This window comes from Amblyomma americanum, chromosome 7 (genome assembly GCF_052857255.1).
Source record: "Amblyomma americanum isolate KBUSLIRL-KWMA chromosome 7, ASM5285725v1, whole genome shotgun sequence".
Lineage (NCBI taxonomy): Eukaryota > Metazoa > Arthropoda > Arachnida > Ixodida > Ixodidae > Amblyomma > Amblyomma americanum.
Window position 1 is genome coordinate 41857284 of NC_135503.1, and position 71725 is coordinate 41929008.

Below are 71725 nucleotides of genomic sequence, written 5' to 3' on the forward strand. Positions count from 1 at the left end.
ACTCGAAAATTGTTTATTGGGCTAACTTGTGTCCTCAAACAGAAAGCATGCAATTCGACGGCGCAGCGATAAAACAAGTGCTGTGTCAACCAAGGTCAGAATGACGGTCACTCTCGGCCTTGCAAAATTTAAAGGTGACAAGGAACTTGAAACACGCCTAATGCGCTAATTAAGACAATTTTGAACATGAAGATCGAGAGAGACTTGCACGCGGCTACAGTCATTCTGAGAAATCCGGTGACCTCCCGTTTGACAACAAAATCAGATCCAAAGGCCGCGAGCCATTGATTTCGAGCACAGAACAATGCATTGCAATGCTTCTTACTTGCTCGCACATTAGTAATTAGCATTCTTTTGAGATATATTCGATACAGGCCTCTCGTTTAAGGAGGTTGTGATGTACATGAGGGTGAAAATAAGTTCATTCAGGATGTGCGAAAAGCGATATTGACGTAATTAAGTACATATACACCTCGACCCCAACAATCAATTTATTTGACAGTTCAACGAGTCAAGTATCATCTCAAGCCACGTACCAGCTACGGCGCTATATCGAATTTACTGCTAAAGCGTCGTAGAGAATTTTTTCCGCGATATAGTACAATTAGGGCGAGCACAAAACTTCCGTTCTCTGAGTTTTCATTATCTTCCCCGTAGCATTAACTTGTCATTTAATCACGGACCATGATATATACGAGAGGAAGCAATCAGAGTATTTCCTTCTGCATTTAAAACCACAAATGCTCGACATAGTTCTGAGCAGCGTTGCCGGTAACGCGTTACAAGTAACGGCGTTACCGGTAACGCGTTCCTTTTTTTCGGTAACGTGCACGTTACCATTTGGCAACTGTAACGGGCAACGTAGTTACGTTAACATTTTTAGGTAACGTGAAGCGTCACGTTACTAGTTACTTTTTATTCCAATTGTCCCCACTCCGCCCCCTTTTTTTTTTCGAAAAAAAAAAGCGCAGAGCACCACAATTGATATTGCAAACAAACAGGTGCTCTCGACGACCTCTGTTCCGGCTCGCACGCGTGTCACAAAACATCTGCTCTTGACGACGCACCCAACTAAAAAAAAAAAGACAGAATGGCCATAAAGCACCAAACACGTGCACGAACACGCATTCACACACTTGCCTTCACCTACCTCCCCTTCCCGAACCGCTCATACACACAACTCTCTACAGAGTGGAAACATGCCGAGCATTTTTGAACATCACATTTTTCACAATTGCTGTAAATTTGTGGAGAGTTCAGCGATGTTTTCTTTGTGAAGTTATAATTGATGATGAAGTGTCATTTTGTGTTTCATGTCACATTCAGAAAATGCTTCACCATGTGCCACAGAGTTAGAATCCGTCACATGTAACTCTACAGGCAACTTTAGGCCCCTACAACATTGCTAAGCTTCTGGACATTTGGGCAAAGTATTCTCGTTAAATCAGGATTTCACGTAAAATCGTTTTTGGGCTAAAAGTTTTGTATGAAATTTGAGCTTTATGAAATTATTATCGTGAGTTCTTAAGGCGAAGACGCACTAATTAAAATTTATGGTCATGAAGTAACGGTAAAGTAACGTGCAGTACTTTTTTCGGTAACGGTAACGCGTTCCTTTTTCTTGCAGGGAACGTAGGGCGGTAACGCGTTCCTTTTTTCTTAGTGTAACTTTTTTCGGTAACGCCTACAACACTGGTTCTGAGGAATGGGAGAGTGATTCGTTTTCATCGAGCAAAGTTTGTGACGAAGAATCTGTGCACATGCGGACTGTGCTGCAGATACGCAGCTTAAGTATCTGCATTTTGTTTTCTTTGATTTCGGTGCTGCGCTCACCATGAACCAGCGCGCTACAGCGCGAAACCAAGCAAAAACCACCCGCCGCCTCAAATGCAGGCGGGGAGCGAGCGGTGGGGTCGTCGGCGGGTAACTCCCGGAGAAAAACTCGTATTGCTTCCGCGGCGAATGCGCAAGCCTATGAAAGAGCGCGCGCGCCGGCCTCGAGACCGGCCGTGCCCGAATAATAATAATTGGTTTTTTGGGGAAAGGAAATGGCGCAGTATCTGTCTCATATATCGGCGGACACCTGAACCGCGCCGTAAGGGAAGGGATAAAGGAGGGAGTGACAGAAGAAAGGAAGAGAGACTGGGGGCACGCCCACCTGCCATCTCGGACATCGTTCGACCCAGTGGCGTTCGTCCTGTTCATCGCTGTCCCGACGGCTCTGCTCTGCTGGGAACGATCGGCTAAGTTTCGGGTGGCTGATTGTGGCATTTTCTCTCTGCGTCTTTGCGCGGTAAGGCAGTAAGCCCGGACTATGTCCACCCAGTCTCCCGGCCAGAGGAGTTCCCTCTGGTCGGCTTCTCTGTCAACTGACCTCCTACCGTTGGAAGCTTTTTTGCGCAGTGGTGTCGGCAGTATCCCTGTCGCGCTGGTGCCTAAGGATGGTGGTGCTATCAGGATGAACAACCCTGGTGTTGTTCGGGCTGCTCTCCAGTCGACGACTTCTCATTATGAGTCAATCTCAGAGGTTCGCCAGTTTGGACGCGGTGGGATTCTGTGCAGATCGCCAGACCTTGCCTGTGTAAGAGATTTACTAAACTCCTCATCCTTTGCCTCCCTTCGGGTAAGTTCTTTCATCCCTTCTCATCTGGCGTGCACGAAAGGTATTGTACGAGGTGTAGACTCTTCCCTGTCTCCGGCAGAGACTCTTGAGCTTCTGTCGGCTGCAGGTGTTGTTGCTGTGCACCGCTGTAGCCGGGATGTAAACAACGTGCAGATGCCCACTGAATCAGTGATTGCTACTTTTGCCGGCACTTCCTGCCCCTCTGAAATCATGGCATGGCCTCTAATTTTTCGGGTAGACCCATTATCATCTCGGCCTCTGCAGTGTAACAACTGCTGGCGCTATGGACATAGCGCTGGCGGTTGCAAATCCAACTTGAGGTGTTGCAACTGTGGGGATGGTCATTCAACAAGCACCTGCACTGAGAAGAATGAGAAGTGTTGCCTTTGTGGTGGTGCGCACTCTGCAAACTACTCAAAATGTCCCTCTCGAGCTCAGGAAATTCAAATTCTGGGAATAATTGACAGGAAACGCTGTTCGCGCCGTGACGCTATTTCAGAGGTCAAAGAACGTGCCCACAGTTATGCCAGTGTGACCGCTCGGCAAGGTGTCATGTTAGACTCAACGCTGTCCCAGGCAATTGCGGCTGCTGTGGAGGCTTCGATGTCTAAAATGGTAGAAAAGATTGTCGCAAGTGTCTCGGAGTGCTTTACAAATGTTCTAGCGACTCAGATTACACATGCCGTGCAGGCTAGCTTGGCACCTCTTTCGACAACAATTCCCTCTCCTCTTATCCGGTCTCAAATTCCAGTAGCATCACAACCCCAGGAACAAACTTCTGTCACTTCCGCTGTACCTACCTCGGGTACTTCGAGGGATGTTGATATAATGTATGATTCCGAGATGGTGGAGCCTGATGCGCGGCTTCTTAAGCGCATTGGTTCCACCATGTCTCATTCGTTGTCTTCTCAGGGCACCCAGCCCAAATCAAAGAAGAAGCAGCTTGGCACTAAACCCAAGGATACCATTTTGGAGCAGGCAGTTGCTGCTGCTATAGACTTTCGCAACCATAGCGTCGTTGCGAGTTCTGCAGTGGAACTGTCGCTCTATTCTTTCCGCTTCCACAGATTTACACTGCCTTTCTACTCAGCTTAATCCGGATGTCATAATTCTGCAAGGAACGTGGCTTTCAACCGACAAACATTTTCATATCAAAAATTACCGGTCATTTCGCTAAGACCGCCAGTCAAGAGGCGGGGGTTTACTAACTTTAGTCTCTTCAAAATTTTGCCACAGGGCTGTGGTATCTTTTCAACAAATGTCTCCTGACTGTGAGATTTAGGCAATAGACTTTGTACTTCCTGGGTGCTCTCCATTTTCAATAGCAAATTGTTATTTCCCCAATGGAGTCCAGGATGTTAGACCTCTGGATTTTTTACTTGTAAACTGTAAAAACCCAGTTCTCGTGGCTGGGGACTTCAATTCTCACCATGTGTCTTGGGGTTTTAGGACTAATTCATGCGGCAAGCGCCTTTGGGACTGGGTTTCTGATCACAACCTGATGTGCTTAAATTCAGGATCGGCCACTTATCTTCGCTCACACACTCAATCTGTTTTAGATCTCACGTTCATTAGTCCTGGAATTGGCGTAACGAATTGGTCGACAGTTGATAGCGGCACTTCAAGTGATCATATACCTATTCATTTTGATATCATATGTCGTGTTACTCTGGCGTCTTCTCAGTTGCGGTCACATGTAAATTATGACAGATTTCAGACGGCGTTGCGCTCTGCCCTTGCTCCAGTGTCTAACATCGCCGAGGTCCACCAGTCAGCAAGCATATGTCTGGCTATTGAGGAAAGCCGTAAAAAGTCGGAGTTCCTGGTGAGGCCAACAAAAGGGAATTCTTCTAACTGGTGGAATGCGGACTGTACAAGAGATTACAGGCGGAGGAAGGCAGCATGGAAAAAGCTTCTTCATAACCAATGCCTCGCGAATAACTGGAGTGATTATAAATTTATTGCAGCCACCTTTAAACGCACAGTTTCTCGCGCAAAGGAAAAATATGACTCAGAACACTTCGATTATCTTTCAAAGGCGGGCAACCGACGTGCACTATTCGGTTTTCTACGGTCTAGGAAACAGCTCATGTCCTCTCATAATTTTCAGTCATTAGTTATGTCACCTGTAGAAGCTATCCAGGCGGTTGAATTAATAGCCACAGGCCTGCAAAAGCGGTTCTCGTCTTTACTACCTATGCGACCATTGTTGTTTGCACCAGTCGTACCAAATGATAATGCCTCACAAGTAAATCTATCAGAGCTTTCACAAGTTGTCCAGAGATTGCCAGCCGCTGCTCTTGGCCCTGATGGTGTTACCACAAAGATGCTCAAGATTCTATTTGAAGAGTCTCCCAACTCCTTATTGCACCTAATAAACTACTCTCTCAAAACACGCTTGGATACCTTCTGAGTGGAAGCTGTCCAAGGTGATCCCTTTACTTAAAAATCAGAGTGGAGGCTATGAGTTGGATAATATTAGGCCAATTTCTTTAACTTCAAACGTGGTAAAGTTGATAGAAAGGTTGTTACTAATTTGGGTGTCAGCCATTGTGGACCGCAAAAGTATACTCAGCCCGTGCCAACTCGGTTTCCGGCCACGGTGTTCGATATGGAATGAACATGCTGATCTTGAGAGCAGAATTCTCCTTGCTCGTCGTCAACGCCTGGTCGCGGCTTTGGTTACGTTAGATGTCGCCAAAGCTTACGACAGTGTAGAACACTCCATCCTGATACATAGGCTACAGTCTCTTCAATTTCCAGATTATATAGTAGCATGGATATCTGCATTTCTTCATAAAAGGGAATTCTTTTGCGTCCATAATGGAGTTCATTCAGAGAGGTATAGACAAACGCGAGGTGTACCGCAAGGAGCTGTTCTTTCTCCTGTGCTCTTTAATATTCTGTTAAGCTTAATTCCTCTCCACCGCCATGTACGCACTTACGTCTATGCGGACGACATTGCGTTTTTTGCTGCTGCGCCGGATATACATTCTCTGTATGGTCTGTTGCAGTCATATATGAACACACTTGAGCACTGGTTCAGCGCATTACACCTGAAGTTAAATGTTGGCAAGTGCGCTACTCTTGTTTTCCCTCTATTCACTCCTGTAGTGGTCTCTCTCACTTACCAGTTAAAAATAATACCGCAGGTTCAATCCCTAAAATACCTAGGGGTCATTTATGACAACAAACTCACCTGGCGACCTCACATTGACCATGTCGCGGTGAAAGGGGCTCGTGCCGTGGGCATGTTACGGAGATTATGTCATCCCCGGTACGGCATGCGCAGAGATGCGCTATTAATGATCTACATAATGTATGTCAGGCCAATTTTAGAATTTGGATCAGTGTTGTTTTGAGGCTCGGCTACATATAAACTTCGCCCTCTCGTCCTTTTAGAGAGGGAAGCACTTCGCATGTGCCTCGGCCTTCCAAAATTTGTGGCTATCAATGTGCTGTACCTTGAAGCCCGCATTCCGTCTCTTTTATCACGACTTCAATTTTTAACTGTGCAAACTTACCTCAGGATCTATGAATCCCATTTCCACCGTTCCCAAAGCATTTTCTGTTCTCAGCCGACCTCCTTTTTTGGTGTCCCCTGGTCTCGTTTCAATTCCCCTCAGGTAGTGTTTGTGCAAAGATTACTTCAGCCTTTAGATGTAAACATTTATGATATCCTTCCTGCGCTTCGGAATGGGCCCACTATCCACATTGTTTCCGACGACATATTCCCAAAAAATGCAAAACTTTTGCCACCGAGTATTCTAAATGGTCTTCTAGAAGATCATCTGAGGACCCTACCAACAGATATAGCAATAGCCACTGATGCATCGCAATGCAATGAAAAAGCAGGTGTGGGAATATTTTGCTCGCATTTAGACTGGTCCTTTTCTCTGCGCCTTCCAGATTTCACCCCTATTTTTCAAGCAGAGTTTCTAGCAGTTGTGCTTGCTCTACGCAAGCTAGACTCCTATATTACAGCAGTTGCAGTAATTACTGATTCTTTATCTTTGTGTTCGTCCCTCGCTGCACAGGTTGACGGTCCCATTTTATCAACTTTCTTATCCCTACTTCCTCCGCATTTGAGCCTTGTTCATTTAGTATGGGTTCCCGGCCACAGCAGTGTGACAGTAAATGAGATTGCTGATAATCTCGCAAAGGCTTCCCTCAGCGGCCCCGTGTTGCCAATCATCCCGGCTACAGCCTACATTACAGCATCTAGATTTCGGCGACTTGCGTTTTTAAGCACGCAAGACACATCACTTTTAACATCGGCGGATTATGAGCACCTTAAATATTATTGGAACAGGAAAATTTGTTGCTCTCGGCAGCTTGAGGTATCACTGACGAGGCTACGCTGCCGCATCCCCCCTCTAAATTTCTATTTACACAAGTCGGGTTTGGCGCTCTCTTCTCTTTGTGCATTTTGCCGTGAGCCAGAATCTATTGAACATTTTTGGCTGTATTGTCGCCGATTCAACTCACTGAGAAAAAGGTTGCTGGAGGAGCCCTTGCAGCATCTTGGCCTTAATTTGAGCAGCCCGCTCTTGCTATCATTTGGCGCCACCACATTTGGGTTCAGCCACAGATCTGTTTGCACCGCGGTTCAAAATTTCCTGATAGAATCTCACCGACTACCTTGCTAAGTGTACCAACCTTTTCTTTTCTATCAATTATTACATTTTGACTAAACCATTAATATTTAATCACTCTCTTTATTATTATTCTTAAAATTTTAAAATCAAAACACTCATCCCTTTTCTGTTCATGACGAAAAATTCACCGGTGTTGCGCTCCCACGTGCATTTCCTTTTTGTTAACTGCGTTCCGGTGAATAGCCACCCGATTCTTGGCCGATCCCCCAGTGTGGGTATGTGCCATCTTTTGATAGGCTAACAACAACAACAACAACAACAACTTCGACCACCTGACACGTTAGTGTTTTCATTCAGTTTCGGTTTCGTTTTCAACCACGTAATAGTACGTCTGGCAACTAAATTTTGACATGGCTGCGCGCTTGCTTCTTTGCAGTTCTCTGGCGCCTAGTTTTCGTTTCTGGAAGCAGTTGAAGTTCAACTACTGAACAGCCTCTTCCAGAAGCTATTGAAATGCAATTTCGACGTTCGGCAAGTCCTTCTTTGAATTGTTATGGCGGGACAATGGGCCAAACGTCGTTTTCTGTTATAATTTGCAAATGCTGGCGTTCAGTAATGAACGGCGCACAGTAGCAGTTTCTGCCCCTTCCCTATAGCCGACAGTGATTGCAGATTGTGAACCTATTTCTTCAGTTCATTGCTGCGGACGGCATTTTAATTGCACTGTCTGCTTGTGACGGAACGCCACCAAATGGTAGAGAGCAGTTAAATGTCGTTTTGCAGAGGAACGTGCATAATGCGCGCATGAAATTTCGCTAATTGTGTTTGTTATGGGAGCCAACTTGCGGATGATTTCATCATTTTCAGAAGGGTTGTGGGACTTGGAACAGCAGCATTAGCAACAGCAGAATTGGTATTAATGGTAACAATTGCAATGACGATAAGGGACTAGTTCAGCTGTCCCCTAGCTCCAGCCGTCAGCAATTCCATTTCCCAATTACAGTGAGTTATTTAAGTAGTAAAACGAAAAAAAGAATAAAAAGAGGCCAATCAGAAGAAAAGTTATTTCCACTAATTTTTTCCAATTTGCTGATTTGTAAAATAACGATATTGTCAACGGAAAATAACGAATGCAACCACTACAGACAGCAAAAAGTTTGAATGCGTGTATTTTCACTTCTCTGTGAATATTGAAGGGAGCTATTTTTGAAATGATGCGTAATAGTTCACAGGCCTAGTTCATTACGTGCTCCCAAGTATTTGTCACATCTAGTCAATGCCTGTAAAATTTATATTGGCACCTTAGAAGAGACAAACATATGCGTGGCAAAACAATTGGCATCACTGATATTTCAAAATAGCAGCCTTGCTTAAATAGTGCATTAAAATTTTGCATTACCTATAAGGAGCTATACTTTGACACTATATGGATATTTCACATGCAAAACAGTACTCAATACGATCGGACAGCATTAAGAATGCCATAAACTTGATTGTGCCATGACCAGAAAAGAACGTCAAAGGGAGAGTGCTACCGCTTAGTACAGAGCATGCATAAGCATATACAACCTTTCCTATTATATAATGTCCAAGCATGCATTAGTAATCCATCCTATTAAAAACCAGCGCTAAAAAGCACAGACAGAGCTAGGACGAGACGAGACACACGGAAGGCGCTGAACTTACAACTTCCGTGTGTCTCGTCTCGTCCTCTCTCTGTGTTTTTAGCGCTGGTGTTTAATACAGTGGATCAACACCAACTTGCCCAATCCTCAGTTCTATGCATTAGTAAGACTACATCATAAAAGCAACTTTTCTGAAGAAGTCTAACCCATAATAACTGACTGTTAAAAATATATAATCTCAGATACGTGAACCCAAAAAATAAATTAAACATTCTTTGCAGTGATCACATAGCTAGTGTGACTTTTGAAAGCATTTACTTATATGACGTTGGAAAACAAGGAAGGAAGAATAACAGCTGGACTTTTTACTTCACAGAAGTTGAAGATGATAAGCTTACTGTCTTCTAGTCTAGCTCCTGTAGCATCAGTTTAATATTTGATGAGAGCATGATTTGGGTTGGTACTTGCCTCTGTGTAGGGTTTAGGATGCGAGATTCGTGCTGTCACCAATGTATGGAAGAATGTTTAGTGAAGTTTGCATTGTTTCTGTGCAATAGTTTATTTACAGTTGCAGATTGCACAAGGAGTGTTCAGTAAATTTTGCCTCGTGGACTGTGAACTTTTTCATATTTAGTGACAGAATTGAAAAATATTACATTCAGTTAAAAAGTTTTAAATATCCTCCTTCCTAAAACCACATCGCTGTATATTGTAGTTCATACTACGGGCATCCACTTCCGCCACCAGTGCACTCTGCGTGCATTCCATGATAGAAGAATGAAGGTGGCTGTTGACAACAGCAGCAATACACAAAAAAGATATATAAGAGTGCAGTCAAAATAGACCTCTGTGGTGCACTACTACTAAGTTGAGTTCTTCGCTTTTAACAGGCCCGAAAGGAAGTTACCGACTGCAGTTGATGTAATTAAACAGAGACAGGAAAGGGATACGGAAGCCATAGTGATGACGAAACGTAATCAAGTAATAAACTGCTATGAATGCGGCTCCCATCTGTGCGCATTGTTTCCTCCCTTTTGAACATCTTTTTTATGCTGCACTAATGTTGTAAAAATTAAATGAAGCTGCCTGAAAGCTTGTTTTATGGAGTCGTGATGTTTCTCTCTATGAAATGAGTTCTTATAAAATGCAATTATTAATTTAGTATATATGCAATAGCAATGTGCAACACATATTAATGTATGCTCACTATTGCAGGTCTGGCGGCAGCTACGCCGCCCTGTTTGTGACCTTCGAAGAAGAGCCTCTAGCAAGAGCAGCGAAAAGACAAGAAGAGTTGTCGTCACTGGGTTGGGCTTAGTCACACCTTTGGGAGCTGATGTCAAGACCTCATGGAGCCGGCTTATACAGTCTCAAAGTGGCATAGTTCGGCTCGGTAAAGAGTTTGATGGTATCCCCAGCCAGATAGCTGGCCGCGTTCCAACAGACGCTTCCCAGAACCCTGCACCATTTAATGTGCACAAATTCGTTTCCAAGTCAGAGCTGCGGAGCATTCCAATGGCAACTGTGTATGCCATGGCAGCAGCAAAAGAAGCTCTAGATAACGCCCGGTGGCACCCTAATGCAGACACTGACTGTAGGAGTACAGGAGTAGCAATTGGTATGGCCATGTCTGATTTAGATTACATCATTGACAGCGGGATAACATTTAGGCAGAAGGGCTACAGCAAAGTGAGCCCATATTTCGTGCCAAGGATTCTCACAAACATGGCTTCTGGACACATAAGTATTCAGCACAAGTTGCGAGGACCCAACCACTCAGTTGCGACAGCTTGTACAACGGGCCTGCATGCTATAGGTGATGCATTCAGCTTCATACAACGTGGGTACGCTGACGTCATGGTGTGCGGGGGCACGGAGGCCAGTGTGTCGCCCATCAGTGTTGCTGCCTTTGCGAGGATGCGAGCTCTGAGCACCGCTGAAGACCCGGCTAAAGCCTCGAGACCTTTTGACAAGGACAGGGAGGGCTTCGTCGTATCTGAAGGATCTGCCATCCTTGTGTTGGAGGAACTGGAACATGCAATCTCTAGAGGAGCAAACATTCATGCCGAGATATTGGGGTACGGGCTCTCTGGGGATGGCTTTCACATTACAGCTTCTGCGGGTGACGGCGAGGGTGCGTACACGAGCATGCAATCCGCTCTGAGGGACGCTGGTGTTGATATTCAGGAGGTCAGTTACGTGAATGCCCATGCAACGTCAACACCGATTGGCGATGCTGCTGAAGCGGCGGCAATCCACCGCCTTTTCGGCAGCAGTGTTCGCAGCGTTGCCGTGTCTGCGACCAAGGGTTCCACGGGCCATCTGTTGGGAGCAGCCGGTGCCATGGAAAGCGTGTTTGTGGTGCTCGCCGTTCGTGATGCCGTGATTCCGCCTACTCTGAACCTCGAACATCCGGATGTTGGTGTTGACCTCGACTTTGTGGCTCTCCGGTCGAGGCCGTGGGAAACCACAGATGCCGCCAGGAGGGTTGCGATTAAAAACTCCTTTGGGTTTGGTGGTACAAACGGTTCACTAGTAATAGCTGAGTACAGGAAATAGTGTTCATGTAAAGGAACAAGATTTTAACATTCTACGTGTCGTTTGGGTCATTCGTTCTGTTCGTAAACACATGCGCAGTCAAAAGCTGTGTTGATTTACTAGCTGTTTGCAACGAAAGTTAGAAGGGACGAAGTTCGGATTATACAATGAAGTACATTCGATAAATGAGATGTATTCGCGAACTGTACCGCAGAGAAGGAAATAAAACATCTTTGAAACAGCCTCTCTATGGACTATATTTTGTGGTTGTCTGTGTCTGTTGCGGCGAAATTTTCACGGCTTGATATCGAAATGCCGTATCAAGTGAAGGCTGGCACCGGTATCTTTAGCCTTGTGCTGTTTCACGTTATTTCTAAACTTTCTCGTTCTTTTCCGTTGTCGCCTTCTGGCCATCTAGCAACGCCAGCCATCGTAAGCCAAGTCGAGTCCTAATGTCTGCCGTTGTTCCTCGCGTTCTCTGTAAAGTTGAGTAACGCCAGTAAGTTCGAGCACTTCTTCAGAGCTTCTAAAGCGCATTAATATTAGAGATAGCGAGAAATTTATATTGAATTGTTTGCATAACCTCTACAGTGTTATCAATTTGCGGACTTGCAACATCGCGTTGTGATTGCATTTTATTGAAGCTGGCATGTGGCACACTCGCTTCTGAAATATTTTGTAGGTCCGACAAGAGCATACTTATGTGCAAGCGTGTAGTTTAATATTAGCTGGTTTACATGTTACCGTAGAGCGGCATATTCATTTTGTATATCAAAAGTAGTCCAGGAAGCCTGTAGATGGTTGGCATAACATTTATAATGTGCCGCGTTTGTGGTCATCGGCATATGGTTGCGCTGTGATTTGACAGTCTTGGCGTCAGTGTTAAGTTTTTACATTTTGTAGCAAAGTGTTCACATCAAGCTGGGTTGCGGGTGCTTTGTGTTGTATTGCTTCGCAGTTTGTGTGTCGTCATGGCATGAAACTTCTTTGACAGTCCATCGTCAAGTCGGGGTAGCTTTCCCCTCGGCAGTCATGGAAACATCGGTAAACTAGTATTCCCTAAGCATTCCTGCTTGCAATCTTAATGCCTGGCGCATGAACGACTCCTTTAACCCGCAGCTATATGTTTTGCCTGTACTAGCCGTACTCACACGTTTGCGCAATGCTTGGCATGCCCTTTTATAATATCTTAGCTCTCATTTAAGTGCGCTATGTAATGCACTAACGCTAGTCGATGGTGGCCGCAATGTAGCCCTGGCAAAAAAAAATATATATATATATTCTTTGCCTATACCTGTTTTGCTTCTTGCTTGCGGCCGTTGTGCTTTAAGTATCGGCGGCTGTAGAGTGGAAGCATTTTGTGTAGAGTTCGTTGACTGTTTAATGTTAGTCCTTGTAGGCATTCCTGATCGGAAGCCACAGAAGCAGCTTAATTTTTTTTTTTAGCAGGTGTCAACAAACTAAGTTAGAAAACAACTTAGAAATGTCCATAGTAGCAGCCCCGATGACTCTTTACTACTTTGAAATGTGTAACGAAGGAGACTTGAGATTGAAGCTACAGTTTGCTAGAGAAATCTCTTGTTTTTGCATGTTTTAGTGCATGGTCCTGGATACAGGAACTTTTCAGCTGTCTTCATTCAGAAAAGTATTTCTACTTTTTGCTCACTTTCAATCTCGAATGTTTCAGTTTCATCCAGCCATGTCTTTTATGAATGTTTGCCTTTGTTTGTAGCTCTCTCAACCAAAGCAAAAGAAGAAGAAGAAGAAGCAGTCTGCTCAGAAAGGAGTTCAGACAGTGTCAAAAGACACATCGCAAACAGGCAAAAGCCAGTCAAATTCTGTAGAGGCCAAAGCACACCCAGTGCCACAACCAACCGCTGTCAAAAAGAATAGCACCCAAGAAAGTGACACTCAATCAGTTGCTAGAGTGGTGCTTACTAAAGTGCCACAACAGAGTGAGAGGCAACCACAAAGTGTGCCGCTTGTGGAAGCTTCAGTAGGTCAGAAAAAGAAGAAGAAAAAGAAAAAGAAGAAACCAAAGCAGCTGTCTGAACAGCAAGGAGCAGAGTCTGTTCCAGAAAAGCCTGCCGAGACCGCCGAATCGGGCTGCTGCAAACTAAAAAACCTCAAGGAGATTACCTGTCTCGAGCTGATCTGCCCTCACTCAAGCAAGCCAGCAGCTAAAGCATTCTCGGCTCAAGGCTCGAATGCAGCGGCAGCTGCTCCAGCTTCGTCAAAGTTTTCTCAATCTGAGGTCGCCCCAAACAGCCTTACCCAGAGCCACCTGGAGAGCCTGTCAGATGCCATCGTAAAGAGCCTGGCTTCCCTTGATAAGACATCGATCAGCATCACTCTTGTGAACCCTGAAGACAACTCAGTGGTTGATGAAAAAATTGTCCACACTCTGCAGGACCCATCGGCTGGCCCAGACTCTGAAATTGTCATCGACATATGCGGGACAAGTGTGATAGACATTGAAAAGAAGCAGGGTAGCGGGACGAGCAGCATACTGCAGAACTCTGGCATGATGCTCTCAGGAGACACTGTTGATGGGAAAAAGACTGGCAAGAAGAACAAGGGCAGTAGCATGACAAAAGCAGTGAACAATCACGTTGCGTTGGATGGTGACAAACATCCCCAAGAACCTGAAGGGAAGGCTCCGAAAGTTCTTCAGAAACAGCCAAAGACCAAACCTCCTGCTCCGCAGCCTAATGAAGCATCCCCAGTGCAAGCAAAAAAGGAGAAAGATAGTGCAGTGATTAAGGACGTTGCACCTCCTACTGCAGTAAACAACACAGCACCAAGTGTCACTGCAGAGAAAACGAAGGCACAGTTGAAGGCAGAAAGGAAGGCAGCTTTTGTAAGTTATATTTCAGGCATGCTTACTCGCTGATGATGGCATTGTGATGTTAGGAGCAGTGCCTCAAAAATATCAGAGAAGAACTACGTCCTTGCACTCATTATTGTGGTCACAAGTGCATGGTTTGACTATAGCTGTTGACCAGTTCTCATGACAAGGACTAATCTGTTTCAGATTGTTTTCCTGTCTATAAACACCTTCTTAGCATGATAAAATGTGTTTGTGAAGCCTGTTTTGAATGTGACTCAAACATGTTTTTTGTTTTTATTGGATGCTTTTGAGAGCACTTTACCAAACATACAAGCTCATCCGTGTCTCAGAAGCTTGTTAAATTCAGTTTAATTTGTAATTGTGTGAATTGGGCTGCTTACAGTGTTTTTCTGCTTCTGTGTTCTTAAATTTCATGCATTTCATTTTTCATCTGATATGGCCTCAAGGAAGCTGAAAATGCTGCCCGGCTTGCTGCTCAGAAAGGCGAAGGTGAGGCCATTTTTTTGGAGACAAAAGCTCTTTGAACATAGTCAAGATCCATGAGAGCAGTATGTCCATGAAATTCAAATCAGTAAAGTTATAAACTTATTGAGAAAGACAGTTACGTTTTTCTTTTCCAGTTTGCCACAGCTATTGTATGTGGATACGGACTGAAGCACTTCATAAGAAGTTCATGTGCCTTTCCGTGCTAGTAGGGAGCTTCTTTGCCCCTTAGATTCTACCTACTGCACTGTGAATATTAAAAAAATTTTAAATATGAATTGAGTATCATGCATCAAATAATTCTATTTGTATTTGAAAGCTGGGTCTCAAATGTATTTCAAATATTCAAAAGGACGTCAATATTATAGAGAAATCCAATATCCTGTAGTGCATTCATAAGCATTCATAAGCATTACTTTGCTTGTTTGCAGCGAGACTTGTCTATTTTCACCAACAGTTACACAGCAACTTAGTGGCTCTATGCACCATCTTAGAGGCTTGATGCTCTATAAAAAGCCATACGTTGGCAAAATCACGAGTGCTCACTCGGGCTCACACGAAAAAATTTGGTCAACCTACGAGCTCACTCAAACTCACACTCAGAGGCCCGGGCACACTGGAACTCATGAACTCTAACCCATTTAGGCTCACAACTCACTTGGGCTCACTCAGACTCTCCAGTCATCCTTAGTCAACCACCCGTAGCAACTCGCGTCTCACTGAGACTCGCGACTTGTCAAGGCTCACTCACTCATTTCAATTCGTGACTCATTTGGACTTACTCATTCATTTCAACTCGGGACTCACCTGGGCTCACTCATTTCATCTCACGACTCACCAGGACTCACTCATTTCGACTTACAGCTCATCTGCGCTCACTCATTCGGGCTCACTTGCACATTTCAACTCATAACTCACCCAGGCTCACCTTGACTCGGGAATCTGTATAAGCTCACACACATTAGACAGCTGAATATTTTTTATTCCCAACGGCCCAAGTTACGTGCCTAGATTGGCAAAAAAAGTTGTTAAACACATGGTGATGTGATGAGCTCTTAACTGCAGCTGGCCTGCAGCCAGGCCTGGCTTAAAGGCCTAGAGGCCTGTAGCTGCCACCCACAGGATGTAAATATCTAAGACCGCTGCATGTGTTCTGCAACCTGTTAAAAATAGCAAAGGAAGAACCATAGCAACCGATACAGCAAGCCACAGCTAATATCCATCGAGACCAAGCACAGCGACTAATAAACTTTAGAGTGCACCAAACACAAAAATTACATAACCATGGAACCGTGAAATTGTTCTACATCATCATCTCGGCTGAAAACGTATTATTATGAGTGCACAGGAAACTTGCGTTTATGAACGTGAACACATGCCGAATTGGCATCATGGATTCACTTGGGATCGTGGGAGTGTTCAACCTCACATCATGGACTTGATTGAGCTGATAGGCCCTCACTCTACCAGACTGAACAGGACTCAGATCATGATCTGAATTTGGGCCCACTCTCACCACGACTTGGATCGTGAACTGAATGTGAGTCCGGACTCACTCATGACTTAAATCATCATCTGAAATGAATCTGAGTGAGCCCAAATCAGTTATCGCATGAGTGAGTTCGCTGACCTATGAATTAAAAACAGTGCGTGACATCAATATGCATTTTTTTTCTTAATATAGGTTGGGGTTTCGTTTTCTTGTAAACGTAATTACAATGTTCTGCTTCGAATTTTTTTCTAAACTGCTTCAGGGCCTTTTGTTGTTGTGGCAAGCACAGTGGAATCTTGTTAATCCCAGCTCACCTAATTTCAACTTGCAGTTTACTCAAACTAGTGCTTTGGATCTGTCAACATCAAATGTATTGACAAGGTGCCTTTTAACCTAAGCTCTGCCTAATTCAAACTCCTGCATCTCCTTTGAATTCGAATTAGCGAGAGCTGATTATAGTCATTTTGTCCTCATAAACAAGGATTATATTGGCATACATGATCTTGCTGTTCCAAACCATGCCGTAAGCATAATGCTTCATAATGCATTCTTCAAGAGAGTTAAACGTTCAAGCATATGAAAATAAATACGCTGTTGTGTATTAGTACGTTTGCACATCATGAGTCGATATTGAAAGCAAAATGTCTGTATTCGAGAAACTTGCTATGCTAGCTTCAGCGGAACTGGTGTGACACCTGTTGTCATTCTTGCAGGCAAAGGCGGTGGAGAAAAAAGCAAAGCAGAGCTCAAAGCTGAGAGGAGGGCCCTGCAGGAAGCCCAGCGTGCTGCTAAGACACAGGCAACTGGTGACAAGGCCAGCAAACCTTCTGAGCAAACGCCAGCAGCTGGTGGGCAGGCTGGCACCACAGGTGCATTGCATCCGGCTGGTGCCAAGAAAGTGGATGCGACGAAGCCAGAGCAACGCTCCCCTTCACATGGTAGGTTTCCCCTGAGGTCCACATATGTAACATATTCCCGTGAAACATTGTGTGGAGTGGCATACGAGTCTGAACATCCCAAATCTGCTCTTGGGCTCTGAGGGATGCCACCGTGGAGGGCTCCGGATTAATACCAGCCACCTGATGTTCTTCGACACACACTGACAACACGTAGTACACAGGAGTCTTGTGCATTTCGCTTCCATCAAAATGCAGCCACTGTGGCCGGGATTTGATCCTGCAACCATGTACTTTCCTTTTCAAATTGCCAAGAAGGATCATGAGCGAGAAAAATAAAAAGCAAAAGGGGCAGACGGTATGAATTGCTGTTGTCAACCGAGAACTTGCTTTGAAAGGTTGGACTGCAATTTCCAGGCAAGACCGGATGTGCCCTTAGTCAGTGATATTGCACAGCAGCTATGTCTGTATGTATCAAAGTGAAATATGCAAGAAGCACAAGACTTTTATTGGTTGTGTGCTGAGCACTTTCCCAGGCTTTATATAGATATTTTTTTCTTAGATACTGCCACGACGAAAACAGATTAGCACTGAGACGTCCCACCGGAGCAGCACATAGCAACGCTCGGCGCTGTGGTTACGAACATGCCGGTAACAGAATTGCCAGTTGTGTTCGCGAAGCACGGCATTGCGCCAGCCATACGGTGCGATTTTCGTCGCTCCGGTGACGTCATTGTGCTAATCTTTTTTGTCGCGACTGTACTGCGGAATGTTTAGTTAAAGCAGGAGGGGCATGACGCATTGGGCAGTTCATGTAAAAGAGACAAATTTTATAGAAAAACTAAAATAACAAATGAGAAAGTGATGTTTCAGCTCATTTGTAATATCCATTGATTGGAGAACTTATTTATGAAGGCAAAGCATTCCATTCAAACATAGCTCTTGGACGCAGAAAAGTGCAGAGCTAAACCAGTTGATGTCTTTTCCTGTGTTGTTCTTCGTGTTGTGTACCTTCTGCTGATTTTATTTTGTGTGCTAGTTTTAGGGGAAAGAAAAAATGTTTCTTAAATTTAATTGTTCTGGCGAAAGTTGGTGCCAGCAAATGTTAGTGAGCGTGGCTAGTCCTTGTGCTATGAATGCTTATACCCATGCCACTTCGATGACCCCTGACTCAGTGGATGTTGAATTCAATTTGGATTGGTTGGTGCCACACGATTCTTGATAACCGTTGAAATCGATGGGGATGAACTCATTGGAGGCTCGTCGATGACTGTTGGTGATTCTCTGATAGATAACTGTTGGCGAACTAAGAAAAAATAAAATATAACTACCTTAGTGTGTAAACTGTAGACCATGTTAACCCGTGGGCAGATGAGTTTTTGTTATCCAGGCAAAAGGACCTTTCTACAAACTGTCGGCTGTAAACAAACTGATGCCATCCTTTTATGTGCCTTGTCGCTGTGTTTAGCCCATTCTATCCTCTTTATGGTGCTGAGAAACAGTGGTCAGCAAAAGTGCATTGCCAGTGCTACAGAAATGGTATCTATGGATGGGAAGAGGCAACAACTGACTCGTTGCCAATAGTTAACCCACTGTCACAGTCTGAAGAGTGAAGCGTTTTAATAGCTAGCTTTGTCCAAACAACTTTAGATTAAAAATTGGGCTTACTTTGATATTGTGCTTCACTATGAGCCTCTTATTTACTTCTTGACTGTTAGTGTTTTTGCTAAATATACTTCGCCTAGAGCTGCTCATTATCAACATCAGCAACATCAGTTTGATCTCGTGCACATTTTTCAGTGATCATTGATTGTCGTCATATGGTAGGGGCATGGGGGAATGGCTCTAACAAAATTCAGTGGCCACTGATGCTGCAGGAGTGAGATTGCCCACTCAGATCTTGCTGGGGTTCTGTTGGCAGGCGCAGGTTTATGTTAAAAGAACTATGAAGCATCATTTACCGAGGTTAAGTAAAGTAGAAGTGCAAAAGGTATTCCATCACTCGTCCCCCCCTTCCCCCCCCTTGGAAGAATTTTTAAGCTAGCTTCATTAGCACTGAAGATTCTATGATTAAAAATCATGCTCCTCCTTCCTCAACTCATACACATTGACACCAGGAAAAAGAAAATGAATACGGCTTGTGGACTGCGCCCCTTCTATGTATATGTTACCAGTTGACGTTTGGTTTGCCTACTTCAGGTTTCGCGTCTGTTCCTGCATGTGAGTTTTCGCCTTCCTGCTCATGCGTCGGTCATTACAATTCTCTTCTCGTCTCTTGTTAGCAGAGAAAAACCTGGAGCTAGAGCTGCAACAGCGTGAAGTTAACAGTTCTGGAACTATTGATAGAAATATGAAGCAGTGGCATATCAGTACCATGTGCATGAAGGCATTGACCAAGCTCCTGTGTGTCCAAGGGGTTTGTGCAGCAATAGGAGCAGATGACTTTTGCGGATTCCAGAAGTGTGCCTATGGTGTCGTGGCTGTCATGGCTACAGTGAATGCTAGCTTCTGGTGGCCTGTCACTCACCATGACATCACCATGGCCATGACATGCACCGTTTAGAAAAATAGTTCCGTAAACTATAACTACATGAAGATCAACCAGCCCACAATTTTTAAAAAACACTGTTCTTTACATATTAATAATAAATCACCGGCTCTGTTACAATGACTCGTACTTAGTGCAAATCCTCAGAAGAATTTCTTCTACACATTAAGAATATTTGTTCTACACATTAAGAACATTTGCCAGCAATCTTTGAACCTATGTCGTAGTCCTTTTCAGGAATCACAACGTGCCGAGTGATGAGGAAGATATAGCTGATGTGTATACTTCCACCAAGTTAGTTTATTTGTAAGCATAACTTCAAGACACTTGCACAGTTTCACCTCTGACATATTTTTATTATTATTATTGCTGTTAAAGAAAGAAATAGGATTACAGTAAACCCTTGATAATTCAAACTCAGTTAATTCAAAATGCTGGGTAAATCGAAGAATTTCTAAAGTCCCATAATTTACAATGTAAATTTTATTAGATAATTTGATTTGAATCATTGGCCTGCACCAGTCCAGTTAATTCCAATGCCTGATCCTTATTCCACCGCAAACTTGGTGAAGCAACAGCCGTTCAGCGCCATGAGGCGGCATCACAAAGCAGGGCCAATTCTTGATGTGCGAAGCGCCGCTGTTCTAGTACTTTCAGTACAAAAACCAGTCCATGGTATTGCTCGCAGACTGCTGAAGCATGCGCGTGCAGAGGAGGAAACGTGCTTCACTGCAGTGCACCATGGGATACTGGTTTCAATGTCACGTGCCCTCTGCATTTCATTAAGGCAAGGCCAGACAGGAGGTGGCATAGTATGCACTCGTTGCTCCTCTCCAGCTTAGCAGTGCCCAAGGCAGTGTCTAGCAGAGGCACTGGCATCGAAGCACCTCCCACCGTAGCAGTGTCAGTACATGTCTGATGGTGCAATCATTCTTGGAGTGTGCTTTTGGCAGGTTTACCGCGCACAACGCCAATCTGTTCTCTTCTTTGTGGTGTGCCGTGGTTAGGGGGTAGGTTACCGGTATCTCTGATTGTAATTACTAAGTGTAATTTCTATGTTTGTCCAAAAAAGGTTGTGTATTCTCACAACAAAATTTTCTGCTGGAGTCCGATTTTTTTTTGCTGTGCTCAGTTAGTTAGAATATTTTGCATGGTCCCACTGGCTTCGAGTTAACAAGGTTTTACTTTAACGATTGTTCAGAGCAAAAGCTCTTTATGAGAGGCATTCCGTGGGTATCAGTTGACCCCATCACACGTTTCATTTGCAAACAATGTCTGCTCAGTTTATCGGCAGCAGTACTTAGTCTTCTTTGAGGTTACGTCAAAAGTTCGCAGAAATGGTGCTTGTGCAAGATAGCACACATACACGAAGCTTATTTTAAGAACCAACCGAAATCTTTGTACAAAGTTGAAGTGTGCACCAACTTGATTGTGTCATGTCCCACTTGGTTATGTCTGTCATAGTTCAAGGAGGCAGTCTGCTACAATTATGTTGATGGTGTGATGAGGAGGAGGCGGAGTGCACAGGCAAATGGGGCAATATGCTTGCATTGTAAAGACAGCGGTAGAGGGTGAGAGGTGGTACGGAGAATGTGTGTGTGTACACATAGTAGATCTCTGTCATATCGACGTCGTACCTTTAAGTGGAAGGTGCAAACGAGTTTCTGTAGGTGCATGCATTGGCGCTGGTGTAAGCTGTATTACAATCAGCACAGGTAATCGGCCCAATATTGCAACAGGATAGTTCCATCCTGGTCCTTTGTAGGGCCGGCCTTTGCCAATATGGTTCCAATGGTGGACCAGTTACCTGTGATGCTTGGATATGGAGGAGTGACGTCACAACACAGATATGAGAATTAGTGTGAGGCATTCCAGACACCAAAGAGCGCTATGAGCTAGTGGTCTGTATACCAGGCTTTCGCTCAGGTTTGTGCAGCTATAGCAAAAACATTTAATAAATTTTTCAGTATCCAACACTATGCTGAAAATTGTACTATGCACCAGTTGAAAATTGCTGGAAAATTTTCTCAGTTGTCTAGTTTTAAGAGAGTCCCTTTTTCAAGCGGTAGTACATAAGGGATGGGATTTAACTTTAACAAACAAACAATAATTATTGCTGGAGGTGATCGGTTACTCTTTTTTTTAAACAAAAACAAGAAAATGATGGTCCTATTGTCCTAGATCTTATGATTCTTTGCTCTAGTAATTTTTTTTTTTAAGACTGTAGCATTGTCGATAAACAATCAAACAGAAATTTCACTGTCAACGGCGCAGCCAAATTGCATATGAATATTAAAAATAAGATTGCTCCTAAAGCCACGACACCTCCCTGAGGTGCACCAGGAGTAACCTGCTACCATTGTTGACGAATGGTTTGTGATGTTGACAACTCTTGCCAACTGTTTCACCAAATAGTATTGAAAGGGAGGCCTGTGCAATACCTTTACATTGCAATTCAAACAACAGTTGTCCCTGGGGCCACCATATCGAGCGCTTTAGAGAAATCTAAAAACAATATGTCTGATAGTACACAACTAGCACACTTCTAAATTCATGTATTTTCTGTGTACATATGTTGCGTGACAGTTGACTTGCCTTTTTGGGAGCCTTGTTGAAAGTTCACTAGCACTTCTTAATGTTCTAAATACTGCTCATATATATCAGTGGCATGCTCTTCAGGGGTTTTTCGCGCACCTGTGGTTATGGCATTGCCGATTTTTTCATTGTCCATTTCTTGGTTGTTGTGCTTCAAGTAACAAAACATTTGTGGATCAGTCTTAGCAATACATTAAGACAATGTGAGAGGTAACTTTTTGTGGATTCTTTAATTTTTGTTAGCCCAAAACCTGGCAGCACGAAATCTTTTCCATATGTTGTTTTTTGCACAGTGAGGAGTCTGGTCTTGATGGTCAGTTGTTGTGACGTCAACTTGGGCGAGCCTGAACTGTATGTTGTTTCTTCTGCAGAGGCACCTGCAAAGAAAGTCATCAGAAAGCCAGCCACTGAGGGCAAGCGACACGAAGTTTTGCGCCTGTTTTCTCACCTGCACCAGAACGCCGAAACAGTGGATCACTTGAAGCCATACGGGTATGCTAATCCCTGTTCTCACATGAAAATGAACAAGGCCTAAAAGGCTTTATAAATCTGGCTGAAGAGCATATCCACTCAACATGCCCTGACTTTTAGGCCATACAGAAGTTTGGCATACCTTCGCTGACCATACACCGTGGTCAAAATTTTCACTCTTATGATAACATACTTTGATTCTCATAATGGCTTCGTCATATACCCTGAGGTGGTTTGCATTTGAGGGTCCTCCGTGTGTTACTAGTCTGCGCAGGTCGTGCAGTGTCTAAACCCCATTGGCTACGGCTACATTGATACTATATAGTAACAGCTCATTAATTCAAAATTCAAAGGACTGGAAAAAGTCTTCGAATTATAGAACAATTCCCAAAGAACTGTCAAGAACTGCTTGCATCACAGTAAATTTATTTGGTGAAAAACTGAGCAAAGGGTACCTGCTTTTGAGATAAGAATGGCGCGGCAGCGACTGTCTCTCACATTTCCATCAATGCGGGTATACTTTTGAGAGTGGCGAAGCAGAACTGCTCCAAAATCTTAAGGGCCTCCTCGGCATTCATCATGGTACGACGCAGTGGAGCTCCACCACTACTGCATCACATTCCTTACAAGCGGCGCTGTCAAGTGTGAGAAGGTTTCACCGCACAAACTGTGAATGGCACGTGCGGAATGCGCAGTTTCGGCAGACTGGAAGCGAAGGAAATGCTCAACAGCACTGAAGCGGAGAGAAGAAAAGAGGGGGGAAGACAAAACCAGCGACACGCCGACATGCACGTAAATCAGCGTCCTTAACGTCGGTTGGCTCGCTGATCTGGTCAACCACCGCCGGTGCGGGTGGGTGCAAAGATAAACTAAGCAGGCTGTTCTGTTTTCAATGACAGGCACACCGTTGTCAGAGGTTCGTGGGCTGCAAGTGATTCTGCAGCATGGAATTCAGGTTTTGAGTAGAGCTATTTCAACTATCTCTACTTTCAACGGGCATGCCTAGTTTTGAATAGGGCATTTTAGCGGTCATACGTGGATGCGGCCTCCCTTCAGGAGCGTGTCGGAATTAGCGAACGGATGACATCGTTGACTTACATGGTCGTTGGCTGAGACCAAGCGAGCAGTTCTAATTATCAGAATTTCCAATTAACGAGAATCGAATTAGCGAGCTTTCGCTGTGCATGAACTTGTACTCTGATTAGGCCTCACGAATGTTAAACCTTGTCAGCATAACTAAGGGTACTAGTTTGCTCTTTATTATCATTTTATTTCTCATGATAATTTGAAAGGTGACTGGGGTATACAGGTCATTTTGTACTGGCTTGTAAAGTCTTCAGCCAGTGCTGAATTTTGACAAACGCTGAATGAAAGAAAATCTTCCTGTTGTTTGGAATTAACAGTAAATATTGTCGACTGCACGAAAACGTCCGTCCTTTTACTGGACACATTACAACAAGGTAATTTTATAACAGCACCCTGAGCCAGCCTTTTACAACAAAACGTATGTTGGGACGGGAGAAAAGTTAAAAATAAAATGTAACAGTCAGAATATGCTTTAGGTTCTGGTAGGATTTAACATCTTTTTTTTTTCTTTTCACTTATGGTGTCTTGTTTGCTTTCAACTTTCTTTGAGGGCCCTTAAAGGTTCTTGAAACACCTCCTCGGTCAGTTATGAGAAATGCCTTGATATCAGTAGGGTGCGTCATAAGCAGTGTTCTCCCAAAATGATCTTTTCTTAATGCACAGTGAAAGCAGAGAAATTAAAGATGAAGTTGTAGTTTATGCCGATTTTCTAAACTCTGGTTCTACTGTGCTTTCCATCAACCCCACGTACAGGGTGAGTCTAGGCCCCTTTCAGCATATTGGGCAAGCAAGTCCATTGCCATGGACTAGCATTGGCACAAAAATGTCTTCAACAAAATCGTGCCGTGACTTTTTGTCTGCTCGACTTTGTCTGGCGTGAACCACCTTCCAGCTTCAGCCTTGCCATAATTATAATTCTAGTGCAAATGCACGATCTCACCTTAATTTCACTGGAAGGTGCAAGGTGGTTCATGCCAGACAAAGCCGAGCAGTCGAAAAGTCACGGCACGATTTTGTTGAAGACATTTTTGTGTCTTTTCGTTATTACCTACAGCACCAGACATACTCTACATTCAAAAGGGAACTTGCCACGTTTTTCTTGTTTTATTTTTCTTAACTGTCACCTCCTGCATTAGTTTAACTGCAAGATACTTGTATGGGAAATGCTGTGCACCCTGAAAGCATTTGAATTTATACAGTTTGTAGAGGTCTAGTGTGCATTGTTGTTGCAGGTTGTCTGGTTCTTGTATCCATCCGGCGGTGTTTCGAACTGGGCTTCAGATAGCAGAAGGTGTTGTCATCGGCTCAAATGCCCGTTGCATCGCCATGCTCTCAGCATTCAAATCTGTAAGTAGAATATTCGAATTTGAGCAGTTCTAGCATTTTACTGTGCCGGTTTCTGTTTTATCTAGGAGCAAAGCACGGTCACTGGGTGCACTTAGACTGTTGACATTGTTCAGTCACACCTCTATCTTTCAAGTTAAGTTCTCGTAGGTAAAAACGGGAGACACACCAGTCACGCTGTGGTGCTGTTAAATCAAGTTTGAAATCATGCTTAGCAGCAGTTGTGTTTTATATTGGTCATTAAAGCCCTTCGGTTAAAGTATGTTTCATGCAGTTGGTTAATGAGGTAGACTCGAGGGGGGGGGCAGTTGGGCAGACATAATAAGTATTTGAATAAAGAATGTCATGCTACAGGTAAAAGGACACTGAGGAAAAATTGAAGTTGGCCTGTAGTGGTAGATTACCGCATTCTAATGACAGGGAGGCTAGACGCACTGAAAATGGAGCTTTTATGTAAGTGGGAAAAGGCAAGAAGCTGCAGCCCAAGTTTTTACGGGCAAGCTGTAATTTATTTTTTTATTTATTTATTTATTCATACTGTTAACCCTCTGCATGAGGGTCATTACAGGGAGGGAAACATATACAAACACAAGTGCAATTCTCTTCGCTAAAAAAAAAGAAACACTCAAATGCACAGAATTACAGATTTGCACCGCAATCTTCCAGGAACGCGTTCACACCTATCACAAATTTTTCTACATCTGTTTGGTCCACAACGTCACTTGGTAGTTGATTCCAAATTTCTACAGCATCGGGAAAAAAGGAGTAGCGATAGACATCAGTACGTGTAATAATAGGTTGTAATACCTTACTGTGATTTTTCCGAGGGCAACGCTTCAGGGGAGGTGTAACATAGTGATGTTTATTAACTTTGACTTTATCATTCATTATCAGAAAAAAAAGTTTCAATTTCTGCTTTGTTCTTCTTACTTCTAGTGATTCTAACTGACACTCTTTTAGCATTGCTGTGACTGAATCAGTGCGGCGGTATTTAGAGCATATAAAACGTGCTGACATCCTTTGCAATCTTTCCAGTTGCCGTTTTAAACCCTTTTGATGAGGACTCCACACTGCACTTGCGTACTCTGCGTACTGGGAGTGCAGTACTAGTGTCGCAGTGCAAAAAAGTTTGGTGTCTGTCCGTAGCTGGAGGGGACACCTAATCTCCGCTCTGAGGGTATGACACGATAGCATTAATGGGTTAATGCCCATATATGTGCTGAATTGTTCATTCTCTGCCTCACATTCATAGATCTCTGGGAGTCCATACCACTCTTGCCGCAGTGGTTCAGTGGTTCAGTTATTTGCCACTGCTGTGCAATGGCACATAACCACCGGTGGGCTTGTGAGACTCTAGTTGCTCTCCCCAAGCAACCTCTCGTGGCCAGTCATTAATTTACCTGCCACCTGCCGCGATGGGCAGTTTTCTCACTATCCAGTGGGCAGGTTGTGATGGCGTCACAAGGTTGTGTGACCTTGAAGGCCCACCTGCCGCCTAGGTTGCTCTTCTGTGATTTTTCGGGGAATCTTTACCTCACAGCCACTGACGCTGATTACGACGCCAGCTTTTCTGTGACACGGGGCCCTTATCGCTGTTGCGTTAAAATCTGGGGTGGTTTTGAATGTTGGCCGAAAGCTGGAAGTGTTGACTGCCTACAGTGGCACTGGTATAGAGTTAATGCGCTGGTCTGCTATTGCCGAGTAGCGCGAAGCGCGATATTTAATTTAAATAGCGCCTTCATAAGAAACCAAACACTGACTCCAGTCAACCTTTGCACATTAAGAAACTATAGTCCTAGTCTGTGACTCACCTGGCCACCTCAAAGCCGCAGCTGAGCAAATGACCTCGAAGATACGCAACCACCAAAGCAGACTTCTTGGTGGCAGAGGCAGTGGTGCGCCATCATCTGCTCATCTGCTCAGGAGTAGCGAGTGCCCCTGTTGGCAGTCTTCATTTCTGGCTTCAAGCCACCCATGCGACACAGCTCCCACTTTTTCAACTACCCCTGCTTCTAGTTCACTGTACACATTGCCATCAACTTCCAGCTGACTGAGCGCATAATGCTGCAGACATCATTATCAATTTCGCAAGTTTTCAATTGTGTGATGGATGGAAATGTTTTATTTTCAATTTGAAATTTGTCGGGAATTTTTGTGCCGTGTAAGGCACCAGCAGAAATACCAGCAGAGCCGCGCCGAGCCAGACAACTTAATTTTACTAAGAACAAAAATAGGTGTAGTTGTCCTCACCCGCTGAAGTAGCAAATTGAGGCTGGAGTGCATTGAGGCGCCCAAAAGAATAATCTTAGCAGCACCAAGGTGCTAAGTTCTTCGCTGAGGCTATGCAGCTAAGCGCGATCACAGATTTACTTGGTAGCAACCAAAGAACTCATTCTTCTTCGTAGCAGAGACTAATAAAGCCGTTTTAATGTTGATTTGCAAAGGTGGGATGCTTGTCTCATCCTCTGCTTCCTCTGGACATTTATAATTTTTTTTTTATTACAAGCGTCTGATGTTACAAGCTTTAGCTCTGTTATTAATATCATTGTCAGCTGCACCAATAAAAAGGAAATAACATAAGTGCACTGTAAGAGGATTATAGTCGGTTTTTGAAATCTGAGAACCTATTGCTCTGTTTGTTTTTCTCTGTTTAGGAGTGTGCAGTCGTTCACATTCATGGAGCACATTATTAAAGCATAGTAATGGCAGGGTTTCCAAACTGTTGTTCATCGAATCTTAAAAATTGACTATTTCAGTAGCAGGGCCATGCTTCATTTTTTTTTTTCTTTTTGGCAGCTGGTGGAAGACTACACTTGTGATGCCAGCAAAAGAGTTTCTCAGGATCTGAGAGAACAGTTTGACAAGAATGTTGAGTGAGTGAACCGCTCTTAGACTTGGCCTTCATGTTATTGGTCTGTTTTTGACGCTGTGAGTTGTGAGGTTGAATGGGGGTAAATATGTTTGCCCCACTTAAATCGCTGACAGTTCTAGCTTCCAACCCCACCCCGTGATTGAGTGCACAGCACAGCACCGATAGGACAGCATATTTCATCGCCTGCCTTGCGGGCAGGGAAATGAAGAAAAGCGGGCGGCGGCAAGACATGTTGGTTCCCCCATACCCATATCGCCCCTCTTTCTCTATATTGGAAAAAGCGAGAACTGTCCTTCAGTCAGCACCTGATGAAATGAAATCAGGCCCACCCTATGCCTCATTGCTTCTTTCACTGCAAGCGTGAGCACGCATCGTCTTGAGTGCAGAGTGAGGTGTCCCTACAGCCCTGACTGTTCCGGTCCTTTTACCGAGCTCTGGGAGTCTATAAATGCATCGTGCTGCCTCTGAGCACGAAGCATGACTGAAGGTAATATTACGGGCAAGATAGAATTAACGAGAGCTGCAGGCTGCCCTGGCTGGCTGCATCTACACTCATGCGTTTTAGTGGATTCACTCGACACCACGTTTGCCAGCCTTGCCCATACTACCCGAGGTGGTACGGCAGTCAGCGCGTTAGCCACTACGACCATCGTCATCACATTTCCATGTGCCTATGCGGTTTGCATCTGTCAGCCAGGTGACATTAACTTCCATTTCATGCACGTGCTCTAGTGCACGCCTCGGTTAAATATTGTTAAATATTGGTTAAATATTGGTTAAATATTGTTGCATTGAAAATGCAAAAAAAATTTACTTCTGGTATTCTGTGGACACAAAATTGTGAAAGCTAAAAAGCATTGTTAAATCAAGTTTTAACTGCACAATTTCATCACTTGTTGAAGAGTGTGCTGCAGCAGCAAAGTGCAGTAAAATGTTGTAGGCGCTACTTGTGACCTGTTTGTTTGTACTTTTCTTGCGTAACCTGCATTTTAGATTAGCCATGCAGTGTTGTGAATGCCCCTTTTGAATGCTGTTATTTTTTTTCCCGTAGGTTTCTGAACAAATGTCGGCCTCTGAGCATGAGCATGCAGAATGCGGTGACATTTCTCAAGGCCCGTATATCTGAAATCGAGGATACTGAACCGGCAGCAAAGGTATAGACTTTGGTGCCCTACTGCTATTTCATTTGTGACATGAGGGTGGGCTGTTGACCTGGGGTTTCAGCTTAAGCTTTCACTGTAAGCTTTTTTTTTCAGCTATAGTACAATCAGCTCTGTGCAGAAAAGAAAATGCTAGAAGGGCTTCAAGACTAATCTTTCAGTCTAACTTTCTTTTATTTATTTTTAATGCCCTGTAACATACACAATGATAATACATCCCAGAGTTAGATCCTTTGGGCATGACCTGTCTTTCTTGCAACAGCAAGTGACACTGGCTCTTAAAAGAAATGACAGCCTGCCTCAATGCTAAGGAAAGGTGCAGGCAAGAGAGTTAGCAGGTAGCCTGGAAACTTCTTGCATTACGTAAACAAATTCAACCAGATTACATCTTAGATCCTTGGCCCAACTGGATTAAGATAGCCTGCAGCTGCATTCTTATGGATCAACTGCCTAGTGCATCGAATGCCTGCCATGCGATCTATAACCAAACAATATAGTTTTGTGTGAGATGTTTGAAAACCTGCTCTTGTCTGCATGCTATTCTGCTTAGCATTGAGTGGTGCTGGCTGCAGTTGGCAGAAGCTCACAAGTGCTCTTTTAGGTAGTCCAGCGGCGACAGTAGCTATATTTGTTATTCATTGCATTATTAACCAGAGAATATATAACGTGAACATGATTTAGAAACTTTGGATGCTGGGAGTGCAGCGTTTGTCCCGTTCTCGTCTTGCCTCAAGCACTCATAACTGTGCGTTACATTCAGAATGCTATGCTAATTGATTATCAGTCTGTTCTTGTTGAATGGGTGATCCAGACATCCGGAAAAAGCAGCTGAGCCCGTCTCAGTGTGGCAGAATTGTATACTGCAGTCGTACATGTGAGAAAAGTATCTGTGAATGGAAAGCTCCATTTGGAGCAGGCAGGTGGAAGGCGTTGTTTTACTCTGTAGTGAACTATGCAGAGGCTGGATTTTGTGCATCTCGAACCATCAGGTGCAGGGAACTGAGATGAACTTCAACCATAAACTCGAGACCCCTTCATTTGTGAGGCCATCAAAGTATGCTGACATTTCAAACTATATTGTTTGGTTATAGATTGCATGACAGGAATTAGATGCACTAGGTAGTTGATCCACAAGAATGCAGCTGCAGGCTATCTTAATCCAGTTGGGCCGAGGATCTAAGATGTAATCTGGTTGAATTTGTTTACGTAATGCAAGAAGTTTGCAGGCTACCTGCTAACTCTCTTGCCTGCACCTTTCCTTAGCATTGAGGCAGGCTGTCATTTCTTTTAAGAGCCAGTGTCACTTGCTGTTGCAAGATAGACAGGTCATGCCCAAAGGATCTAACCCTTAGGATGTATTATCATTGTGTATGTTACTGAAAGATTAGTCTTGAAGCCCTTCCAGCATTTTTTTCTGCACAGAGCTGAGTGTACTATAGCTGAAAAAAAAAAAAAAAATGGTCATGAATGAAGATCTGATTCCCCTTCCTTCACACAGAAACGATGCGACAACCACTGCTTTGGACTGCTTTACATTTTCGTGATGAGTAACTGATTAACTCGCACTGCGATTTTAAGAAAGTTCAAGCTTTAGTAGTGGTGGCACGCTTTTTCCCTAGATGATCGTCATTAAATTGGACCTTGTTGTTGCCCTCTATAGTAGGATGCAAGTTAAAAAAACAGTAGTTGTTAACACTGGGCCACGGTCCGCGGCGTACTATATTACTCCGTTGGCCAGTTGCAAAAGTTCACGAAATCACCATTTTAATGTTTGACTTTATTAAAAAAGCCAGGTAAGAAAATTCTAGAGCTTATAAAATTTTTCTTGTGATTAGCTTATTGTTTAGGTGACAAGAGAAGCTTTAACAACGGCCTACATTTTTGTCATGGAGGAATTCTGTGCATCAGCCCTAAAAGTGGGCGGAGCATCACTGCAGACTTAAGTTGTACCTGACTATATAATGAAGCTTTCATTGCTGGCAATTTGAGCCCTGCAGAACGCGGGATGCTTTTGAGAGCTTGCAGCAATGATAGTACAATTATTCTAGTGTAAGCAGCATACGGCTCAAGGGAATTAGTTGCACAGACACTCTTGGAAAATGCCAGGGCCTAACTGATCCCTCTACCTAGAAGTTTCGGGCACGCCTTCATGCTGGTTCGCCCAAAGTTCGACTATCTTGGCTCTTCCGTTTTGGCTGGCGGCACCTTCAGCCACCACAAATTTATGCACAGCAGGAAGGAAACAGAGACCTTGTTCAGTTTTAGAGCATGCACAGCCTGGCGAAAGTGTCCAATTCGCTAGGTTGAGTGGAGTCAAAACTGCCTCACCCATTGACCAGACAAGCCCTACATAGCACAAACAACCATGAGCGCTCATGCTTCTGAAGCTGCTGCACATGACGGCTTCACGTAGGCCATGGGGGCAGAATGCAGTGCAAGGTATGCCTCGTGTTCACATACCTCAACAGCACTGGCACACTGCTGTTATCCTAGCTGAATTGTACTTGCTCTTATCATTGCAGACGCTGACTGATTTTTCAGACTTGGTGGGACCCGGGAAATGGTATGAGTAATCGAACAGTCTGAAAAATCCTTGAACTTCAAAAAATAACTTTTCTGTGAAAAACTGGCTTTCGAAATTGCGAAAATCGCCACTCCCCATATTCCGCCTACAAGCGATTACATTAGACTGTATCTGAGCCGTAGTCATGCTTTCGTCACCTCCGCGCCCTCACATCACGATACCAGACAGCGCGACGCAGCCGCAGGTCATGCTGCAAAACGAATGCACCTGCCACGCGAAGCAAGACGACTCAGTTTGCATGGGGCAAAGACGCTCACGAAGACCGAGTGGTAACCCACAGGAAGGCAAGAAATGCCCCCACCAGGGGAATTTAAAGCACACACACACATCCCTGAAGAACAGCATTGGATTATAGCGTTCTTTCTTTTTTATCTGTGTTATGGGCTCTTTTGTAGTTTTGTTTTCTTTCTTTGTATAGGTGAAGGAAGATGTCACAGATTTTATCAGCAGGTTTGTTCATGAGGAAATATGTCTGGCCAAGAAGCAGATCACGGGTGAGGCACAACAAAAGATAATGGACGAGGATGTCATTCTGACATATTGCTGGTAAATATCACCTTTTAGTTCATCTATGTAGTTATGCCTTAGGATAAATTTGTGCTGGAGTTTGTGTGTTGGATTGTTTGCTTTGTATTGGAGCATGATTTCTCTCAGGATTTCACGCACAAAGGATTCACTCTATATAGCTGAGCATGTTCCAGGTATTGTAGAATGGGACTGCGCTTCTGTTACTGTAAATATATCAGTTTTAGGCAGCTAAGTACAGGTGACTGGAAGTCGCATTACAGTCGTTTGCAACAAACTTGCTGCCTTATGTATGCCCTGTCTAATCAGCATCAGTTTCTAGGTTCCATTTGTGTTCTTGAAGGAATGTGGCTCATCTAAATGTCTTACTGTTAGGTGATAAGAAAAGCATATGACTTGAATGTAGAACTCTTAGCTTATCCAACGGCTTGTTGCATTGAGTAGCAGGTTAAAAGGATATGTACTGGTACTGGTGTAGTTAGTCTGTGGCAGGGCCGTTAGTCAGTGGGGTATTAACCACTGTTTAGTACTGATTATATTCTCCATGTAACTTGCTTGCCGTTGTCAATAGCTTGTAAACTCGAGAAAGCTCTGCAACTTGTGACACCTGCAGTCTGAACGAGATTCGCAGATTTTGCACATCTCGTATCATATCATTGTGTAAAATACCTAGGTGCCTAGTCATTGGGACTCTGCACTGCTATTTCTAATGGGCAGCAATACGTCCAAACATTCACTTGGTCTGCTCCAACACCCGTAATTATGAACAGTTTGGTGTGGCTATATTACGTTATGTGCTATGAGTTTTTAGTCATGTGCAAGTAAAGTCTAATACGGAGCATGCTTTGACTTTGAATGTTTCTCACAGGTTTCATAAAGAAAATGTGAAGGTTTCTTCAGTTTATATGCAAGCGCACCAGCAGCAGGAAATGCCACTGGTGTGTTCACATATAAACTGAAGAAATCAGTGGCATTTCCTGCTACTTGTGTAAAGTTCCTCAGTTCTAGTTAATTTGCTAGAGGTGCTTAATTGCTGATGCGTGCTCTGTATTATTATGGCCATGACTGTACATTGAGTCCTGTCACATTTTCCTCTGCACCCATGTGCCAGTTTTTCTTGCTTTATTTTTGTAGTAGGTATGAAATAAAAATGATCGGGCCAGCCTGTTCTCATCCGTTAAGTTTTCGTAAACCTATCCTAAGCCAGGTTTGGCTAGAGCTACAGCGTGTGCCTCTTGTTATAGGTCAATCACTACATCAGTGCACAAAGTTTTTATCTCTGCATTCAAACAATAATGCAAAAAATTTTATATTGCTCTTAATTTATCAGTGTTATTCTGAAAAGTATGCCCAAGAAATGACCTGCAGCAGTACATTGTGGCTTCAGCCAACAGATGTTCACTAGGTCTTGAAGTGGCTCTGAAATTCATTTTTTGTGACTATGCTGCTTATTTTTTTTTTTTTGAACACTTATTTTTTCTCTCTCAGCATTCCTTTTGTGTGTTGATTATACCAGAGGAGACCCAGTGTAGCACATGTACGATGGTTGGCCATTCGTGTATTATCCAGCTGTATGCTTAGTTTTCTATTAGGCATTATGCTTAAGAAAGCCTTGTCCTTTTATTGTTCATGTTCATGTTCAGCAGTCAGCCATTGGCGATTTTATTTTTTGTCGACGCAGCGCAAGCTATAATAATAAACAGAAGCCATAGAACATGGCAACATAGTGAAAGAGGGAGCAGGGGAGAGGGATGGCAGGGTGTTTATTGGACCATTTTGACAATACAGATTTGCGGGCTTTTAGGCATGTTCTATGCCTGTGATAATCTTTAATTAAAATTTTTTGCTTTACTTTCTTCATAATGAAACTTAATTAATGGTTATTTAGCTTATGTCAATATTGCACACGTGCCTGTCATCAAAAGTGCTGAGCGCTTCTGTGTGGAATCAGTTGCTTTCTTTGTGCACATTGAGACAGTAAACTTGAAGCCAACAAAAATGGGCCCTTTGTGAAATCCCGGCACGGGGCTTTTCCGCACAGTGCTGTTGATTCAGCCGTGATGGCCAAGATAGTGTTTGAAATGTTCTGAAAGCTAGAGGATGGGTGCCAGAAGTGAGGTTAAGAAGGACAAAATGCGTAATGGAAGGAGTAGGCAACAGGCTGGGCACTGTCGTCTTGTATTGTTTTGAAGTGTGAGGTCGACCATCTTGGTTGGGTCAGGTGATACATGTCGGCAACCTCATTTGTGGAATATCGCGCCAGGACCGTCATCTTGTTCTCTCACACATGCACATTCACATTGTGGTCATTTATTACAGCTCATCATTGGTCAAGGGTGTTCTCAAACTGGCCCACGAATCTGGGAAGAAGTTCAGAGTCATTGTTGTCGACAGTCGGCCGCAGTATCGAGGTTAGTGCTCAAAATGTTTGATATGATTGTATTGTGAAAACTTGTGTTCTCTTCCTGGTGTACATCTCAGGATAAGTGATCTGATATGCCTTCCTTACTTGTAGGTCGGGAAATGTTGAATTATTTGTCCGATCTTGGAATCAGTTGTACTTACGTTCTCATCACAGGTGTATCCTACATCATGAAGGAGGTATGTCCCTCAATTTTATTTTTTTGTGTGCTAAGAAAAGCTTGCTTGCTTGCTTCGTTTGCTTCATTATTATTGGTTATTAGAAAGGCTGCCTTTGTGTGTTGTCTGCATCCCTGGGACTCCCAGTTCCAGGCTTTCTTGTTTTTTTTTTCTACCTATTAAAATCTTGACGCACCTGTACGCTTTCCATTGAAGCCATAGGGTTGTGCATAGGCCGAAATTAATTCTTATAGTTTCTTTATTACAAGTCTATGGATACTTATCCGCTGAGACGAATACCCACTGACCGGGTAGTTGGGCAATGCAGTAGTTTTGTTTTCTTTCTCGCATACAGCCTAATCCCAAATTATTGTCTGTGACAGTGGTTCTCAATTCAAGACTGCTCATACAGGCCGCAAAGAAAAATCGTCCTCTTTGTGGCTTGTGCATTATGAGCACATCTGTGGGCATGTTTACATGCGGTTACTGTAGAATGTATGGTTTTCAAGCTTTTGTCTCTGGGGCGTGACCTCTATCATGCAAAAACAGCACAAATTATGTGGAAGGAAAAACAGGACACTTTAACAAGAAATTCACGTGGGTGCATTCTAGGAGAACTAAATAGGATGTAACTTTTTTTTTTTGCCTGTTTGTGCTATAGTTGTCACTGGTGCACATGGCATCCGTCTTCAGCCCTTGGAACCCGTTGAATTTTTTCTCGTGCACCTCATCGTTGCCAGTTTGCTTTGTGGTCTTGCTACTGCCGCTGCACTTCCGCATTTGCCTCTAGCTGTTTCCTCTCTGCCTCATTTTGATTTTCATGCTCGTTTTGTCACATTTGCGCTGCTCCTTCAGGTGCATTATGCATATGCAGCCAGGTGGCACAGCCCACAGCTCTCAGCACTATGCCAGCTATGCTATTACTAGCACCTTTCTACACATGCCGCTGTATCACTCTCTCATATGATTTCATCTTGCTACACAATCCATGATCACAAAGGCGCACTTTCCTCCTCTCTGCTTTTAAAGCATTAGCTTTTCTTAGCCAGTAACTCAATTTCGTGCTTTCATTGTCAGCGTCCATAGCGTACACCTTGGCAGCACACCGATCACATCACAGCATGCTTTTCCTTTGATGGGAGCTCTGGCGGGGATAGCTTGCTCGGCACAATACAGCACCCCCAGCTGTCCCAGTGTATGCTTGGAAAGCCGGCAAGCACTTGAGCATCACAGAGGAGTAGCCATAGTTGTTTACACTTTAATGCTATAAAACACTGAAATTCCATGGAGGACGCAGGACCTTCAGACCCCCAAGTGATTCGGCGAGCTTGACATTGGAAGTGAAAACGTCTAGCCCATCTCACACCACAGCTAACTCTTAAACATTCACATTACACACTCATGACTGTGCTGTGAGTTTATCTTACATTTGTTAACAAGCATGGAGCTCGCAAGTGCTCATTTGGTGACGAGTTTAAATACAGTAATTCACAACACTGTAATGATTCACAATTATTTATGTGTAACTGCGTGCTTCATTACTCTTCAAGAATATTGTCAAAGCTTGAAACTTAAACGCAGGTAGTCAAGGTGGAGCTTGTCAAGAATGCAGAAGGCTCTATTTACTGGTATAAGAAGCCGAAGGACTTCAGTAATTTAAAGAGAGGCCATTGTGCATATTGATGAAAGCTGTAAATGAGGCAAGGAAAGATTTGTGGATGGGTATTTTGCATGCAACTGGAAGTATTTTTTCTTTTTCAAATCACTTCTTTGTTTTTGTGGTTATTTTTCTTGTGTTTATCAGCTTGATGCAGTGTGCAGGACTGCATTTTTTTTTTTTTTGCCATCATCAAGAGGTCACTTTAGTCTGAAGATTATAAATTTGTTTCTTTAGTTGGCCATAAAGAGGCAGCCTCATATTGACTTTTTGCTTGTTGCAAAGTTTGTTCCAGAATGGTTAATTTTCCAGAATCTCATGTGAAACTCGCAACTCTAACCTCATCTGATAAAGCTGCAGGGTTGTTTTTAATGGAGCACTTTGCTTTCTTTCAGGTGACGAAGGTTGTACTTGGAGCCAGTACTCTTCTGGCTAATGGCTATGTCATGGGCCACATTGGCACCTCTCAGATAGCGCTTGTTGCCAAGTCGAGGAATGTGCCCGTGCTGGTGTGCTGCGAAACATACAAGTTTTCTGAGAGAGTCATTACTGACTCCTTTGCACTCAACGAATTGGGTGAGTTTAACACGGTGGCATTCAAAGCCTCTTTGAGCAGCTAGGATTTTTCTTGTACAGTTTCAGTGAGCAGTATCAGATGATCTGGGCAAGTTTTCCTCATATGTTTGATGTTTCTGTCACGAAAAAGGGGCAGGCTCTACCTCTCCTGTTTGCTGCCATTTGCAGTAGCTGTCTTTCAATCCAATGAAAAGCATTGGTCATTTAATTTTCTAGGTTGCAATGAATGAATTAGTTGATTTATGCACAGACGGAGAATACAGTCGAACCCCGCTACAATGGACGTCGCTTCAACGAAATATTTCCAATTCCCTGTCAGCTCGCCATAGAAAGTAATGGAACAAATTTCTCATCACAACGAACTGTTTTTGGGGCGCGTTTCCGCCTCAACGAAATTTTTGCTATGCGAAGCTGGGTTCAAAAATTTCTTACAATAAAACAAGCATATCGCCGCCCATCTGTGTACTACCGTAGGTCCATGCTGCTTTGTTTCACTAAACTTTCGCTGGAACCAATTGATCCACTCATTCAAACGCTATAGTGCCTAGAATATACTTGCTAATGTGCCGAAGGAGCGCGCTCGCGTGGCCGCCACGGTGATGTCTTCCCGCAGCCACCGCGTGGTGGCGCTGCCAATTGCTAAGGTGCCACCACGCTGCGTTGACTGCCAAGGCAGCGTAATTGTGGCAAGTCTGTTGTTGGTGCGCTGCGCTTTTCACTGCGAAAGCCTGTCTCTGAATGCTTTTTGAGCACTTTTTGCATAAAAACACTACTGGCTGCATACAATCTTACCGGCCTGGCAATATCAGGAGAAAAGGCTGGACTGAAACAGCACTTTGCGAAGCGTTTGACACGTACCACCAGGTCCAGTTTGCTAAATTTTTATTCGTTTATTCTTTATGGTGAACCGCGGAAGGACTTAAGCAGAAGCGATATTGACTGCCTTATGTTGAGCGAGGTACCCAACTTGAAATAAGCAACGAAAGTTAATGCGTTGGCCGCATTACGTTGTTGTGATTGAACGATCCAGTATGGTCCGGACTCATTGTGCTACATGGAAACTTCCGATCGAGATTTTATTCGACTAGGGGCCAGTCGATTGTAATCCTCGCATCGCGATCGCGAGTGAAGGATATCATATACAGCGGAACCCTGTTCATACGTTTTCCACCGGACCGGGGAAGAATAACGTAACAGCCGGGAAAACGCAACAGTGTGCAAAGCTCCGAAAATGAATGAAAAAAGTGCAGTTTCAACTATAGACAATTTATTTCCACAGAGTGCGCTTAGGACTTAAAAAAGCCCAGAATGGTGGCTTGCCGTTTCTTTCGCTCGCTAGAAATCACCACGGTCGATCCAGCCATTGGACGCCGCAAAGTCGGTGATGCCCAGTTTGTCGGCTATGTCCATCGCTTTCTCGCGCAAAATGCTGTCGTTGAAGTTGACACCGGCAGCGCGAGCTTGCTTGAACCAGGTAAGAAGAGCCTCGTCGAGGTTTCCATACTTGGTGCCACGAGCCTGCTTTGCTTTCGGGCCGAAGAGCGCTGCATTCCCCTCTATCTCTGCACGCTTCGAGACGATGCTGTTAAGCGTTGAGGGTGGGAGACCAAGGTCCTTGGCAATGTCGACTCTCTTCCGCGCTGGCTGCCTGTCGACTGCGTTTAATGCGTCCAGCTTTTCCTTAAGGGAAAGCGCCTTCCGCTTGCACGACGCCATCTAAGCACAAGTTCGACGTTCACGAGGCTTAATGCACAATGACGATAACACGATAGAAGAGGAGTCGACCCGTCCAACAACCATGCGGCGACCCTAAAAGTGAGAGCTAGGGTAGTGAGAGCATTTTTCACGAACGGCCACCTAGTGGCAGCCTCTCAAACTGGCGTGCGGCTTCTTGCAGCCAGTTCCATAGCCAAGCCCGGCCAAGCCCGGCCAAAACTCGCCAAAAGTCAAAATGGCGGTTGGAGCGCGTTGCCTACTTCAGCCCAGGCGTGTGCGGGGTGCCAAGTTTCGACGTATCATGCGGGAACGTTTTCACAGCTACTACGCAACAGCGGGGTTCCTTATACATTGGATCCTAAGGAAGCTATGCCGGGACCGGATGAAAACGACGTAGCAGCCGAGAAAACGCTATAGTGAGGAACGTAACAGCGGGGTTCTAATGTACACCTTCATGCTGAGTGAGCGCTCAGCCAGCTCTGTCCAGGTGGAAAGACCGAGTAGTGGCCCCCATTCTCAATGGCGAGCAGAACATCTAACCCGGAATGGCGTCGCATATAGGTAATAGAAAAGCAGGACACTCTCGCTCTTTCCCGCCATGGCTTCCATCTTCAAAGATCGCATGTGACGATCAACACAAGCAGTTAGAATAGGACTCACTATTGGTGTGTTTTATTTGCAAGTCACAGCTTACTTCATACATAAATACTTAATGCAGGTGTATATGAGCTTGCGCTTCCCTTTGTAACGGAACAAAAGAAAATGGTGATTGTACCATTGATTCTTATTTACAAATCTGGAATACAGTAAAAACAGCAAAAAAAAAACAGCAACAAAAACAAGCAAAATTTTGAAATTATTTAGCTATAAGTTTTCATCAGATGAAGCATGACACTGGAATCATTGTTGATTAAGTGAAAAGAAACCATCTGTGGTTGGTTGATAAAGATTTGACAGCTCTACAATTTCGTTATCAAACAAAACGAAAGGGGCATGGAATGAAACACACGCAAACATAACAATGAGAACTGGACACAAGAGGCACCACAGGGCCGCTCCGACAGACGTCTAAACAAGTTGCTCATCAATGCGAATTCATAAAGCATCCGCACACACGAACGGCTCATGGCCATGGAATTACGCCATACTCACCACAATATATGGAAAAACTGCACTGCTTTCATGCTTCAAGAAATTTGCGAATATGGCCATGGGCAGTGACAGTAACAAGAATGGTTTATACAAATGGCTAAACCTGTGCCCTGACCACACTATTTAGTCGAGACACAAGACACTTTCAATATTCAGAAAGGGAAAACATAGTGTTCTTTTCCTAGAAAATACACTCTAGCGACCACAGAGCTGCGTTCAGGCACCGAGCTTCCAAATGTTAGCTAGCATTCTTTCTATATACAAAGTGGCAAAGTGTTCTTTTTTTCGCTCGATAACGTGCGTAGGCTACAGAGCCAGCAGGTGCTTCAGATAACTTGGTCCAGGTTGCAAGGATACAAATTGAGTCGAACGGATGCGGATCTTCAATAGCAATACAACCCTTCTGCTGCTGCGGCCATGAGTTCTCATTCGGCTCCTCGGTTGCTGCCGGCTGGTCGGAAACATCGTCGAGCGTGCTTGACGGTCCATGGCCGACACCTGCACCGGCACTGCACTTTTGCCATTTAGCGGCAGGTTGGTTACACAGGTTCCTCACTTTTCTCTTCGATGTCTTCTTAAGCAGAAGGTATTTCGGATAGTTGTCGAATACTGTTGGCATGGCATCGGGCATGAGACGTGGTCTATCTCTGGTGAGCTCGTTGACTACACCGTTCACCGTCACTTTGAACCTTCTCTCGATGTAGCAGTCTTCAAAATGTTTCTCGCAGACAACACACGCTGGAGTCACACACGCGGCCAAAGTTGGAGGGCATCGCGAGCTCTGCCACCTTCTCCTATTGGTAGAGCGGTCCGCTCGGCACACTAGTAGGATATTCTAGGCACTATACAAACGCACATGAAGACCACCATTGCTTGGTGGTGATGACAATCGGGCTGGCTGCCTTGCGACAAGACGCGGGTGCAAGCTCTCATTTTCTTCCAAGCCAGAGCTGCAACCAATCCGTTGCCAAAGAACGTAACAGCCTGGCAACAGCAGCAGCGCGTTTGCCCTAGTTTTTTTCACTCGTGCTTGTGCGCTGCAATCGACACGAGCATGGCAACTTTGTCTAGGAAGCAGAAGTTCCTTTCTCTTGAAGAGAAGGCACGAATTATCATAGCAGCATCCAGCGGCAGGAAGAAGGGAGACGTTGCAGCGGACTTCCGCATCTCACAGAGCACACTGTTAACGATCCTGATGATGTTTTGGGACTATGTTGTCCAACCTGACAGTGTTTTTGGGCTGATTTCGCCAGAGCGAAATTTGCGCTTCAGCGAAATTTCTCGCGCACCCCATGCGTGAATTTCGTTGTAGCGGGGTTCGACAGTATTTATTATATCTTTTATATCTTTTCTGCCATATTTTGTCATGATAGCAGTTCTAAATTAAGTTCGAGCACTTGTCAGAGAGGAAGAAAGTGCCTGAAATAATAATTATAGTAATAGCATATACACTTGTGTAATAGCTGCAGTCATGTAAGGGCTGCTTCCCCATGATGTCATCCGAAAATTGGAGAAAAGAAAAATTGACTAAGAGCAATGACAGATCCCGCGGCACCTGCCGACAGCACAATAATGTGACATCACATTAAAATGAAAGTGCACTTGATTTCTGCAACACTTTCAGCAGTGAAGTGAGTGAAAAAGCTGGTGACGCAAGATCTGCTTTGCATTTATTTATGGTCACGAATCTTTTGTGCAAAGTGCCAAATTGCATTGCTATATGCGCACGTCTCTGCCTTGCTGAAAACAGCTGACTTAAACTTTTGCACTATGCTATCATTTACATAAGCTAGTTATTTTTCCGGCCTTAAACCATAACTCGCACAATAAAAAAATGCTTCTACTTGACAATGGTGCTGGCACTTCAACATCTCAAGACGTGCCTCGGTGAACAATTTTTTTTTTTTATGGAGTGCCCTTCCTGATGAGGCTTTAAGTGCACGCTGGGGTAGAGATGTGAGCCAGCAGCTGGTCACATAATAGCTTTAATTGAAGGCCAATAAATACAGCTACTTGAATCGCACCTTGATGGAAACGGAGCCTGTTTTTCAAGACAGTCTACAGCTTCTATGTTGACACTTCGTCACTCAAGCCAGTAATTTAGAAGTTATGTAATTAGCCTTTAATAATTAAGTAACATTGAAGAATGCAAAAAAAACTGTAGGCCATGCGATTCTGAACAACCCTCAGTTGGTTTCTCTGGCCTAGGCCACTCTGTCTTTTTTAAAAAGCTTGGCTACATTTAGCTGGAATACCTGGTGGGCTGCTGTAAGACGTTATCACACGCACAAGTAAATTTTTTAATTTCTTTTTCTGAAACAGTTGCCGCTGAACTAACAATTATTGTGCAAGGAGGTGCTTTGATTTCTCGGATGTGTGCATGTCTCTTTGCCATTTCCTTGCTGTTACTTTTGCAGTTAGGAGCATGTGTATTTTGATGCCTGTTGTTCATTTTTAGTAGATGCACCAGTTTTGCACATTAATGAATCTGAGTGGAGGTAATAAGGTACTAGATAGCTGCTTCGTTTACACTCTTGCTACTTAAAAGCACCCACGGACAAGTGAATGTCTCTTTGGGACACTGAGGCGAACTGAATTTGACCTGCATCGATAGATTCTCACGTTCAAATGACAAAGAGGGAGCTTTTGTTGCCTCAAAAAAACCAGAAAGATTCTAGGGACAATTACGATTCTGTCTTTCGAAATTTGAGTGCGGCTCTGGTCAGTGTCTCAGGCTCTGTAGGCTCATTATTTTTCTTTGCTGGGTCATCGCACATCTGGAGAGGATATCAGTTCGATAATAATATTATTTGATTAAGAGAGCAATGTGCAATGCACAGCTCAGAAGAATGTGTATATTAGTTTGACAGCAGTATTAGTGTGCAATGCACAGCGCGAGAGTGTGTTGCAGCTTAACACGAAGCGTGATCGGCTGCGGCAATAGCCTAGTTGTTTGGTGCAGTGGTCAGCGAAGCTGATCTGTTCACTGTGCTGCGGGTTCGAATCCTAGTCGCGGCAATGCTTATTTTTATTTATTTATTTATTTATCTATGGTCTGGCTCGGTTACACCGACAGCAGCGATGTGGCTCAACCCACGAACGAGCACTTAAGAGCTGCGCTCTAAAAATTTAGGTACAGGTATCGCCACCTCTCGCTGTTACAGTTGAACCTCTATGTAACGAACCTCTATGTAACGAATTCCTGGATTTTACGATATTTTTCAATTCCCCAGCACATCCCCCATTGAAGCCCATGTATAGGCGACCTCCATGTAACGAACTCGTTGCGGCAGTTGACCTTGATGTAACGAATCCGTGGCTCTGATCATCGAGCTGTATCTTGTAATGTTTTGCCCGAAATTTGACAGGGCAGTGCGCAACTTTAATGAATATTGTTTAAGTAAGTTTTTATATTAAAAGGTAAAGTAGACCGCGAGCAGAACGCTTGCAATCGCAGCAAACAAGCAGACCTCAGTGATGATGATGATGTTGAGCGCCGCTATCGCCGCTCCGTGGCAAGCGTAGCAACTTTTAAGCTTTCATTTTGTAGCTTGACACTAGGTGGCACTACTATGACAAATTTTTCGTGGTGTTGCGGCGCAGTTATGGTAAGCCTTCTTCGTCAGCGTGTTGACGTGTGTGTGTTGGTGTGTGTTTACGGTGTCGGTTCGTTACGATGAGTTCTGCTGTGAGGAAACGCAAAGTTTTGTTGCTTGAAGATAAGCTCTCGATTTTGAATGCGGTTACCGCCGGCGAAAAAAAGAAGGATGTCGCTGCCCGCTTCAATATACCAGCCAGCTCCCTGTCAACCATTCTTGCTGCAGAACAAAGCATCCGCAGTGCGATGGAGTCGGGCACAAGCGCCCAGAAGAAAAGACTGAAGACGTCGACGTATGCTGATGTGGACAACGCCGTGTTTGCATGGTTTTTGGACAGACGAGCACAAAACGTGCCCATAAGTGGCGCGATTTTGCAGCAGAAAGCCATAGATTTTGCTTGTATCCTGGGCCACGACGACTTCAAAGCGAGTAACAGCTGGCTACAAGGATTTAAAAGCCGGCACGGTGTCGTCGGAAAAGTGGTATCTGGCGAGTCTGCCTCCGCAGACAGCGATGCTGCTGCCTCGTGGGTGGCCAAGAAGCTTCCCGGCATTTTCAGCCACTATGAAGCTGCCGACATTTATAATGCTGATGAGACGGCCCTGTTTTTTTAAATGTTACCGAGCCGCACGTTCTCACTGAAAGGAGAAGACTGCCGCGGTGGAAAGCAAATTAAACTCCGCGTGACGGTTTTGCTTTGCGCCAACACTGATGCCAGCGACAAGCGAATCCTGTTTGTTATTTTCCGCAATGCCCGATCCGGATGTTTTAAAGGAACAGGGCGGATGCCAGTAAAATATGTGGCAAACTCCAAAGCTTGGATGTCGCGGGCAATTTTTTACGACTGGCTGAAGGAGCTCAACCAAGATGTCAAGCGACAAGTTCGCAGCATTTGTTTGCTGCTTGACAACTGCTCCGCGCACCATGTGGAAGGCCTACAGCTTTCTAAGGTCGAGCTGCAGCATTTGCCACCTAACTGCACTTCTCTGGTACAGCCCTTAGACAAATGGGTTATTAACAGCTTTAAATGCTGTTACCGGCGTCGATTGATACAGAAGATGCTCCTGGACATCCGCCTTGAATGGCCAACAAAAGTGGATATCTACCAAGCAATCGAAATGCTTGCTGCGTCGTGGCAAGAGGTCGGATCACAAGTGATCACCAATTGCTTCGCCAAGGCTCAGGTAAATAAGGCCATTCAAGCTACAGTCACTGAAGACGAACCTTCAAGCCCACCCGAGGTCGCAGAAGCGTGGGATGAACTACGCATGAACGGTGGGGTGCCCGACGGTGTCGAGCTGTGCAACTTTTTGTTCGTGGACAACGGCGCCGTGGCTACGGAAGAGATGACTGATGCGGCACTTGTTGAAACCGTTAAAGATAGCCTTGAAGGTGACGGTTCGTCAGAGCCTGATACGTTTTGTGCTGTTCCCACCGCGAGGGAACTGATGGACGCGGTGGACGTTCTGCGCCATTTCGTCGGCTCGCAGGACGATGAAGCAGCCATGGATGCCTTAGTTTCCTTGGAGCGCCGAGTAGTGGCTTCGATCGGGCAAAAACAGCAAGCGAAAATTACGCAGTTTTTCTCTATTAAATAAATTCTTTGAATGGCGAGTTCACTTGAATTGATATCTGTCGAATTTTTATTTCGTTTTGGCATAATCCTTACCAGTCTTAACCCAAAACTGCATGTAACGAAAACCTGGATATAACGAAAAATTGCGAACTTTTTTCAATTTCGTTATATCCAGGTTTGACTGTATCACAAGCAAGCTGCAATTTCACCAATGCATTTTTTGCTATCAAATACTTAAGGCTAATTTACACTAATATTAACTTGTGAATGGCAATCACAGAGTCCTTTTCTTTATTGATGTCATGAGTTTGAGTTGAATGGTGGGAAAAAAGTGGTCTGTTTTTAAATCCAATTTCCTTGGCAAAAAATGCCTCTTTTTGAGCAGACACACATCAGCCTCCCTGACACGGTCGCAGTGAAGCATTGGCAGCCAAATAGTAACATCTTTGTTTATTCTCAACAGTAACTGCAGTGCAATCTTCTAGGAAAAAAAAAAATATAGGTTCATGTACTGATTCTGTTTGTTTTTGCAGGGCCAACATCTCAGCTTGTATCCAGTCTACCACCAAACATTAAGGCTGATGGCTTCAAGGACTTGCCATCTCTGAGCTTTCTTAACCTCATGTACGATGTCACGGCACCCCAGTTTGTGGACATGGTAATCACCGAGAAGGGCATACTGCCGTGTACCTCTGTGCCAGTTGTGTTGCGGATGCGGAACACTTCCAGTCAATAGAAGTGTTTTTAGGATCCTTTTATTTCGAGAAGTTATGGTGACTTAGCATAAGACTGCTTGCCCTCGCTAATTTGGTGGCTTTCCAGTGGCTTCACCTTTGTGGTGAGAGGTGACATGTGGCCCTATGTCTAAAGTGCAAGTTGTGCTTTTTATTTTGTGGTTTGTAATATATTGATCAATGATGATGAATAAAAGGCTTGTGGCACAGCGCAGTTTTCGAGCAGTTCTCTTTATTATTTTTGCGTTTAGGATCCCAGATGACTTTAGCTGTATGTTTTTAAGAAAATTTGAAACAGCCCTTGGTATACACCAAGAAAAGTGCTATGTACTGTAAACATCAAAAGAAATGCAAATACAAAATTACAAAAATATTAGAAGGGATGCAGACAGACTCAACACTTTCGTGCAATGCTCTTTCTGCTGTCAGAGTGAAAATCAAGAATTCAGTCCTCCTCGACTATGATCTCATTTGACGCTGATAGTACATTGAATTGAAATTCATGTAAAAGCCTGGATAATGTACTGGAAGACTTCCCCTTACTGAGAACTAAGTCTGTGCAGAAGCTGTAATTAAAAGAATTAGCAGTGATATACTTGGCTACAGTGCACCTCATTACTTGTCAACAAAAAAGATCTTGAGCTTCAGTACATAGGAGGCACTTGTAGCCCAGACCAAGTTTATGCTGATGTGAGCTATAAAAAGTGATGAGAGGTTATGTGGAAAGGAAGGGCAGAGTAGCTGTCTCACTCTCAGAAAACACTTGGACCATGCCATGAGGAAAGGGATCATGGGGTGGTGGGGGAAGAGTGTAGAGAAGAGCCTGTATTTTTGACTAGCAGCTAAATTAAAATTAATGTTGCTCTTCAGACAAGCTTGAGTTGGATTTTTGGTAGAACACTAATTGCAGCGTCTTTTTCATTTTGATGAACTAGCGACAGTATATTTTTGTGTTTGGGAACAGCATATGCTCTTGTTTTTGCAGGCTTGTAGCATTGCAGTTACATTAAACATATTAAGCATTCTGCCAGTACATTTTTGAGCAGCCTAGAGCAAATAAATATGCCTCAGGTCAACCTTGCTACCTTTTTCATGTGTGTAAGCTTCTATTTTGGGCTTGCACTTTTTTGTGTACATTGCCTGATAGTCTAGCCAGCTTCATCAGCAGCAGCAGTAGCCTGACTACGCCCACTGCAATGCAAAGGCCTTTCCCATGTCTCTCCAATTTATCCTGTCCTTCGCCGGCTGCGCCCACCTTATGCCCACAAACTTCTCATCTTATCTGCCCACCTAACTATCTGCCGGCCCCTGCTACACTTGCCTTCTCTTGGAATCCACTCCGTTGCCCTTTCAAGGACCAGCGGTTATCTTGCCTTCACATTACATGCCCTGCGCAAGCCCATTTCTTCCTCTTGATTTCGACTAGGATGTCACTAACCCGCATTTTTGCCCTCGCCCACTCTGCCCGCTTCGGGTCTCTTAACGTTCCACCTATCATTTTTCTTTCCTTAGCTCGCTACGTTGTTTTTAACTTAAGCTGAACCCTTTTCGTTAACCTCCACGTTTCTGCCCCATAGGTGAGTACCGGTAACATACACCTGTTGTATACTTTTCTCTTGAGGGGTATTGGTAAGCTACCATTCATGATCTCAGAGACCCTGCCATATGTGCTCCACCCCATTCTTATTCTTCTAGTTATTTCTTTCTAATGATCCAGATCGGCCGTCACTGCCTGCCCTAAGTAGACATATTCTTTTACCACTTCCAGCTCCTCTCTAGCAATTGTGAACTGCTGTTCCCTTGGTAGACTTGAACATGGCTTTGGTTTTCTGCATGTTAATTTTTAGACCCAGTATTCTGCTCTGCCTGTTTAACTCATTGATCATGCTTTGCAATTAATCTCCTAAGAAACTCAGCAAGGCAGTGTCATCAGTGAACTGCAGATTATTTAGCTATTCTCCATTAACTCTTATCCCTAACTGTTCCCAATTCAGGCCTTTAATTAAGTTCAGCTTAGCAGGTTGTTGAGCCTATCTTCGTACCATGCATTGGTGTTTTTGAGGGTGGGGTGTCAAGTTTGTTCGGGGTGTAAGTATTAACCGCTTTTTAGTAACTGTGCAGACTTTAAGCACGTACAGTTTTAGTGGACTAATACAGAAGTAACACAGTGAATGAAAGCTTGCTGATGCCGTTAATTTTCCTGTGTGCACGGCGACGTTCCTGGTTCAAGTTTTACCACAAAAGTTTTAACCAGGTTCTGTGAACCTGGTGTCTACCTTCTCACTGTGACTTAACTGCCTTAACTTAATGTAATAAACGTTTTCATGACGAATAGCAAATGGAAAATTTTTGATGGGCACATGCTGTTTTGTACAACTGCAGAATGCATTGTTCTAGCACCTAATTCTCCATAGTGCAATCGCATGTCTAGAATTCGAGAGCCGGCGCTGGGTGGCTGTGTAGTCTGAACACGACAAAATTTTGAAGTTTTTTCTAGTTATTTAACATGAAGGATGGGCTAACACGGCATAGCAACAACCAAGGAATGGCTACCCGCGGACGCCAGTGTTGCTAAAAAAGATGCGCGAGTGGGTGGTAGCATCCGCTGTACTCTGCACCAGAGGTCGTTGGCGTAAACAAGGAGCGTAGAACAAAGGCGCTCTAGACGCGATGCTCGGGTTCACTCGGTGAGCGGGCCACTTGTCACGAACGTGACGTTCCGTGGAAAGATGGGCTCGTTCGTCACGCACGATCTCCGCTTCGGCGGCGGCGGACGCGAGAGGAAAGTCGGAACACGCTGGCCCCTTCTCCCGAGGAGCAAGTCTCTGCTTCTTCTCTGGGCTCGCGTTGCAGCTTGTTCTGTGCAGCGTGGTGGAAATGAGGGCGTGTGTGCGACTGCGTGTTCATGTAAAAACTATTACGACCGCGTGGAATTTGTTAAGCCTGCATAAGACCTTAAATTTAGTTTAGACGGATGAGTCACTGATGTAAGGGAATTTTAGCATAGCGCAGATATAGGGGGGGGGGGGGGGGGGGCAACTGTTGCGCAATACCACGTGAGCGACCCGCCTCTCTACAGCGCATGCGCAGCAGGCACCCGGTTGTACATCTGTGCTAAAACTCGGTCGATGGTGCTGGATTGCAAATAAATTTTCTAGCTAAATTAACAGCTGTATTACAAAAGCTATCAAAAAACGGGGCTTCCGAAAATTCTGTGATGTTCGGCTTCTTTGGGCATATGGGTGCTTTAAGAGCCCGTCGGAGCTTTTTTTTTTTTCATTTTCCTGATATGGTGGCTGCTCTGATAGTAAACTGATCAGAATTCTGCCGGTTGCCTCGAGCGGTAGGGACACGCGAGACAGGCCTCGCATAGAGTAGCAGAGTGACGCGGTGGTTCCTTCGCGTTCGCGCCATCGGTTCAGCTTTCCCCTGCGCTGAATGGAACCGCCCCCGCCACGCCGCTGCCCGGGTTCTCGGCCCTTGCCGGAGGAGCGTGCGTGGTCTTGGTGGCTGTGCGTGTGTACGCGTTTTGTACGATCCTTTAACGCTAAATCATCCCTGCTTCCTCGCAGAGGCAGCGCGGGAGCTGGAGGGCAGACAACGGAAAAAGCAAAAAGGGAACAAAAATCAGGAGGCGAAGAGCAGTTTATTTACATGGTAGCGTGTTACTTTCCCCGAACCGTGAGTGTCGAGCGACTGCGCCTGGCGTCGCTGCGCATCGCAACCGTTCGCTTTTTACAAGTGTATTGATTTATTCATTTCTTTTTCTTACTTTCACGCCAGAGGCTTTGAACTGGCTTGGCCCCCGAACACCGAGGCGCGATATCTGTTGTTGCCCTCGCACCGATTCCCTCTCGCTTTCATCTCGCCTTGACCCCCGGGGTGATTAATGTTACTTTCTTAATATACATCGCTCTTATTCAACGGAAGCTGCGCGCAAGAGACTTTATTATTGTACTTGCTGTCGAGGGAGCTCTGTAAGGCGCGCCTGCGGTTCCTGTGATGGCTCGTGTGGTTCTTGCGGCGGTGAGTTACGAGCCGTGCACTTTTGAACTCTCCGTTGGCGAAGGCTTCGGGTTTTGGTTTTCGCGTCTGCCTCTGCGTGGCCTAACATGCTGATACAAAGTTCGCAGTTGCTTCCCAAGCTAGCTCTTTTTATCGCGATCGGGGCGGGAAAACGTGGTGCGAAAGCGGCGAGCTGTTGATTGCGCCGTCCGCCTGTGGAGGCTGTACAGGCTTTCTGTCTGGGATCTTTCTTGAGCGCCGTTGAGACAGCTGGCTGGTTTCCTGCGTACGGAAAGTTTCGGCCTCGGCTCAGCGTTGCGTATTGCACGAATTAATAGTAAGAAAACTAATATTCGCCGGTGCAAAAAGGGAACAAAACTAATAGTTCACGATGGCCGGCGAGGTATTGGAACCGGCAAGTGTACAGTTGCATATCTAGGGCAGACAGTGGTCACAGATCGGGTGCATGAGAGTGAAATAGTTTGGAGAATAAGAACGGTGTAGAGTACACTTGGTAGATACTATCAAGTTATAAATTGCCTGCTGTTTTCCCTGTACTCTTGCTTGTAGGATAACGGAGAAGCATGAATTCAGTCCAGGAATGGAAAGAATAGAATAGCGTAGTTGGTTGGCGAACAAACTCGAGTTAATGGTTTCAGCTGGAGTCAAGAAGAGGAAATAGATATGGGCAGTGTGGCGTAATACGGAAAAGGGATAACCGGTCGAGCCATAAGGCAACTGACTGGTTTCGAAGAGAAATTCGTCTGGCAAGTGGCAGAGATTCAGATGGGCACATGAGGTTGGGAAGTTTGCGGGGATAGAGTGCCCTCAGCTGGCGTGGGACAAGTATGGGTGAGGCATTTGTCGTGTGGTGGACGTCATAGAGTTTCTCGATATTGCCTACAGGGAACGCTAGCGCCACCGTCTATGCGAGAGCACTTCATCCACGGCGAGGGATGCCGGGGATACAAGGCTTCTTACTTGTCTTGGATATTATTGACTGAAAACGTGGATTCTACCTCCGGATCTTGACCCGCCGCGGTGGCTCAGTGGTTAGGGCGCTCGGCTACTGATCCGGAGTTCCCGGGTTCGAACCCGACCGCGGCGGCTGCGTTTTTATGGAGGAAAAACGCTAAGGCGCCCGTGTGCTGTGCGATGTCAGTGCACGTTAAAGATCCCCAGGTGGTCGAAATTATTCCGGAGCCCTCCACTACGGCACCTCTCTCTCCCTTTCTTCTTTCACTCCCTCCTTTATCCCTTCCCTTACGGCGCGGTTCAGGTGTCCAACGATATATGAGACAGGTACTGCGCCATTTCCTTTGCCCCCCCCAAAAAAAAACAATTATAAAAAACCAATTATAAACCAGATAGTAGCAGAGCGAGACGCCACCTGCCACTGCGAGAGCGGTGGAATGGACAGCCGGAAGGTGGCTGCCACGGAAAGATCCCAAAGGGTAGCAGCGTAACACGCCACCTTCTGGCGGTGGCAGGTGGCGTGTGTAGAGCTGCGCTCAAGTTTCGCATCACCGACTATCGTAATCGTCTGTCAATTTTTTCACTTAAATAAATTTGACACAAGTATTAGGCTGGTATGGAAACTTTCACAGCACTTCAAACTTTGCCGCGACAAGAGTCGCATTGCTATGCTTGAATACACATCTTATGCCCAATAATAGTCAAGCCAAATGCGAAACCTTATCTTCCCGCCGACAAATTCCAAACCCTGGCCAGTCCCCCACCGTGGGTATGTGCCGTCGCTTCTGAGGCAACAGCAACACATATGGGACGTTCAGAAGCGAGCGTTCCAGCCGTTCGGATTGTCGTCGTCTGCTTGAGGCGAACGCGTCGTTGAGCGTAAGTTGTGTTCAGCACAGACTTCACTGCTATCTTTAGTGGTACGTGTGCTTTGACTAAGATATGACTGTTTTCATTGTGGGCGGGTATGCCACTTTGGCCGGGCTTTGGTGCTTTGACGATGGTCCGAAAGCGCTTAGCCCCGCGATGCACGACAGGTTACAATTCGTGAAAAAAAAAAGTTTCTCTGTTTTCTTCACCTAAGGCCAAATAGCGACTGGAAGTGTATAGAAATGCGCCATCTCACGTAAAGGCCGTTTTCTGCAACCTTCGTTTCTTACGCGAGAAAAATGATGAGCCTCATCTCATGTCGAATACGTGGGCCACGAAAAAAGTCACGTGCTCGTACATGCACAGCGGCGACCATGTCCTGCAAAAGGTTCGCTGCAAACAAGGTTTCCCGACTGCTCTGCACACCTCTGGAAGGTTAACAGGGAACAAAAAGGCCAGCTGTTAGGCGCAATCTTCCGGTACGAGAGAAACGTGTTGTTCCTCAAGGGCCGCCCAACGTTGCTCAATAGGAGGCGGGGAATCAAGGCCATATACGAAGGTGAGCCGGGAGGAATTATCCTAATAGCACACCGTGTAGCTTCAGCTCCTTGCGCGAAGTGTCGCTGAATAATTTACCTTCGAGCTCATGGGGTAGGGCTGCCATCGACTCGAACTAGATGTAGTAAGAAGCGTGTATGCGTTTTGAATGTTGAGCGCATCAAAGCTCCTGATCACTCGACAGTGTCATCACTCCCGTCACCTCGAGTCGTGTCGATAAGGGTTGTAGAAGTTACTGACGATATGAAAGCCCCACTAGATAAATCTGAGCCGCCGAACTTGATAGCCATGCGTCGTCAATGTGGCCGCTTTGCAAAGAAAGCTAGTGTGCGGGCTGATTCGTAGTCAGCCTTGCGCACGTCACGCACGCTTGAGACACTTCTTAATACTAGGTCAAGCATGTAAAAGGCTTCGGTGATTTCATGGCGATAACAAGTATCATAGACGCATGCAGCTTCTACACAGCTCATGGCCCATCCGCTGCCTAACCTGGAGGTCACGAGTACGAGTAGTAAATCACACTTAGGTATGTTTGGAAAACATTAATCTTATTTTTGGGGGCTAATTTACTCGTTCTGCCTCTGCTGTTTGAAGCGATTGTGCTAATTGCCTCTAGACGCATTTTCCACCAATATCCCAGCCACCTGGCCGAGTGCTGAGAACTGCGAGGGTGTCTGTGCCACCTGCGGATCGCTCGTTCGTTGGTGAAGCGGGCTGTTGGGCCTCCCGATCACAACTTCCACGGACCGACTTCTCGGTCTGGGGGTGCTTTGCACCTTCCTGGAGTTGCGGGATGCCCACACCGTTAACCAGCACACGCGCTTGGCGCAGACGGGGCCAGGACAGCGCCTGCTCAAGCGCCTCAATATCGCACTGTATACCCTGTGTTCCGGAGGACGAAACTCTTCGTATCCCGAAGGGCTGGCGACACAGGCTGTAGGTGGACCCTGTCCCACGCAATATGAATCCGGACCTCCACGAAGGCCGTCGCGCAGCTCGAGCGCGGGCGCTGTGCACTCCAAACCAGGTGTCTACTACGTCGATGTGGCTGATCCGACCCGTTCGGGCCACTACACGGCGGCGGTAGTGCACCGCAACGCGCAGGTCGATGGTCTCTCCTTCCGCGCTGAGAGGGCTCATCGTGCCGAGGAAGTCGCAAATGCCCGCGCGGTTTCCGACCCCAAATGCCGAACTGTCATCACCGATTCGAGATTCGCCTGTGAAAGCTATATGCGCGGTGAGGTTGGCACACTGGGCCACCACTTGCTATACAATGCGGTCCGCGACGCACAACCCCAGCCTAAGCGCATCGTGTGGGCGCCGTTCCATCATGGACTCCCACGGAACGAAGCTGCAAACGCAGCTGCCCGCGCGCTTACGCACCGGGCATCCATCCTTCGATCCCCCCGATGACGAGCTACGTCGACCGCTGTTGCGGTTCCGAGAAATCACAGCTGGGCGACTGCAAAGCTTGGCACTGACGGTTTACCCTCCTCCGGCAAAGTGGCTGTTGAAGGTAGTGTGGTGGTAGTAGCGTTTATTCAAAACTAAAAAAAAAGAAATATAGAAAGGAAAAGATTTTTGCTAGCCCCGGCATCTGCCATCACTACGGAGGCAACTGAGCTGGGGCAGCGGAAATAAAGGTTAGCAGGCAGAATGGAGAAATGAAATAAGAGGTGAGGGGACAGTAAGAAGGCCGAAAACGAGTTCTGCGGCAGCTCCAGACCAACACCCATGGGCTACGACCCGAACGTGAAACCCGAGTGTCCGCAGTGTGTTGAGAGCCGTTGCTCATTTCGCTTTTCTTGGCGCGACGCGTTGGATTAGCCGATGGCGCGAGCTCGTTGCTGCGATCCGCTGATGCGCGCTCGCTTTCGGCGCCGCTTGTCCCCCCCCCCCCCCCCCCCCCCCCGACTCACTCGCCGCTCGCTTGGGTGTGTCAATACCAACGACCTAATCTAAAAACGTTAGTCACTACGTCCGCCTTCGCTGATGCAGGTATTTCCTGTAGCCTTTCGTCGGGAGTCGGTTCTCGCGCTCGCTGCAGGCGCCGGAGGCTTCACTCGGCGGCCACGCAGAGACACACGCCGACATTTTCGCCTAATGGGGCTCATACTGTTTACCCAGTGAAAGCTGTGGAAGATGCGATACGTCATGCGGCCGGCTTCCGCAAGCCAAGCCCTCTTGAAGCCGTCCCCTTTCCCTTTATCAGGAAATGCCAATGACAGCCCCAAGTGAGAGCTGAGACCTGGCCCTGGCCAGCAAAACGTGTAACAAGCTGTCATGGAGGGGGAGGAGGAGGGGGGGGGGGGCGGTGTGCTGTCTTCCTAACATTTATTTTTCATCTCAAACCACAGTTGCCGACATTTAGGAGCGCGGCGAAAGGCCGCGCGCGTGTCTAATCGGCTTTCGCCACTTGCTGCGGTCTGCGCCGCTGAAGCTGCGCGCTGTACGCCGAAATGCCGCCAGTAACGTCCCGTGACAGCCTCCTTAGCCCACTGCAGCAAATCCGCAGTCGCGCGCGGTTTAATTAATGGGAGTGTTGGCGGACGGCTTGCATATTTCGGTTCACACGCAGAGTAAACGTTCGTCGCTGCGCGGCTGTACCTGTCACGCCCATTCGCCCTTGCAGGCGGCCAGACGCACAGCGCGGCGCTGCATGAGGCCAATTTGCGCGCGCAACTTCGGGCTGCCGCCATGCATCACCTTCTCATTCCGTCAACGGAGAGCAGCAGCAAGAATGCGCGTAGTGCGGCAGCGACTGCGTTGTTCGCGCACGCCTGCTCGCGGCGCTAAGAGGACAAGCAACGCCCGCCGCGACAACACTCCGCGGGCGCCCAGAGCAAGCACGCCCCTGCTAGCGCTCGCCCCTTTTCTAGCGCCGCGGGAAGGTCGGTCGGCCCGCCACTGCGACGCCTTATCGGAGAAACACACGGGCCTCCGTTGCATGCGTTCGCACGGGTCGTGGGCTATTATAGAAGAGAGAAAGGAGGTAGCGCAGTAAACGAGAAATGAAACCAGTGACGGGACACGCCCAACTTCGGTCTGCGTGACGCGTGATCGAGAATTGGAAAGCCGTGATGTATTGCCCGTGTTCTTCGCCTGCTGCTGACTTAAATGTTGCGAGTTTTCGTGTCATTTCGTCAGTGGCGCCACCGAGTTGCTATAGATGAGATCTTGAGATAAGCCAGTGCGCTGCGCGTTTTATTCTTCTTTCAGAGTGACCGCGGCGAAGCTGCAGGGAGAACTGTGCTGAAATAGCGCTCGCTGTCGATAACGTATTCCATGCCGTGACCAAAATTCCCTCAATTAGACCCTAAGATCCTTATTTCAGGTACGTTCTTCATGCAGAAGCTTGAAAACTCCAGCAGTTCGGAAAAACTGGGACAATTTTGGTTCTTACGATTCCTTAAAACTCCGTAAGAATTCCGTAATCGCCAATTTTACGTCTCAGTTTTCCAAGAAAAAAAAGGAAGAATTCCCCGAATGGAACATCATCGCCTGCTACAGGCAGGCTGGTAATGGATCAGTTATGTCCAGTCAGTCGATCGATCAGTCGGTCATTCAATCCATCAGTCAATCAGCTAATCAATCGTGAAGTTCCGATATATTCTCGCCAATGCGTTATGCGAATGGAGCAGCTCACGTTGTTAAATTTTTCCTCGTGGTAGTTATTCTGCATGCGTGTTATGAGGTGAGAGTAAGCCCCGAGGGCGCCTGCTAACTGTAACGCCTGCCTGTCCTCCGGCCCGAGAAGGTTGGAGGAAATATTTATATAGTGCGGCGGTATTAAACCATATTTGCAGCTCCGGAAACCGCAGACTCCCCTATGCCCGCACCCCGTAGCTTTCATCTTTATCCCTATACCTAATCCATATCTCCTTTACACGCGCTTTATCTCTCGCGTCCCCTGTGGACGCAGACGTGGTACCCTTGTGCAGTCCTTGTGGTACACGCCCGCGCTCTTACTGCGCTGGCAGTATAGTCCTATAGTCCTCTTTTGACGAAAACGTGTGTGTGTGTGTGTGTGTGTGTGTGTGTGTGTGTGTGTGTGTGTGTGTGTGTGTGTGTGTGTGTGTGTGTGTGTGTGTGTGTGTGTGTGTGTGTGTGTGTGTGTGTGTGTGTGTGTGTGTGTGCGTGTGTGTGTGTGTGCGTGCGTGCGTGTGTGTGTGTGTGTGTGTGTGTGTGTGTGTGTGTGTGTGTGTGTGTGTGTGTGTGTGTGTGTGTGTGTGCGCGCGCGTTCGTGTGTGCGTGCGTGCGTATGTGCGTGCGTGGGGTTGAGCACCCTTCACCCATACCCATCCCCATTATCTCGCCTTTCCATGCAGCAGCTGTGGAACGAAACCACCACTGATCCTGCGGATTACAACGGTAACTCCTGTGCTTATACAAGATGGCAATAATGATTAAGACCCCTAATTTTCAGGGCCGGCAAATTTTAAATTGTGAGAGCAAAGAATTTGCAATATTCCGCGGCAAGCCTCCCGCGCCTTAAAGGGTCCCTGAAAAAGGTGTTTTTATAGGTTGTCTATAAAATGCTCGCAGTGTGCAGGGTACAGACAGACGAGCGTTCATGACGCGTACAAGACCTCAAAAGCGAGTCGGTAATTAGCAACACAGTTTTTAAAACTGCTTCCGCGCCTAGCGGCGACCTGCGGTGCTAGGCTTTCGCCCGAATCCAGGCTCGTTACGTCAGCATCCGTGCTTGTTACGTCATGTAGCGCTCGTTACGTCAGCAGCGGGCTGCTAGCATTGGTTCGCGCGCGTCGGCAGCCGGCGGAGGGGGCGAGTGCGAGGGGCTGGGGAGGAGCGCCGCCATTTCAGCGTGCAATAAGTGACGAGAGGAGAGGGAAAGGCGCGAAGACGCGGGAATTCAAATTTTGACTACTTATAACTCAGCTTCCAAAAAACGCATCTAAAAACTTCTTGCTGGAGGATATTTGTGAAGCGGCGTCGCAGGCACACCGCATCGTTGTTAAGACCCCCTGCCGAGCCGCATGCTCCCTGCCTCGCTGCTTCGTGTTCCGTGCTTTGACAGCTCTGCGCCCGTTCGGCCTTTATTTATTTTACCTACTGCTTTCGACACTTTCAATGCTTTCTCTTCCTTCTCAGTTTGTAGCAATTCTTTCTCGCCAATGCTTGCCGTGCGTTTCACCTCAATCACCCACTCGCAGCTAACTAGTCTAGTGGTTGAGCTCACTCTGGGTATCTCGGAACAGCGAAATAAAAAAAGATAAATTCTCGTTGTATTCGTGGCTTGGTTCGAAATATAACGCGAAGGGCGTTCTGACGCGGATGATTAAAGAAAAACTTGCCTTATATTTTTGCGAATACGGTAATATTGCTTTCAACAGGCGCCAGCATCGTGACTCTTCCTGTACAAGCGTATCAGTACATTGCTGCAAGAAACGCAGCGCTTGACGTGCTAGCTTGCTTGGACAGAGGGTGAGAGTGTATCTCAAGGCATCGGAAGAAGTCAATTCGTTACTAGATTCTACCTTTCAAGAAAATTCAGACTTTTAAGTTAGTAATGTTAGCGGACCTTCCGATGCGCGGCGAGCACGCGCAGCGGAAACAGCGCAGTTGTCCGGCAACCCTGGGCGAGCAGGCGGCTAGCAACCCCGGGGAGGAAGACAGGAGACGCAAGATGGACGCTGGACCGTACGCACCCATGTAATCGCTCTAAACTTAACCTTGTTAATAAACAGTTTGAAAAAGTAATAAGGCATCCTGCCGTTAATTCGCGCCCCAACACAGAGATAGCCTACAGTAATATTCCTATCATTCTATCGTTCGATCCCACTGATGCCCACAAACAGAATGTCATCAAAAACCAGTGTGTGGCTGCTAACACACAATTCCGCGAAAAATTCTAAAACCCGCGATATTTCGCGGAATCGCGGAAAAATAGCGGCTTTGTATACGACGTACTATCTTACCATCGACGTTAGCACTGCCAGTCTTTCATACCTGAGGTCTTTCATGAGCCTAAGTTTGTCACATATCAAACATTCAAAGTCAAACGGATCGTTGTTACACCGACGCTTAGGCACTCGCTTATCCGCCATCACGGCTCGCTTGTCGTCTTCATCTCGCAGCTTCTGCTCAAGCGAATAAACTTGGTATCCCGTCACTGTTTGCGTTTTGTCTTTTTTTTCCCTATCACGAACTTCGGCGTCTTAATCGTCTTCGGTATCGTTTTCGATGAGTTTAACAGCGGCGCTCTGCGCGATCTTGACAAAGTCTACGCTTACATTCTCGGTCGAACTCACGACTACGTTGTTGAGTATCTTCTGAACTTGTTGATTGTCTAGAAGGCCACACATCTGCGGGGGTTGTCTGTCACATAGTATATAGCTTAATGGGTCTTTTGCAGACACATGAAGAGGACAAATACTTGCGAGTGAGGCGCTGTTTTTTTTTTAATATTTCGTGGGCTGCGCATGTGTGCGCCGTGCGCACAGAGCTGACGTCGGACGATTAGATCGCCGAGCACCTCGACATTACACTATCTATACCGGTGTGAAAAAAAAAATAAAGCAGGTTAATCAGAGGAGGATTTCGGTTGATTATCCTGATCAGGGGAGAGAAGGGGGTTCGAAATAGGTATAAGGGACCTATATAATGAAAAACGCACGATCAGTGTGGAAGCGTGGTATGTTCACACAGGCACAATGGGCATGTACAGTCTTGGTCAAAAGTCTTACGGCCAAAGGCTTTTCTCTTCAGCCGCATAACAGAGCCATATTACGGCACTATTAAAGACCGAATCACCTTGAAATGCTAGCAGAAGGTTTCTTCTTGCGGTTAAGAAGCTTCTGGCTTGACTTGTGTTTTGAATGATCCGCCACACGGAGCATTCTAGGAACATTCATTTCGCTGCAGCTGAACACTGTGGCCTTAAGACTTTTGACCAAGACTGTACTTTGCCCGCGTGATTGCTGTACGAAGGCTCACACAAAGGCGCAATGCATATATGGTGTATTTGTGTGAACTCAGACTCACACGCAGACACAGTGCGCATCTACTGTGCCTGTGCGAACCGAGGCCAGTGTAAACGCAGTAAGAGAACTCACACACACTCAGTGCACATGTTTAGTGTTGTGCGAACGCAGGCCAGTGTGCGCAAGCTCACACACAGACACAGTGCTCATGTACGCTGCCTGTGTGGAAGCAGTGTGCAAGCTCACACACAGGCACAGTGCACTTGCACTCTATGCCTGTGTGAACGCAGGCTGGTTGTGAACGTTATACGCAGGCTCACACATAGGCATAGACTACATGCATCTGATTACAGCACCAGATCGGGTGTCAGGGTACACAGATGTCATAACCATATTTTATTTAACCGCCGCGGTGGCTTGGTGGTTATATAGCTTTCACTTGCTTTGCACGAGGTCGGTGTTGGCTGCGGCTGCCCCGTGTCGGTGGAGGAGAAGTGCAAAAGAGTGTACGTCAAGAACCTGAGCCTGCCGAAATTAATCCCTAGACCATAAAGAGTTTTGTGCACTTAAAAATCAGCCAGTCAATCAATCATGCCCTATTCTGACGCGGCTTGCGTGCAACCCATTGCACAGTTCTGTAGTACGCATCTTTCGACACAGTTTCGCAAGGTGCAGTCCATTACGAGTCACAGCGTCGTAGCCAGGTCGCGAACACACATGCCGCACACGTGTTTCGCAATAAACGATCCTTTAGTTTCACGACGAACTCGGTACGAGTATAGTGCATCTTAGAGCGCTTATACTCACGAGAGCTTTGAGGTGGAAAGCCGGAATTCGTCGAGTGCCTATAGTGCTGTACCAGGCATGCGGCAAACCGCTACTCAAGATAAGGACAAGGGAACAGCATCTCGCGTTGTCTTCGTCAAGTAGAGCCGTATATAGCTATATGCCGTTCGTTTTTTTTTTTTTTTCAGATGTAGGAGAAGATTGCGCGTGGCCAATTCTCTGGGACTGTCTCGAAGACACGCGTTTACTTGTCACTCGTTGTGGAAGACACACATTGCGGCAGTAAGAGGAGCAAACACTGCCTAAGTGCAAGGTACACACACTTTGGCAAGAGAAGGTTCGACAAGCGCCTCGTGGCAATCCTTAAATGTAACCTCTTTTGTCCCCTTGGCTCTCGATAACAGTCATGCGCGGCATCACTCGTCCAGCGAATGAAGCCTTCGCGACGAAGAGTTGTCATCGAGTGCTGCGGAGCAAATGTCAGCACTTCTTAAGGCTCATCGTTTCCTCGGAGACGCTATATATGCTTTATGGGTGACCGCATTTACCATCAATGTGGAGTGTTTACATTGTGCATAAGCGCGAAAGTCATCCAAGACGGAGCACTTAACGCCGCCAATCGAAGATGCAATGTGCGAAATGTTCATCTTTATGTATGCGTGCCTATCTTAAGAGGGAAGGTCGGAAGTGAATGATTACTTAGAACCGTTCACGACCCAGCTTGGACAAGATTCGAAGAGGAACAACTTAGACAAGAAAAAAAAAATCTTTTCTTTCCGCGCTCCCTCGAAACGAAGCTTCCCTTATAAAATGTTCTATAGACAGTCTATAGACGTCTTATAGACTCTATTGCCTTCCTATAGATATTTTTTGTCTATTCAGTCTATAGACAAATGTGTACCAAAAAGGTGTGACCATAAATCTATAGATTGTCTATAGACTGTCTATAGGATTGAATTCTCTATAGACTGTTCTCTAGGGTTTGTCTATACACTTTATAGGCATAAGTCTATGGAGAGTCTATAGACTATCTACAGAAATTTTTGCAAGGGCTAGTAGAGCGACAGAGATAGCTCAACCACATCCCTCCGCCCCGCTCTCTACCTCTGCCCCTATGACTGGACCTGCTGCAAGGTCCACCTGAACGACATGACCATAAAATATGCGTTGATACAGTGGGTTCTTTTGGCCAGTCTGTGGAAGATTAGGTGCGGCTGTTGTATTGCTATTAAAGAACTATACGCATCAAATTTTAGTTGCGTGTTTTCTTCTTTCAAATAACGTGTTAGACATTAGAATACATGGATCACCGCTTGGTATTCGCCTACGAGCGCTGAATACTTTATAATTGAATTTCTTCTTGACGCTTTTTCGGTTTAGGTTTCATCAGTCGAACAATGGCTGTGTCGTGTAATTGATGTTTAGCTCACGTGAGGCACGAAAAAAACAAAACTGCATCACAGTCTCTGACACGTAGTTTAAATTTACTACGGCACTTAAGCCAGCCCGCTTCAAGCGCTCTAATGACGGTCGGGTGTTATATTGCCGTTTTTTCTTCATGCCTCTTGTGATATAAACGCGAACTACACTTCACCGTCATCGTTATATTGACGAAACCGAAACAGCATAAAAAAGATTGTATAAATATTTCAGAGGTTCTAGGAGAATACCACGGGATGCTCCCTTGTGTAACACATGTGTAATGTACAACGCATCATCTGAAAGAAGAAAGGACTCAAAAAAGAATTTGCTGTCTACACTCTTTTAAGCTTTTTTTTTTCTTGTTGTAAAGCAGTTGCGTATACGAAGCACAGTCGAAAGCTTCTGGAAAAGAGCCCATTATACGTGGGGCATCCAGAACCGCTGAAGAGTTTTTGTCCACATGCTGTAGTTGCCATAAAATGACATCTCTTCATATTGTTTTTAGAGAAATTTCAATACATAGGCTATGGTTCATAGATCATCTGTGCGCTTTCTATGGACTGCGTAAAGAAGTTTGAAAAGGTTGCACGTCTTTTTGAAGTGTGTTCAAGCTGTTTCGCGAATGAAGCTACGATCGAAACGAAATAACAAAGCCTATGGCATCAAAATTCGTTTCGAATTGAGCGGGAGAGATGGAATATTCGATCAACATAAAGCAATACAGCAAGTATACTTGCGGGTGAAGGTATGTGTCCAACGCGTACTTACGAGTGGTTCATGACCTTCGGAAGAATTCCATGCTTTTTGCTTCCCCCTGTTGCCCTGACGGTAAGAAGTGATAAAGATGGCTGCAGCACTGCCTCCTTCCCCTCGTGTCACGTGACTAAACAGGGCACATTTCCGCGATCGGCCATGGCCTGCCAACGAAAGAAAAATTCTGAGCTAGCACACACATAGTGTATTGCTTTTCAACGCGTATCCAGCACATGAGCAGGACAGAGCCAACACAACATTTGTACAGAATAGAATTTGAATAGTCACACGGCAGCCAGTTTTCTGCGGGACTCCTGTGATACCTTTACAATTCCCTATTACAATTTAGATTACTTTCTTAACAGACATTCAACAGCGCATATTGATGCAAATCAGAAGAAATTCAACTGGCATTTCTGAGCGAATGAATGGAGTAAACGAATGGAATAAACAGTGGAGTAAAACACTCTGGAATAAGGGAGTAATTACTCATTAGCATCCAGCCAAGCGCAGCCATACAGCTATAAAATAAAGCTACACAGCGCATAAAGTTCGTAGTTAATAGTTGGGGGGACACCTAATCGCTATTTACGTGTAACTATGCAATAACATAGAGCCTCGTTTTGCGCCCTTCTGCACCGTCACAAACCGCACATTGTATTTTGAGACATTGCACACTTTTTAGTATATCTCCCTCCCATAGCCACCCATGCATGCGTTAGCTCACGGTTCGACTCCAGACCAATGGCTCTCGAATTGAACAACAGCTCGAAATGGGAACATTGTTGGTTCAGTGCTCAGGGAAATCCCCTAAGGTGGAGTAGATTTGTAATAAGGGAGTAATTACTCATTAGCATCACCTAAGCGCAGTCATACGGCTATATAAGAAAGCTGTTCGCTCTCGCCCTACCATAGCCGTCCTGGTTAGCTCAATTCGTAGAGCAACTGCCCCGGTGAGGCGGCTACGGTCACGGATTCGAACCCTATAGACCGGGATGAATTTTTCTTCAACTACGAAGTTATGTGAAAGCTGTATAGTTTTCCTTCGTAGCACTATGGCAGCGCTTGGGTTAATGCTAGTGAGTATTTACTTCATTATTACAAAGTCTGGAGCATTCCCCTAACCATTGGACCAAAACACTCTGGAGTAAACGACAACGCCGTTTATTGATGTGGAACAAGGAAGCTTGGGTGATGCATCGTAACGATTCCCGACTTACTGGAAAAAAATAATAACGCGTCTATACTTCCCTCCACCCCGGCCTTCCAGTTAGGGCCTTGAAATAAGAGGAAAAGTAGCGCGACGAACAATGACGACAGAAAGAATGACAACACACGCGCTGCACGCGCGGTCGTCCTTAATTTTTCGTTGCGCTGCTATGCCTCTTCTTAATCAATGAGCCAAATAGCCAAAATCACCACTGTAAGTTAGTTGGCCTCTCGTTTCTCCTCCTGAAAATGAAAATTAAGCTGCATGTATACCGTGGTGGCTAAGTGGTTAGAGCGCTCGGCTACTGATCCGAAGTACCCGGGTTCGAACCCGACCACGGCGGCCGCGTTTCGATGGAGGCAAAACGCTAAGGTTCTCGTGTGCTGTGCGATGTCAGTGCACGTTAAAGATCTCCAGGTGGTCGAAATTATTCCGGAGCCCTCCACTACAGCACCTCTTTCTTACTTGCTTCTTTCACTCCCTCCTGTATCCCTTCCCTTACGGCGCGGTTCAGGTGTCCGCCCATATGTGAGACAGATACTGCGCCATTTCCTTCCCACAAAAACAATTTTCAATTTTTATGAAGTTAAAATAATATACATAACTCCTAACAACATTAACTTGATTTCTATTCGGAAGAAGGCTTTTTTTTTAATATTGATTCATTTTAGCCGGGGCACCCTGTATAACAAGATACACTTAAAAACGACAAAAAGTGCGTGCGTCTGCTAAGAATGCTTATAAGCATTAAAGTCGCGCAGAGCTCTGCGTTTTTGCTAAGCATGCAGAAAATTGCATTGAAAGAGGTGAAATCAATTTGTACTTTAAATGTGCATGTATTGAATGAAATATTCGGCCGCTGCCCCTGCCTCGTCTGCCTGCGAATGAGCCGGCTTGTTTCAATATCAGGCATGATGGCTGCGAATGTAGCACAAAGTGAACAGCTTATTCCAATTGTTCTGAATGAAAACTTTCCTCTTGTATTTCCCTTACTCTCGCTGCCATCACGGTGTGGTCATGCACCATTATGCACACAACTAACGAGCCTACCATTATCAACTAGTGGGCTCGTTTGAACTTTTTCATCGGACGACGTCCCCCCGAATCGGCGCTCTCTTAAAGTCTTGCCTAGTCCAGACCCCTTCAGGGTCGGTGGTGACGATCAAGCAGGACAACCGCACACGGTATATACTCTGCCCGAGGCTTCTAACTTTAATATTACCTCCCCAACTTCGTTTTTTTTTAATGAAAGAAACATTCATTCCGTCGGTCCGGCGACCCTCGGGCGGTTTCATCTTTGGGCGGTGCCACTTCGGCGCCTCTTTCCATGAGCTTGACCTTGTCCCTCCTCCTATCCAGCTTCCCCGCCGTTTCCCCCTCGCAAGACGTGCGTCGCGCTCCTCGCGTCCTGGCGCCTTGGGTCGGTAATGCACATCCGATGTTCAGATAGGTCCGGCCTGCCCGCTTATCGCCCCCTCCGCCGCCACGCATGCCGAGGTGTCACTGAGAGCCCCCCACAGCACTCGGTCAAACGTGGCCGCTATAGCGCTGTTTTCTTTGTGCCATACTGTTTTGCCTCTTTCGATCGCTCTTCTCTGGCTTGAGTGTGAGTGTGTGTATGTGCGCGTCTGTGTGTCTGTGCTGCCTCACGTTCTGCGCACAGCCGAGAAAACACTTTTCAGTAATCGCGCGGAGGAAAGAGGCGTATAGCGAATGTGTGGGTTGTGCGCTAAAGTGTCGTTTTTAACGCGCCTGCGCGCGACCGAATCGCTCCCGCACTTTTGAACGCATGCCATATACGCCATATCTGGTCTGCCGTGGGGCATATATATGTACGGACAAGTGGGCGGCGTCTTTGAAGTTGAAAGTCAGATAATGACCGCCCAATGGCCATGCTACCATACAGATTTTGAGTGTGTAGCCATTTGTATTGAGCGGTGGGTCGTCGAACGAGTCGGTTGCATGCGGCATATCTTGACAGGCGTTCATGCCACACGTACGTATACGTGTTCGTCTTGTGCCAGTATCTACGTTGGATCTTGTATGCAATAAGCACAGCAGAGAGAGAGGGTGGAAATAGAAAAGGGCAAAGAAAGACAAGTTCAGCTGTTTAGGAATTAGTTCACACTGCTTCATGCAAAGTTGCCCACCAGAGCCTTCGCAGTTTTAGTCAAATGTTTAGGGGGATCCCCCAAAGTGGACTAGATTTGCATGCCCGTAGTCTATATGCGACCGCCAGTGTTCCACTCAGGGCCTATCGTGGCGCCTGACAGTTGTTTTGAATCATTGCAGAATATAGAGCGTAAGGAGGTTGTAGACAATAAGATATCACTCCATAATGTGCCGTGTAAGAGCAATCGAACTTGACTTGTACTGCGTTCTGGCGTATTGATTTCGTTCTTTTCTAGCCTATCTTCCGTTCGTAAAATTACTAACAAAGCAAGGGCGGAGTCAAAGGTACGTCTTCCGTTCGCTCTTAACGAATAAGCACTCGACGTGGACTCACGGTAGAGCATTAGCATCGATTGGCGAATATTCCTTGAACTGAACTGAAATGAACTGAAATGCCCCGTTTTGTTTACAGCGCTAGCTCGTAACGGCACCCGCAACATTCGCCGTGCCGCGAAAAGAACACTGCATCTGCCTGAATCATCTTCGCTAAAACAGAACCACCACGTCCGCGTTGTGACAGACCACCACCCCACGCGGCTGGCTACCACTTATGGAAATATGCGCACATTTTGTACAGTGAGCTCACCCACCCGCTTAAGGCTGTAACGGGACACTTGTACCCGTTCTTTTCCTTGATTTCTTAATTGGTGCGTGCATTGTGAAAATGTGCGTATAGGATGTCTCCGGCTTTTTTTTTCTTTTACCTCTCTCTATAGTGTGATTTCATGTCTTTTGTTTGTTGTTTGTTGTCTCACCATCCCTCTTCGCAACTCTTTTTAATTCCGCAGGCCACATATTAAGTTTCCGACCGACATGCGGCAGTTCCCGCTGCTCGCAAAAAAAAAAATTCTTTTTTTTTAGATATTGTTTGAATAAACCACTGCTGCTGCAACCAAACACACGGTGTGAAAGAAGCCGTTTTCACGGGGCCCGCTTGCAGAAGCAGCATCAGCAGTGAACAAGCTGGGGCCATTGTGGCGTATCCCCTGCATACCCCTCCTCACGGCCGGCAGCGCCTACCACCTACCAACCTGTGTAGCCTAGCGGCGGCGGAGGACGCCCGCTTAACTCCCCATCAATCACGCACGTCGTTGTGAGGAGAGAAGGCGGACGCGGCCCGCGTGCTGCCACGATGGCGCGCGAGCGCGTCAGGTGCCGGATTTGCGTGCTTGCAGTGCGCGTGAAAACGAGCCTCCCACCCCCTCCCCCCTTTCTCCCCACTACCCGTCGGCGGTCCGGGCGGCGGTTCACTCTTTGCCGTGAGGTGACCGCGCCATCCGCTTTCCTTTTGAAGGTGCTTCTCCTTAGCGCTTTACGGCACTGCGGGAAAGAAACCTGCTCAGGGCGGCACTTATTTCTTTTAACGGCGCGATCACACACTAAACAGGAAGGGGTAAAAAGAGAGTAAGCTGTCCTAGCGCATTCCTTTTCATAAAATAAAGTGCGTTAGAGGACAGCCACTACATTCTTACTCTCATATAGGCGTATTCGTGTTTAAAGTATTCCTAAGCGTAGTCGGCTTGCTGATGCGCTGATGGTCTGTGCGGACGACAGAGTGCGTTCTTTCACGTTTCTTTTTCAGAGGTGAAATGAGAATTTGATTTGGTTTGTTTCGTTTCATTCCAAGGCTTCGAAGGAAAACACGACCAGAGACGGCGGGGAGTCACGTGGGAGGTTTGCCGCTTGCTGTGAGTAATGGTGCTGGTGAATGTGACGACGGTTGCGGCGGTGATGGTGGGCTTGGCTTGAAGTTCAAATAGTGCTGTCCACTGATAATTAAAAAGAACGCTGATTCCAATTATCACCTGAAGCAGAGCTGGCAGGCGTTGTTTCAGAGAGCAGTGAAGTCGAAACTGTTGAGGTTTTACTGATATCCTGGGAGTGTGCATGTGCAGTGTAGAAAACAAATACGAGCTAGAGCGGAGCGATCGATGGATTGATTGGAACGCAACGGAACCTACTCGGCGAGCTTACGCGCATTCGTCAAGCTCTAACAAACGTAATCGGTTTGTCATCCTAGTCTAACCTATGGCCATCGAAAGAGCGTCATAAGGAAGTCGGCTCAGCAGTCTCTCACTGTATGCAGTGCATGATTAGGAGCCATTGCTGAGAGTGACTATGTGCGGGCGTTGTTGTTTGGCCCATTTAGGAACCTCACAGCAGCTCACGTCTGTGCAAATGAATACTTTCTGACGTGCTAGCAGCGCAGCCTGTCGACGCGTGCTTGCAGTCGCGGCGTACGCAACCGTGCTTTGGTCTTTCGGGTCATAACGGGGAAGTACGCTGTCGACCGGCCCATATTTGTTCGTGGAATCGGGACATATTACGACAGTCATGACGGCATTGAAAAATTATCTTAAATCTTTCCAGCATTAGTCACTCCCTATTCACTGATGTTCTTCGCACCGCCAGCACGAGCGTTATGACAGAGTCGAAAATGTGTATACATCTACCTTGTATACACATTTTTCGTTTGCGAGTATTCTCTGCACTCTTTCGGCGTGCCTTGGAAATCCGCCTCCTGAGGCGGTCTCGCACGAGCGCTTTTTTGCTCGACACGGTCGGCGTCAGCTTCTTGGCACCAGCAGGGTTGCTTAAGTCGCGCCTGCATGGCTTCGTTGTCGGGCGCTGCCGCATCTCCGATGAAGCGTCTCACTTAGCGCCAGGTATGGGGCAGACCGCGTAACTTGATCGGAATGCTTGGGTCAGAGCCTGCGCGTATCGGTTTTGAGAAGCTTACACGCAGGGCAGACATGTCGGAAGCCATTGCACCATCTGCTGGGTCTCTTCCGGAGTACGTGTGCGGAGCGGCAGTGAGGTGTGTCCCACGAAAACAGAAATGCGAAATTGGTTTTTTCGTATGCCTGTAATGCACAGCGCAAATGTATATCGGGGACAGTGTATGTACAAGATGGGCCTGGCTTCGTCTCCGGTATGTTCCACATGTGGTTTGTTCGGAGACATAGAACATTATCTTAAGTGCTGTCCAGTGTACAACGCGGAAAGTTGTGTGCTGTTCGCTTCCCTCAAGAAGACAGGAGCCTCTCACGGTTATCACCAGGACATTGTCTACCCGCGCGGAAAACAGTCATTCAACATTTCGGGTGTCGCTACGGTGGAGCAATTGCCGGCCGAATCCGCAATGCTAATCCCACCTGCAGCTTGCAAAAACCTCAACTCAGCTCTCAACGGGAGTAACGACATATGCTTGGACTTACAATTTCAGTTCGGTATAAGAACACTTTCAAGCACGCTTTATAAAAAGTGCAGTCATCCTCGACATCAAAACACTTCGGCGTAACCAACACATTTGAATTTGGCTGCACCCAGGGGCAAAATGACTGCATCTCGTTAGCGAAAATAGGGTAACTATCTGCAGAGCAATGCGAAAGAAATGAAAAGGAATAAAAGTCACCGTTGAAATTGCCGAACAGCAACAGTGACGCTATCTCTTACTGTTAGAAGTTAGCGAATATGCATGCGTCGCTGCAACATTAGAGTCGATGAGTTATGACGAGAAGCATGTAAAAGCATCTACTCCGCGCAACTGGATGCTGGTGCAGTTGGCAGCACTGGGCACACAAAAGTAAAACGCGGACACTTAATGCGCACGCGCCGCTCTGCTCACCATGTAGTTTGCGGCGGATCAACACGAAAACCCCCGCCCTATACCTCTGGAGGAGGACTTGCTTCGGTTAGGGCATTAGGGCGTTTCGATACGAGTTGTTCGGTGGTGTTGAGCATCAAGGCACCAAAGCTTCGCGTGCCTTGCTGAGGTGCCCAGTTGCCACAGCTTTCTTACGGGCACAGGCAACGCGGAGAGCATGGCGCATGATAACCTCATATGCTTATGCGCCACTAAACCCAACATAACAACGCGTAGAACGACATGGAACACACATCAGAAGAAGAAGAATATTTGATAGCCAGTGGCGTTATCACTCATGAGAGACCCCATGCCCCTACTTTTCTTTTGAATGTTTGTCTCACCTTCTTCATATTTTGGGAACGCCCAGAATAAAAACAAAAATGAAAGTCCAATAAAGCAATATGAAATTTCTTCCTGCCTTCGGACCTATGTGCTATGACTCCACAAATTTAGCTGACCAGCTAGTAAGGCATTTACATAAGAACTACCGAGACACGCTTTTCAGTGCATTTTCCACGTCCATACCTCTCCTTTTTTTTTTCTAATAAATAAACTCAGTTGCGTTTCAACATCGTTCTTGTGAAGATCTGTTCTTGCGTACGTGTTATTTTTTGCTGTTTCAGCAGTATGTATAAGTAGTAATAAGTGGTTACAAGTATATCATGAGGCTACTGGCATCAACTGGGCCATTATCACTGCCGCCCACAGTGACACTAGCAATAATGAGTAGTAAAAGGAAGAGAAGAAGCCGTTGAGTGGACCGAAGCAACAGCAAAGACTGCATTCAAGGCACCATCCCCCGTGCTTGCATCCCGCTTGGTTATTCTTTTTTTTTTCGAGGTACACTGTACTCTTCATCGTGCCTTTCATGCTTATACAAACATCGTGTTCAGCGGCTTTGCCGCACAACACAAAACGGCGCTGCGCGCGCTTCGCAGCGCCGCTTCCCAAGTGCGGCGACCGGCACTGTCGACATCGTGCGCGGCGCTGCGTTCCCTTGCTTTTCATCCCGGCGGCCGGCGGCGCTCATTTCTATGCGCCGGCTACGTGTGATTACTCGCTGCACGCAGTGGCTGCAGCTCCGCCCGCTCGGCCGTGTGCGCTATGCGTCTCCCGCTGCCCCCCCCCCCCTTCCCCCCCCCCCCCTCCCCGGCCGCTTTTAGCCTGCCAGATCCGGGTTCCGCTGTCCGGCACTGGCCCTCTCGCGAGCCGCAGCCCGCTGTTCGCACGCGCCGCCGCTGCTGCTCCGTCTGCTGTGTATACGGCCGCGCAAATTATCGGCCCGTGGAATAGAACGCGAATGGTCCGAGTGAAATGCGAGAAAGCGTTGTGCGCGAATGCTTGGTTTGTGTAAGGGAGGATTCAAAGGGAGAAGGACCTCCCGAGCGAGATGTTCTACTTGCAAAAATCTCATCGGCCGATATTTTTTATCCCACAAAAAAAAGTCAGAGAAATTCACTGTGCACGCAGGACCACAACTCTCAAGCGGCCGCTCTAAGAGTTGCCCGTAAATCCACTCCTGAGTTAGCGATGAGACACCGTTGCATAGCCGGTTGGTTGTTATGCACAAAACAAGAATCATGCTTTAAGGATGGTTTGGTTAGGTGACTTAAATTGACGGGAAGAAAACTTTCTCCGACCCAAAAAGTGAGAGTGATGGCGGCACTATACCGCAGGTATGAATGCCCACTCGCGTAAAGTGGCTTCAGATGGCGGATCCTCCTCCCAGCTGGCACAGCAGCCTCCCATGCTCAAGTGCAGCGCACGAGGACAGCTATTTTCGTTCGTAAAATGTTTTCACCTTCTCACTCGAGAGCGCTTGCTCTCCGGGTCACATGCTTTTCATGACACACGTCCAACTGTGGCAACACGGCGTCTTGGGCACAGCAGATCACCGAGGGCCTTTAGTTGCTACTATGATCCGGATGCCATTTAACCAGCGAGGAAATTCCCTCATTCCTCTATCCTCCAGTAAGAAGTCCTCAGCACATGAACGCATCTGTCTGCACTAAATCCTGACTGCCTCATCGGTAAGTGTTTTCTGAGATGCGCAGCCGGAGAGGCCTGTCGGCCGGAAAACGCGGCACGGGGCAGCACCGAGCGCGCCTTCATTCGAATGGCGTGGCCCGCGCTTCCTGCACCGGTTCCTGTTTCGAGATGGGCGCGCGCGCGCGCGCTCTTGTGGCAGCAGCATCAGCGGCGTCTCGGTGGGGCGGCGGGGGGCTCGCCGGCGAGCTTCGGCCGGGGAGGCGAGCGGCTCGCGTGCGAGGCGCACGCACGCGCGTTGACCCCTCGTTCGTTGTGTGCGTCGCTCGGCGGCGTCCGGCGTAGGGGGGAGGGGGGGGGGGGGGGGGGGGGGGACGTCCACACTGAGCAGCCGGACCTTGCAGAGCGAGCAGCGGCAGCGCGTGCCACCGGTTTGCCGAAAAGGCGTGCGGCGACCACGTGACGGGCGCGCGACTATGCACGCCCGCCCGCCCTGCTGCATGGTTGCGGCACG

General features: G+C 46.2%; 2 protein-coding genes across 3 annotated transcripts; both read left to right on the forward strand.

Annotated features, from left to right (window-relative positions):
- Positions 1-7613: 7613 nt before the first annotated feature.
- LOC144098959 (3-oxoacyl-[acyl-carrier-protein] synthase, mitochondrial) lies at positions 7614-11630 on the forward strand. Its single transcript, XM_077631948.1, has 2 exons — positions 7614-7752; positions 10062-11630. Exons 1-2 carry the CDS (start codon positions 7735-7737, stop codon positions 11403-11405), a joined length of 1362 nt encoding a protein of 453 aa, XP_077488074.1. The 5' UTR covers positions 7614-7734; the 3' UTR covers positions 11406-11630.
- Positions 11631-11807: 177 nt separating this feature from the next.
- Positions 11808-46095, forward strand: eIF2Bdelta (eukaryotic translation initiation factor 2B subunit delta). 2 transcript variants are annotated; one of them, XM_077631947.1, is made up of 14 exons: positions 11808-11883; positions 12379-12428; positions 13117-14244; positions 14682-14724; positions 16924-17148; positions 22621-22741; positions 25039-25153; positions 27947-28023; positions 29074-29176; positions 32185-32312; positions 34611-34702; positions 34807-34892; positions 36924-37104; positions 45681-46095. In XM_077631947.1, the coding sequence occupies exons 2-14, from the start codon at positions 12417-12419 to the stop codon at positions 45881-45883; spliced, it is 2514 nt and encodes an 837-aa protein (XP_077488073.1). In that variant the 5' UTR covers positions 11808-11883; positions 12379-12416; the 3' UTR covers positions 45884-46095. The 2 variants fall into 2 exon arrangements, with proteins under 2 accessions (XP_077488073.1, XP_077488072.1); XM_077631946.1 differs by having other exon boundaries at positions 11814-11883; positions 12343-12428.
- The last annotated feature ends 25630 nt before the right edge of the window (positions 46096-71725 follow it).

Bases quoted from the DNA above. Each gene is read 5' to 3' on its own strand.
- eIF2Bdelta (XM_077631947.1), top strand. The intron at 14,245-14,681 runs GTAAGTTATATT...TATGGCCTCAAG, and splicing joins CAGAAAGGAAGGCAGCTTTT to GAAGCTGAAAATGCTGCCCG. The intron at 17,149-22,620 runs GTAGGTTTCCCC...TTTCTTCTGCAG, and splicing joins GCAACGCTCCCCTTCACATG to AGGCACCTGCAAAGAAAGTC.